Raw genomic sequence first — 58,065 nt, 5'->3', positions numbered from 1 at the left:
CTTCAGGTATTAAATGGTTTCTAATCATATTAAAATAACTTTGCTAAAAAAAAAAAAAAAAAGGAGAGAGAAAAGAAAAGAAATTTCTCATGGAAAAGCAATTAACATACATTTAAGGATATTATTTGCTATTCCTATCCTATTCCTTACATTCAGAGAAAATGGTCCAGAAAAATCTGGGAGAAAAATTGGAAGGGTTCTATTGTTAAAGAAAATTTATTGATGTACAGTAGTCAATGACATGAAGAGAATAAAATGGATGGAAGAAACTGATCTCACAAGAAATATTTCAATGGACCATTGCAGTCTCTCTCATTGGCATTTTCAGCCTATCTGTAACACTTCAAACATACCGAGTATTTTAAAACTAACATGCTCCAACTAAATTATATGCCATGTATGTAAAGACATGTAATAATGTCATTTTTAAACCCATTCTATTTTAGTTTAAATTTTATTAATTTGTTTGAATTACATAAAAATTTTACAAGTGCAACTAGAAATCCTAGTTTATACACACAACTAGAAATGTTTCAACCTACCTAACTTTATAAAGCTATTTTCAAATGAAACTAAGAAAAAGCAAGAAAACCTCATATGAGGTTAGTGATGTGGTTTGATTCCTACTGCCTCTAAATTACAGAAGTCCCGCAGAAGTATATTAACTCTTCTACTGTCCTTAGAGAATTTAAAAAAACCTGTTGAATTGACAAGTGTGTCTATAAAACATATATCACAGTTTCTAGTCTATCAGCTGTACAATTATCTATACTCAGTCTGGGTATAAACAAGTGTTCTGACTTGAAAAGCACTTATCTTTACAACTCAAGAATCCCCAAGGAAGTTTAATCTAGCAGATTAAAAGCTTTGGTTCTTAGAATCAGTTTAGTAGTTGGTCAATTTTACTTCTTATTTGGAAAAATAGTCTTCTATGGACATGCTAAAAATTCTTAGTAACAGCTGCACCTACAAACTACTGACTTGCCCATAATTTGAACAGCCTAGTTGAAAACCCACCCACTATTTCAAAATAAAGGTAAGGAAAACAAACATATACGCAAAATCCCCAACTACAAGGCTCAACTTGAAAATCTACTTTATTTATACAAAAATAATCCAGTTAGTAGCATTAACAGGGGAAAACAAAATCTCTGCAGCCTAAGACAATCCAGTATGTAGCATTTAACTATAGTAGTACTAATAATATTGTATTTATTTTTACAATATATATAAAGTACTTTGAATCCATGTAATGTGTATATTTAACATATATTGGTTCATACTTAAATGTTTTTGTCATATATTAGACATAATATAGCATAGAAACTATAAAGGAAAAGAAACTAGCCTCAAAATATGAAAAGCTGTCTCAGGGAATGGGGAAACAGCTTCTTGTTCTCCACTCTTCAACATCTGCATCACATTCCAAAAGTTTGTGGTAGAGATAAAAGATGCTAAACACAGATCACTACACCTGCCTGATAACAATTCAGACAGGGTCATCCACTTCCTCTTACCACAGTTTATATTTATCATTCTGTTACTTAATCAGCTGTTTTTCTTCAAGCATTCCTTCTAACATGCAGGAAAAATTCCCACAGAGATAGTATCATCTTTCTTTTCCAATTTCTGCAAAGGGAACTGATTACTCACTACCTGGAATAGAGAATACCAGACAGCAGTCAATAAAGCATTATGTTCAATTCAATATTGCAGCTATTTGGCTACCTAAAGAACCCACTACAGAAAGACTTTCTGTAAAAAGAGCAGCTCCTAGAAAATAATCTTGAGGAGAAGAGTTTGTAGGGATTGAATGGCATAAGGGTTCCCTGGCAAAGAACTGTTCCTGTGTATGACGTACTGACACCATCTCAAGTTTCTTCTAGAAGTTATCCTGTCCTCTTGTTCTCCTCGCATCTCTGCTATTAATCAAGAAATGAGGTTGACACCAATCATGGACCAACAACTTCTGTTATACAGACATCAAAAGAGAAGTATGTAACCAAGGGGAAAAAGAGAGAAAACAAACCTGGAAGAAGTCCTGCTTTGCACTCTGGCCTGCCAGCAGTAGGCAGACATCAGGCATCTGACTTCTTCCTTAAACTACCAACATTACTGTATTTGATCTCGCTTTTCTCCTCTGATTCCCCCATCACGAGCCAGGAAAACTACTCCCCAGAAGCTAAGATACAGAAATAAACGGCAACTTGGTTTTTTTGGGGGAGGGGGAAAGAATCACAGGAAAACACCCTTATTTTTAGAGATTATAAACCATTTGAGGTAAAGATTGTCTCTGCTCTGGAGACTGATGATGTTACAACAGGAACAAGGTATTAAGGCATTCCTTAATTCATTAGCTGCCTGCCTTCTTCATAAAAGTCCCACAAAAAAAATTTTGTTTGTGAATTCACTGGACTTTTTGACATTATCACCACAAAAATTATATTAGAAAGTGGGATATACCATAGTACTTTTTCACTATCTTTTAGTATTTCAGTATGTGCCTGAAACATGTATTTAACAGAATATTAAATGATGTTGGGTTTTTTTTAATTCTAGAAGAAATGTGGAAAATGTATCAACTGAGAAATTTGCCTTTTGTCAAGATTTGCTGACAAACAATTAGGAATGGTACACTGCAAGGAATTCAAGGTTACTCTAGGCAACAGTCAAGCATAACTAAACCCAAGGTCTCTACTGAACCAAGAATACAGAACTCGGCAACCATATTTAAGTACTACAAAGAGTAACTCACACAAAGAACTAAAATAGTGTTGTTACAAAAACAGTTCATCCCATAGAGATCATTCAGCAGCTCTGTTCTTTGGATTAAGTCTTGATCATTGAGAGAACTTCGGATTCTGCTTCTCAGCCACGGACACCTGGCTGGCAGAGGGCACTGGGAGGAATGGGAGCCGCCCAGTGCCAGCAAAGACTCCCACTGCCTGAACATCAAACGACCTCTTGTGTCCACAGTGCAGAACTGCAAGACTACTTTCCTTCAGAAAGATCAACCCCACTACGTGCACAGAAGGAATGACAATCGCTTGGTTCAATTTCTACACCCAATTCCTGTGCATTGTCATACAAACATTACTGGAAAACCACCTACTCATTAAGACTTGGAGGATCACCTATGGAGTATTGTTTAATTGCATTTCATGAGAGAAAAATAAGGGTGTTTATTAATTTATTCAAAAGGTTTTAAAAAGCTGTCTGAGCGATCTTCTGCTCTTTCTTTGATCTCCTCCCCATACACCCAGGTTGGATATCACGAAGGGAGCTTCCACCGCTCCTCAAGCCTGGAAAAGGGAAAGCAAGGCTTTTCTGAGGCACCACTGAGTTGTACCTGCTGGGCTGAATCAGCTCATCAGACTTCAAGAATATTCCAACTACACTAAAACTGTAATTTTCAGTTTATACTCCTAAATAAGAAGTTCACTTTTCCAAAGCAGAGGTGGTCCTAGTACTTTTTCTACTGTACACATGGAAGTCTCCAAGTCTCTGGAAAATTCAGACCAACCACCTTCTCTTTCTCATTCCATTTTGAATCTTACTGACTATGGAATGTACAGTAGAAGTCATTAAGCTACATTTCACAGTTTACGGTTTTAATGGCTTTGCAACATTAGACACACAATGCATTTTCAAGCACCAAAAACTAGGCTTTGCTATCTAACATTTCATAAAGATAATAAAAGTTAATGAGCGCTCATGATCTATGATCTGACAAGACATCTGTTCCGTTCTTTCAGAGATAAAACACTCACCCTGCCTTGCTCTGGCACAGTGGGAGAGAACAAATATAAGCCTATTAATCATTCTAAACTATAAACTATATTAAGTTATAGTTCCTCAACAGGCTTTTCATACCCCCCTGCTAATAGTGCACAGGTGTCCTCAAAACAGTCTTCTAATGCAGTAATTAAATCCTACTAACTTCACATGGTCAGCTGCAGCAGACTGTACTGTTTTGTGTTTCAGCAGGGAAAAAACCCCAACTGTTCACAACAAGCAATAACGAAGTGGCTGTTACACCAAGAGTGCAGTGTCAAGAGCTCTATTTCCATTTTCTACATATTTTCATCATGTTTTTTTATTACGGGAGTATTCTAAAACAGTTTCATTCTGACCTGTGTGTGTATTTAGTACAAATGTTACAGGAAATACTACAACATACTTTCATATGGGACATGAGTAACATCAGCACAGGGGAGGAATGAGTAACCTGCCTCATCATTTCTGAGGCTGTAACAGGGTGTCATGGTTCACAGCCAGTCGGTAACTCAGCACCATGCAGCTGTTTGCTCACCCCCACTCTGGGTGGGATGGGGAGGAGACTCGAAAGAATGTAAACCCCACAGATTGAGATAAGAGCAGTCCAGTAACTAAGGTATAATACAAAACCACTACTGCTACCACCAGTAATAATAATGATAACAGAAATAACAAGCAAAGAAAATAAAAAACTAGAAGGGTAAAAGGAAAACAATAAACACAAGCGATGCACAATACAATTGCTCACCACCCATCGACCGATACTCAGCCCGACCTGAGCAGCGATCTGGATCGTCCAGGTGACTCCCCCCGGTTTATGTACTGTGCATGAAGTGCTGTGGTATGGAATACCTCTTTGGCCAGTTTGGGTCAGGTGTCCTGTCTCTGCTTCCTCCCAGCTTCCCATGCCCCTCCTCACTGCGAAACCATGAGAGACATAAAACTCCTTGGTCAGACTAAACATTACTTAGCAACAACTAAAACATGAGTGTGTTATCAGCACTGTTCTCCATCTAAAGTTTAAATACAGCACTGCACCAGCTACTAGAAAGGAGAAAAAAAATTACTGTTATAGCTGAAACCAGGACACAGGATGATCCGTCATAGGAAACTGTTGACAACAGGACAACTCTTGTTTTGTTACATTTGAAAACCCACTGATCAGCATTTTAGGAACACTGTTTGAGACCAGATTCAGCTTGTCGATACTTAAGTCACCTACAGTGTAATACAGAAATGCAAAATATAAAAATCTGATTTTTTTTCCCCTTCAATTCAGCCTTACAGTCTGACAAATTTTGGATGCAAGGCAGTATGCAAGGTTTTAGCTTCCTCCAAACTGCTCTGTATTACCATGAAACAGAACGTATGAAATGAAAAAAGAAATGAAAAAGATCACAAATTGCATAAAATTTAATGAACAACAGTATTTACAGTAAAACCCTGGGATAAAGAAAAAAAACCCCAGTTTACATAAAGAAAAATATGCAATTCCCAACAAATACCCTGTATTGACCAAAACACTGCCTTGCTATCAATCTACCTTACCGAGGCACATAAAGAAATATGCTACATAGCCAGGGAACCAAGCGCTGCCCAACTGTGCAGAAAAGCAAAGTACTTTTGCTAACTGAAGGAACCAAGATAACTGGGATTTAACATTAAAAGACCACAGACACTCAAACGTCTAACCTATCTAAATAATCTTAAGCTTCCTAGGGCACGCCAGAGAGGAACGGCTTCTCTCCACTGACTGAAGCAACAGTCTAACCAGCTTTCACTGGATTACCCAGCTGGAAGAGTCTGCTCTTTCCCCTAAACCCAGTATTCTCCTTAAACTGCAGTCACAGACACCACATGAGAATTTAAACCAGCATTTATGCATACATGTGCACAAACAGAACCAGAAAGGAAATACAGCTAAAAAGTCTATGTCTAAAGCTTAGCCCAAAGGGAAATTACTGTGGTAGCACTGAATCAGATGGTCCACAGATTTCTCTCACACTCACAGAGAGGTTACGTATGCTTTAGATTAACATCAGTAAAATCTGAAAAAACAGCACCAAGTAAGCAGCAGATCAGATGGTGAAACTCAGGCTACACATGCATTAGCACTTAGTGTAGGAAAACATGAATGGATTGTAGCAAACAGTTTCTGCTGAGGACCTGAACCTTAAAACCTACATGTTTGGAGGGTTTCCTATTCCTGAGCTCATTTACTAACTCGTCAGATCACATAGGTCTTGCAGACGTAATTAATGTTCACCCATTAGGATTTGGTACATTTTTGGATCATGGTTTTCTGTTTAGTTTCATCTGGAAAGAATCCAGTTTGCATTCTCTGAAGAAAAAAAGCATGAAAAGCAGGATGACCAAATTAGAAAATATACATCATGAAATAATAAACAAGAGTCCAAGAAAAAACCACCCAAAACCAAAAAACTACTTGTAGCCTGAACCAAAACAATAATGTAGACCTACCCTAGGGTCCCTAAAAAAGCAGTTATGCAAATGCACCATCTCCCCCAACAAGTGCAGCTACTTATCAAAAACAAACAATGAGCCATTGCTGTATATTTTTACATAGAGTAATATATTCTAATTTTATATACATTCTGACATGAGATTCTAATGATTATTGTCTTGTCAATTAACCTCAATATGCTCAAGTTCCTTATTTGCTTATGCCCACCCATACACTTTGACAATACCTTCTAATATGGTGCTTCCATGGCAATTTAAATTATAGTAAGAAAAATAAAATCCATGGTAAAAAAGAACAAACCATCCACGGTAAAAAAGAACAAACCATCCACAAAGACACACAAATCTGTCACATTCAGACTTAGGTTAAAATATTAAAATTTAATAATACCTTTTAAACATACAATTATTTAACGGAAAGAGTAAAGGCATTCAAACAATCAATATAGATCTTGAATAATATTTACAAATTCTAAACTGCAAGTTGACTATAAAGTCACAAATACTTTAAAGATTTAGTAGAATATAGTGTAAACTCTAATATAAATTAGATATTAACTTCATCTGTTATTTTTTCCAGTGATAAGTCTAGTCTTTACATACTATATACATTAAAATACTAAAAAGTTATAAAATCTTGTTACTATGCAAAGAAATGGAAAATACATCAGCTCTGTCTTACTGTACAATATCCCAACTGAACTTTCTATAGTGTTCTCTGAAAAAATAAATGGCACTTTGACATGCAACAAGGCATAAAGTACAAGTCTGTCCATTAGCAGTGCCATATGCCATCTGAGTGCAAAGGACTGAAACGCAAATGTCATTCAACCATACAGGTGAAAATCGAAAGCAAACTGTGGAAAAAGATTCTGACAAACTTTCTGATTCAGACTGAAGTCATAATGAAAAGTATGTAAACCAACTCCATACAAATCTAATTTTTAAAATGAAAGTACAGCATACTGAGCAGTTTGTTGTGAAGGTATCAAAGTTACTTTTGACAACGCATAGTGGACAAAAAGCTGATGATCCTGTAGGAATTCTGAAGCCCAGCCCTGCCAATGCGCTGCAGCATCTAAGCTGCTTTACTATTGACAGTTTCAAAAATCACTTCTGCCACCTGAAACTGCACATCAGTAGCCAAATGAGTTTTCTAGACTTCATTATGCCATTGTGTAACCATAGCTTCCACAGTGCAATGCCACAAGAAGCCTGTCCTTAAGGATTTCTTTACTTGGGTATTCAGGTAACTTGAGCATGTTGATACTGGGGGAAGAAAAAAAAAAAAAAAAAAATGAAGTCGCATCACAGTTCAGCAAGAAACCCAACAGTAAAAGTTTCTGCCTGAAAATCCTGAAGATGTCACATTTAAGGAAAGAAACAAAGCTGTGCTGCATTCCAGTACCACTGAGGATTCCAATATACTGCAGGAAGTAATTTTTTTTTTACTTGTGTAAACTTTAATACAATGATTTAACTTAAATATTCCCTTATTGATCCCACTGCCATTAGTTAAGCAAAACGAAGTAGCAAACAATGAGCAAACATAACATAACATCCACTATCTGGGTTAAAACCCACCACTTTAACATTGGATAAGTGAATACTGCACAAACCACCTAAATTTGTGGAGGGAGTTCGAAAGAATGGCATTTTGACTGTCACTGGCATGAAAAAGGCCCATTTCTAAGATATTTCAATGTGACTAATTAACATACCACGTGCTTGATGTTGGTAAAAGATTTGCAGTATACGGCACAGCAGCAATTGTAAAATTTTGCAAACCGCTGCCACCCATTATATGGGCAAAGCCACCATGAGGCACCCTGGAACTGAGAAAATTCACAGAAATTAGATTATTACAAGAATTTTATAAGCCAAAAAACCTGTAGTCTTTACACTGCAAATATCTCTTCCTGCTAGTAATTAAACTGTTACTAATACTTTTATCAAGGTTGACCCTTTCTTACCCACATTAAAATTCTCATAGTCTAAATGCTTTTAATTACAATACTAAATAATGCATTTGTCTGTTTACATTAGGCATCAAATTGTTTGAATGATATTTAAGAGAATTCTGTTTGTAAAAGCACTCATCTCTATGACCTGTTTTTATAATAGAACATTATCTCAGTTTAGACCAACATCTATGATTATTTATATTTACAGTTTAAGAAACATTACATCATAAACAAGTTTATTCTCCAATTGCTATCCATGGGACAACTTAACGAAGTATCCACAACATGTCTTTTCATTTACTACTCAGACTAATTATATCAAGTAACTAATAAAACCATTACATCAATCACACTATCCCACAGTGACAATCTACAGCAAAACCAGAGTACACTAAAAAAAACAAAACCAAAAACAACAACAAAAAAAATCCATAGCATTTTCATGAATGAATTCTCAGTTAATCATATTACTCATAATTCTTTTCCTTTAACCAGTATATTATTCAAAGATTATTCAAGGTGTAAGTACACAGTAGCCTTGGAGTCTTCAGAGTACCTCCCTATAATTTCAAACTTAAGAGACAAATATGACAAAATTAAGATATTTTTATATCAACTTAAGCTGGTATGCATTACATGGTAACACATTGTTAGCACAGCCCTCACACACACAAAAAAAAAAACCCAAATAATAATAAACCCAAAATAAAAACATAATGAAAAGATAAGGGCATAAGGACTAAAGAAGTTGCATGTGAGCCAGCAATATATCCTTGCATCAAAGGCCAGCAGGCTCTTGGGCTGCATAAGAAAGAATGACACCAGCAGGTAGAGGGAGGTGATCCTTTTCCTGTCCTCTCACTGTGCTCCGTGAGAAACATCTGGAATCCAGCAACAAGCTCCCCACACTACACGAGGGACAGGGACATATTACAGCAAGTTGAGCAAATGGCCACAAAGATGGTAAAGGATTGGAGCACCCAACACAAGAGGAGAGCAAGCTAGGACTGTTCAGTCTGGAGAAGAGAAAGCTCAGGGGAATCTGATGAATGTATATAAATACCTGAAGGAAGGAATAAGTAAGTTGGAGCACAAGTCTAAAGATGGAGCACCCAGTGGTACCCAGTGACAGAAGGCAACAGGCACAAGTTGAAATCCAGGAAATTTCCATTTAAACATGAGAAAAAACATTTTCAGTGTGAGGTGGTCAGTCAAACACTGGAACAAGTTGCCCAGAGCAGCTGAGGAGTCAGTCAAAACCTGTCCGGACAAGACCTTGGGCATCTGGCTCTAGCTAACCCTGCTCTAAACATGGGGTTGGACTAGTCAATGTCCAGAGGTCCCTTCTAACCTCAGCTACTCTGCTATTTCGTAGCTAGCAAAAAAAGAATGTAATAAAACAAAATAAAGCTTACATAAAATAAAGTACAGCTGTAGGATTTTGCATTACAAGTACTTACACTAAAAACAATGCTCCCATATTCACAGAATCAAAGTGACTGTAGAAACCAGGAGCAAGAATGGAAAAGAAGAATGAAGTAATGTTTCCACTCACAGTAAAACTACTTAGCAGAAATGCAAAAGAGTAAGTGTTGCTACTGCTAAACGTTAAGGAGCTAGGACAGAGCTCACAGTAATCCTTTTTAAACATACCTTTAAGAGCAAGCCAGAGCATAGTGCAATAGTTAACACGTAAGTCTGGATCACCTAGCTTAATGGCAGCAATGTCGGGCATATAGTTCTAGCACTGGTATATAAGGCAACCTCTATGGAGGAAAGTACTGATTATTTGCAGCCTACTATTTCTGACATACAAATGGAATTGTGCTCCAGTCACAGTTCAGAGCAGTTGTAAAGGTTTTACATCAGTACTCTTTCACACCATGGTTTTGGTTCGCATTTCTAATACAGTGCTGCCTCCCCTGCAGTGATGGTTTTTTTTTTCCCCCCTCCAATGAACCAAGAGAAATTAACATTCAAATCAGCAATAAAACACAGACCTAACTTGAAAATTTCATACGGCAGGTCAAAATCATACAGTACGATCAGGGCTTTGAACATTTGGTAACAGCTGGTTACCAATTTATGGCTTCAGAATGACTTTTCTTTCCAAGCAAAAACTGCTGATACAGTAAAGACAGACTTCCAAATATGTGCAAATAAGATCACGATATCTTACCTCTCCTACTGTGTGTGCCAATAGCCTTCAGCAAGACCAATAATACAATTTCATAACTTTGGAAACTTCAACACTTAAGATGTTTAAGTTTATATATGAATCCTACCTTTTCTACCTATTTTTCCACTTAGAGATTTCACATAAATTAGAACAGTGTAGAAGAGATACTTTAAGCTAGCTTCCTTATGTTTTGTTTTACTTTTAAAAGCAGCCATATATATCACATTTATCAAATATATTGAATTTCCCTTAAAAGAGCATAGAGCTTATTACTTAACATAAACCACAGTCCCTTAAGAAGTTGAACAGCAATCCTGATACCTACAGAATACAAATAAAGTAGAATTTATCACAATAAGCTGTCAACACTTCCCTGCAACTATTAACTAAAACCCTGATTAAAAGTGGCCAATTAATAATAAAAAGTAATTTAACCAAATGCTATTAAAAATACCAAACAGAACAAGAGGGGAAAAAATATAAAAGGATGCGAAATTGGAAATACCATCTCAAGAGCTGCCAGCAAAGAAAAAGTAGGTAGTGCATAAGTAAACATTCAGATCCCCGGCACAAGAATATTTAGGCTTTTTCTTGAGTGTGCCAAGACCTCCTAAGACACAGAATTTGATATTAAAACATTGCTCATGGCAATTACTTTACTGTTAAAAGATGTTTCAAAATTGGTGTTAATGATGAATGCAATAGTATCTCCTCTGAAACTATCAAAGCAAAACTTCATTGCATTGAAGAGAAAAAAAGGTGTATGAATGGGAGAAGAAGATGAAGTTTAAGAAACAGATGTCAGAGAAACACTGAAGACAATCACAAATGGAACTGTTTTATTTAATTCATTAAATAAATGTCATAGGCGTTGATTGGAAAGAAAGACTAATACCACTCCAAATACACACAAAATAAAAACCCAAACAAATCAATATGCAGAAGAGATTAAAAGGAAATGGAAAAAACAATGAAAATTTTGAATGCAGCCTGCCAACCAGTATACAGAAACCAATTCTTCACTAAGGAAATGTGACATCAGAAAAAGATCGTATTTTGGAATCGAGTATGATTTTAGTGTAAATTTTTACTGAAGATACTGGCCTGTATAGTGTCCTGGTTTCATCTGGGAGGTGGGAGTGAGCAGCTGCATGGTACTTAGTTGCCGGCTGGGCTTAAACCATGTTGACTAGACTAACTGGTATTTTAGTTCACAGACAACTCAGCACCTAAATGCACAGAAATTAGGACTGTTTGGGGATTTACGTGAAAAAATGCCAGCCACATACAACTCCTAGTGGTAACTTTCAAAAGTTAATTTTTTTTATGGAAAAACATGCCTATTACATTTCAATCACTGAAGAAAAAACACACAGGGTTCCTAGCTGATTAAAAAAAAAAAAAAAAAAAAAAAAAAAGGAAGAAAGAAGAGAAGCAATTTGTTTTTAAATTGCAGACCACAGTTCTAACAAGACATACCAAAAATTTCTTTCCTACTAACAAGAAATGGGTAACAACAAGTCAGTATGTAATTTGTAACCAAAATGAATGGTGCACATGCACATATTAATCAGACAACATAATTGACAGAAAGTGCCCCTTAGAAACAGTAGATTATCCCAAATGCCATAAAAATAGCAAATGCCACTTCAGTATCATTTGGAATGTTTTAAGAAGCATTTGAAACATGACCTTACATCTTAAAAATCCTTATTTGCCATCTGGATTTAGAAATGGACTAGTCCACTAAAAATGAAAGACCAGCCACTGGCACACAACAGATGCGCAGTTAGAACTGCAGGAATCATTTCTGCAGATGACAAAAAGAAAAGATCAATGTGCACAGAGCTAGTTTCTTAAATTGTCTGTGATCCCTACAACCAATGAAATTCATAATAAATCAAGTGAAAATAATAGAATTTGAAGACCATGCCATTTGATGATACATCCATGACTGTGAAATTCCTTGGTATAAAACATAGGGTTTGATGATCTTAATTTGTATTTTACCATTGCTTAACCACAAAACGTACAAACTAAAGGTCAACTACCCTACGAATATGAATAGAAGGGTATATAAAATTAAGATGATTGTGCAATCTCTAACTGCCACTAGAACAAGATTCCAGTAGACTCTACAGCTCAGGTGCCACATGTATCAATGGATCCACTTTGCAACATGTCTGTACACACAAACTCAGCAACTCACCCAGCCCAGACGGGCATTTATTGCTCAAGACCTTCCCCTACTGCCCTCAAACCAAAAAGAAGTAAAAGTGGCTTTCCCTGAAAAACAACTAGAGTTTAGGACAGAAATCTTTTGTAAAGCAAACAGAATCTAGGATAAATTACATCTTCACTTGATCTTGACACACTGCACTAATGCTGAATTCAACTCAGCTCTGTTCTGTTTACATTGACTGAAGTGATCCCTGGTAATCTCGTACACTAAAGCCTATACTTACTGATTACTGGAGGAGCCAAGAGCCACATGAATATGCAACAGGAAGAAGAATATAAAGTGCAGTTAAATTCACTACTGCCTTCTTAAAAATTGCCTGGGACAGCAACAAAGGCCTCTTGCAAATTAGTCAGGTATAGTAAATATATTATCAATCATTTTGCTGGCAGTACAGGAAGCTAAAGGATTAACACACACTTTGTTTACTTTGGTCAACATATAGAACATGAAGTATGCAAAACAGTTTCTAGTTAAGTGCTCTAGTACAGTAAGCTGAACTCTCTTATTTCTGCATATCCAGACAATATATTTGTTACGAGTTTCTCACCTGCCAGTAACGAACTGTAACAGCAATACTCTCTCTTCCTGAGTTAGTTCTTCCACAACATCCCAGAACCACTAAATAAAAATTAAGTTAGTTTTTATTTTCCATTCAATATTTGTAGTACTTGAAAAGATAATGGTAAAGCAATAAATGGAATATCTATGCATTTGTTACTTAAATGATGGAAACTTTCATATGAAAGTTACGTAATGTAGGAATATAGTTTAAAAAAACCCACAAATTTCAGCCATAATAAGCTTCCATGAAGATATACAAAAAATGACAATAGCAGCAGCACCTTTTTTTGGGTTAAAATGCAATAGTCTACACTATTCAAGAAAATAATTTTACCTGAATAACTTGGTCTCCTCTTTCATAGCCACTGGTGTATTCTGTATTTTTTAACCAATCATTCACGTCAATTTCTGGCATACCAGACAGCAAAAGCTCCTTCAGAAGAAGCACACAGATTGCCATTAGTCCTCCTGACTAACCATTAATTTCAAGTGTTTATGCTATTTTAAGAAGTAATGCTTTAAGTACTATAAAAGTTACAGTTCTTTCTCTGTTCAGTTACAACCTTACGGAACCTACAACTGTATATTAATACAGGAAGATCCTTCAATTAAGGCAACTTCACACAATCTGTTTCACTTAAGTACACAGTACCGAGAGTGAAAAATTATTGCCGAAGAACCTAAAAGATAAAAGCACTGAGTTTTGGAATGACTTGAGAAAAAACTTGAGATGTGTTGGTTACAGATCAAACCACCACAAAAAGTTCCTGGAATGTGATTCTGTGACTCAGAAAAAGTAAAGACAATAGACACATCTCCTTACTTTTACAGGACTTCTGTCCCCCCCAAAGAAAATACGAAAAGGCTTAAAGGCCACAACATCCTGATTCCATCATGAAATTATAATTTAAGGCATTTATCACTGGCACATGAAGTTATCACATTCCAAGAAGATGGTCATTCTAAGTAATTAGGATAAGCAAGAATACACATATTGAGATCTTCACTGATAAGATGTCCAGGAAGCAAAATGGAAGTGAAAGAAAATGTTTGTTTTCTGGGTACTGAGCTCTATTTCTACATCACTACATTACTGATTAAGTATGCTGGACAAAGTACTTTTTAAAAGTATAGGCATTTCTGCTTACCAGTTCATATTCATCAAAAAGCTGGATCAAAGATGGTGGAATGAACATATGGAAGCCTTGTAAAAAGGCATTTATCTGAGGCTGAATGGCTCTTGTCATTCTAAGCTCTGTGACAAGCTGGACATACTCAGCCTGCAGTGTAGAAAAAGCCATTAAGATATACAACAGCAAGAACAGATAGTGCTCATGCAAACTCACACACACAAATGCAGCCCTCAATACATATAAATCTCATCTACTGTAAGATGTTAAGCGTCCCTATGCACTTTTCACACACAGAAGCAACCCAAAATAATCCAGAAGACTCCTAAGACTTCAGAGCCCTCCTGCTCTTCCCCTTTCTTTCCTTCCCAAACAGAAGTGTTTAAATCTTACAACAAACCAGTAACAAACATTTTTTAAAAAAAAAAAAAAAAAAAAAGACACACACACAAAAAAAAACACAAAAAACCACCCACACAACAGGGAATTGGACTAAGGGAATTGGAGTAAAATAAAAGAACTGAATAACACTTAGTTTGTCATGCCTGCATTTAATACAACCAGCACTGTGATCACCTAAAGACATAAACAAGGCCATATTTGTAAATAAAAATATTCTAATATTCTATTAAGCAAGCTGGAATAACTCAGGAAAAAGGGTAAATTATTGCAGGAGTACTTGTGAGCAAAAAAGCTTTCCTGCTTTCCCCCTATCCCTCAAACTCTAACAGAATATCTGACTTATCCCTGAAGCTTTGTTGTCTTAATTTCAATGCTTTCAAGAAAGTCTTGAAAAATCTCTCCAGTTTTTGAAAAGGCAAAAAGCCAGAAATGCATTTACGCATGTGAAATTACAGTATCATAGTCCGCATGCTTTAGAAATATGGGAGCTCCATCCCCTTTAGAAGATTCCAGTTAGAAAAGGAATCCACCAGAACTTTGGTTTTGTTGAAAACTCAAGCCTAGGAGGTGGCGAATGGAGGAAGGTTTTTAGAATGAGACAGACAAAAGTGCCAACAATAAAGCTGTATAAACATGTCTCATCTACCCTGACAAAACTACGTAAGTCTTATAAAGACTCTTTACTCAAAAAAAGCGATTTTGACTTGAGAACAAAATTTATTCCCGAATAAGGTACTCAGTTTCAAAGTAATGAATCATGATTTTTAATAATGAAATCATGAAATATATCTCCAATTAAACAGTCTCAACTATCTCCTTCCTTCAAGACAACAATCTTACAAAAATACCATGATTTTTAATTTTAAAAACCATTAAACTAAGCTAAACCTGCACAAAAACAACCAAGCATTCTTTCTTTCCTCCCTTCAGAATAACAGAATGAAGCATGAAACATTTCAAAAGAGAAGAATATTTTTCAAAGGCAGATCCTTACATTCACAGTATAGAGGGGTTTTCATTTGCTTTGCAGTTGGAAGGTATTTTTAAATGCATTACCACCATTTTATTAGAGTGAGAAAATCTGTGAAATGCTCTGAAGAAAAGGAACATTACCTAATCGTATCTTCAACTGCAGAACTGTTCCCAAAAATATAGTTTCAATCCAGTCAGCTCCCTAGGTTGCTTCTACTGCCAGTGAAACTGAAGGCACTCCCCCTTCTCTGAAGAATTAGAGGGGTAGCCAAAGGAGATTAACTGCACTACACAAAAATTGGCTTCTGTGAACACATCTTAAGAGCTCCAGGAAGAAATCAGAAGCTTTTAGCATTATGAGGACTGGAACATGGTCTTAACACTGGTCTTCAATATTCTGAAATACTTGTTTTACATCTCTGAAATTGCTGTTACATAAATTACACCATTCAGAAAACAGGGTTGTAGAAAGAAAAATTCACAATCTTATTTCTAAAAAAATCTATTAGAAAAAATGACACTTATTTTCTGCATTACAAAAATATTTACTTTGAACTCTTTCATTATGAGAGAAAACAGTTGCTGTGCTTTAGGTGTAAGAAGAAATGTTTTAAGCAGCCTGGTACAGCCAAGCATCCTGACTATCAGCACTGGTGCATGCTTGCAGCCCACAGCTGCCATACCATAGAATTTGCATAATATTTGCCACTTCAAAAAAAAAAAAAAAAAAAAATTGTTTTTCTCTGTTCACTTCACTTAGATTTTATTCCCTCTCAGAAGCCTTAGGAGCACATTACAGAACAAATACCTACATAATTTCAGATCTACATATGCATTCCTAGATAGTGCATAAAAGGTACAATCCAGCCCTTCTTTTAAGAGGGGAGATTTGACTGAGCACATACTAGATGGGCATCACAAACATGATGACAAAGTCTAATTTCAGTGAGGAGTTGTTCTGTATTTCCCTTTGAGGTAGATCAAGGAAAGATTATGCTTCCCTGATTTCACAACTGTGAGACAAGGATCAATGTTCATTACTATGTTCAGATTCAGAAAGCAGCTCCATTCCAAAGCTGTTTTGGAAGAAAAAAAAAAAAAAAAAAGTAATTTTTTACTGCCAAACAGCACAGGCAGCTCAGACAGACAAGTCCTGGGAGGCTAGAGAAAGCCACAGCATTGTGGAGATATGCACCATTTTTTGAAATAGCATATGGACAAACTTGCCTAGCTCTAATTTTACTTTTTTTCTAAAACGTTAGTAGAAAGCTGCAAAAATATGTACAGCAAAGAACAAAGAGAAATGCCTACCTAGCATGGATACTGGACAACACCTGACTTTTCCCTTTGAAGTCTCTCCATTACCATGACAAAAGGCAGTTAAGCCACTACGATAACTGATACTTCACTACATGGATGCTCCAATTGCAAGACTGGAACACATGTGTTGTATAGTTGCACAACCACTCACCTATTACACAGCTGATACAAAAAAAAAAATTCCTTCATTCAAAGGAAACAACATTTTACAAACAGCTATTACTACTGCTCCTCAATGGCACATTTATTCTCTTTTATTTTGGTTTTCAGTAAGAGGGAGACGGATTGTTTGCAGTTCTGTGAGGTTTTGGTATGGGGTTTTTTTGTGGGTTTGTTAGTTTGCCTATTTTATTTTTTTTTTTTTAAAGGAATAAAGATTCACTTGAAAATTCATTTTTAAAAGTGCCTTCCTCTAAACCGGTAATCTGCAAGTATGCATACACAGCAAATTCCTTTAGAAGCTGAATTTTGTTCTCCCAGAGGTACAGCAAATACAATGAGTTTTAAACATCAATCTTTTATTCCTGAAGTAAAGGCAGGAAAAAAAAGAAAGATATCTCGTGCAGGGACAAAAGAAAGATGTTTTATAAAGTAAAGCAGACACTCTCCTGCTTAACCTGTTAGAACTGTTAAGCTCAAACATACTGCAAAACCATTTTGCATTAAAGAAATAGGGAAAAATCCTCAAACCACTAAAACACAGATCTACAATTTTCAACAACTTGGTCCACCACTGCCAAAAATCAGTGAACAAGAAAGAGACAGTGCCATCTTACACATTTGTTGACTTCACATCTTGCAGCTTCAAATTAAAAGATCAATTAATACTAAGTTTCAAAGCTACCACAACATTCATCTGTTTCTTATCACCTTTCAAATAAAAGCTACACGAAGTCTCATCCTTCCTCACAGTTGAGAAAGGCTGATGGGCTAGATCGATGCACCAGATTCAACCATCCTTTTCAGCCTGTGCCCCTAAGTCAGATGTTAACAGAGCAATTTAAGCTACTAATGAGTAGCATCCTTATGTGGGCAAACTTCTAATTTCATGCTAACTCATAGTAGCTTTTAAGTAGTTGTTATGAAACCACAGTTTTTGTCAAGTACATCTATTTTATGTACTGAGAAGCTGAGACTGCCCAGAAACAAGAATAAACATCCTTGCTTTCTCTGATAGGTAATAAAGAAGTTAATAACCCACTGCCTTCACAATTAAACTTATTTTACCATCTGTATTCTTTCATGAACGAATATATTGCGGGAAACAGTGCAAAATCAGGCTAACAATATATATTTCTGGGTTTGGAATGACACTCTGCCTTAATGAGAATAAGGATTACGCATAAAGGAACACAGTGCCAATTGCTCAAACACAAATCAAAATTTTGTTAGGACATATGCTGACACCAAGTGGCTATTTACCAATACAGCAGCTATCTTCATGACGAGTAAAACTGAATGAATTCTGTGTACATAAAACGAGTTAGGCTAGCTCAACACAAATGAAAAGCAGACATAAGGATCAAAAGAGTAAATGATAAAAAAATTGCAGATCAAGCAATGAAACTCCCGCAGTTATTCAAAACTATCTCATGGGTAACTTCAGAATTCAACTAGACTGATATCTATCCTAATTTCTACATGATTTCCGACATCTGTCTGTGTTTTACCAGATTTGTTTTTTAAATAATGCTACAGAGAATTCAGGGGCTTTCCAAGCTGTTACTATTACAGTAAATTAAAAAGGTAGATTATTTCCATACACACCAGTGACTTGCAAATGGCTGAAAAAGCTTCCTGCAGCCTTTTATTCTGTTAACTAGCTCTGTGTTACCGCAGAGCAATCCAGTGCCACAGACTGCCCTAGCAGGCAGCACACTTTACAACATTACCTACAGTTTTAATTTCAACAGTTCCTCCTGTTTTACCTTCCTGGTATACATATCCATGACTTAAATTTAGGAATATTTGTAACCTTTAAGATGAACTCTTCATTTAAAGCTGGTCCTACTTCCTTCCAAAAATTCTGTGAGAAAGAAGAACCTCAAACCTGATCACTTCTAAGAATTTTAACTAGCACTATTGGTATAACATGCTAAGCTTGGAAAAGAGGGAGAGTGTTGGCACTCTTGTGTATTTCCTTCAGAAGAGGTATACCATTTATGCTTTCAGTTATTCAGAAACTCAGTCCAGTTCCTTTTCTTATACTATCAACTTCTGAAGAGACCTGTATACTCACCTTATTTTCCTGTGTAACAAGTATACTTGCACCCCCTGGCTTCAATGGCACTTCTTCCATTGCTCCAAACACATCAGTCTCAACAGAGAAGGTCAGCTCTAAACCCAGATCACTGATATCATTATCTAAAATCCACTGCAAGTTCTTTGCATATTCTGGATCAATAGATGCTACATCCTGATAATTTACAGGTATACCTAGGAAAAAACAAAGAAAACCCCTCAAATAAGCAGGATAAAGCAAAAAGGGTTCTAACAATATGTGGTAGAAGACTGCCCTCTAGAGAGTAACCAGAATAATGCAGTAATAGGAAAAAGATTCACCATTACTAACTACAGCAGAGCTGTACTTACTACATTCTAGAAGTATTAAAGAATCAAATTTCCTCTGTATGTTTTTCTTTCCAGTGAAGCAAATGGCATACCACTTGAGCAACAATTTGCACAATTTTAGCTCACTAATGGATTGCAATAAAAGCATCTAACCATATTTAACCAATGTTAAATGAGTTTCCTAAAAAAAATCTTAAGCGTTTCCACGTACCGTATTTCTCTATAGAATAACACCTTTTCCCCCAGAAAAATATCTGGGGGAACAAGAGGGATCAGGAAACAATCTTTCTGTACTTAGAAAACCCTTTTCAGTTTTCTTTCTTTCAATCATATTTTCTACAAGACCTACTATACAGATGAAAAAAAAATATAGGAATTTTACATTTTCAAACTGAACTTTCAAGTCATTTAGAAGCATTAAGAGAAGAGTTGCTAGAAGTTTGACTTCTAGCCAAGTACAAAAACTGTCCATTTACAGCCCCTTTACAGACATGGCACCCAAATTTGAGCAAATGTGTCCAGAATAAGGTGACCCCGAGTTTGGGCACAAAAGCAAACCTCAATTACTTTAACTTTCATGACAGATACTTTAATTCTACCAAGACAGACAAATACCTGAGAAAAGAGGCAGGGGGTGAGCATGGTAGTAGGTTTAGAAAAAAGCTAGTTGCTGGGAAGTACTCTGCTTCACCATCTTATGTGCATTGTGAAGTGTCACAGGGTGCCCATTAGAAGTCTTAGCATGCTACAGACTACAGAAGCAGTACCCCAGAGAGTAATACAAAATTGAGAAGTTAGCAGCCAATGGAAACATCCGAGTGCAAAAAGTGTTACAGTATTTCCCTGGAAGAGCTGACTAGTGCTGAAATGCTGCGCACACAAGCTACAAGACATTCAAGACATTCTTTTTCTAATAAAATCAAGCAATGCTCCACTTTGAGAGGGACAGATAATTTACTAACAAATTTTCATTGTCAATTCTCAAAAATAAAAAAATCTAACAGCTGTCTAGTAGTTTCTAGAGGACTGTAAGTTTTGCCAACTAGTAAGCATATGTGCATTTGGCATACATGCATTTCAAACACGAAATGTGGAAATAATGATGTCTCTGAGGGATATAAGCAAAACATGTGGGAAAAGGAGACTGAAAAGCAGGAACTGGAGACTCCTTTAGAGAAAAAACTGAACTGGAGCATTACTACACTCGTAAACATGTTGTGAGACCAAAGTACTAAGCTCACACATTTGCTTGACAGAAATTGTCACCAATCAATAGACTCAAGCCAGGCAGTTATAAAGAAACTGTCAGATTTATTAGGACAGAATTTGAATCCCTTCAAATAATATGCAACTTTCTGTTGCTGTACCCTTAAGGCACCTGTAGTTTGAAAAGGAAGAGAAATCTATCTTAGCAGAATTGTGATAAATAGGTATTTCTATGCAACACAACTTCAAAAAGATACAGGTAAGCTCTGAGACAAGTTAAGTAAGTATTCAATGATTTAAGGCCTCCAGCTCAAAATACACTGACCCAGAAATTAATCTTCATTTTTTTCTATGCCATGCCAAGAAGTATTTTCTATTATACTGTGAAAGATGGGGCTTTAATCCAACACCAGATAGTACAGTTATGAATGTATCTGCTATGTGTCTTTGTGGGTTGGAGGTGGAAGTTTCCTTTTCCAAACAGAAAAGTAATTGGCTCCTTAAAATAATACAAAATACCCAGACAACAGCACTAGTGGAACTATCTTCTCCTTCCCTGTTTAAGCAGAAGGCAGAAAAATAGGAAGTTTGATAAAAACAAACCTAGGAAGCCTTATTAATTTCTGGCTGCATTTCTGCCTCAATTCTACATCTGTAATAGAGTGCGGCCCTAATAACCATGAAGGCCTATGGAATAATGTTTGATTATGACACGCACACACAAAATAACGCAAACCACATATCTAGCGTCTTATAAAGCACATTAGTTGTCCATTAGTTGGGTCATCACTTAGACTGGTGATCTGTCCTTACCCCTTGCCTACCAGATACTGCTGCAGAAAGATCTCAGTCCATGACAGTGAAAAAAGGTGATGCACCCACCTGAGTCTCAAGAAAGTAGTCACATTTGTTCATACACATTTTGGCTCCTAATTAAGGCACTTCCACGTCATGTCTGTTGACTAAAGAGAAGATTTCCTTTGAACGAGTTTCACACTGTTCCTCAGATACAGGGGGTCTTACCATACAACTGGTGGATTCAATGCCAGCAACAGGAAAGGCTACAGAAAACAAGGATCTCAGTGCAAGGTGAGAAACCAAACGGAATGGAAACAGTCTCAGACTTTGAAAGATTCCATATTCCATTACTTAAGGCCTGAGAAGTAGCTGAAGGGAATCTCTGTGTCTGCAACCTGGTAACTTGTATTTGGCATGAACAACAGCTACCATAACCCACAGCTGAACCCGAAACAAAAATAAAACAAAAACTCTTTAGAAGCATCTGCTGCTGTGCAACTCAGGTTCCTTAAACAAGAACAGAAGAGATGCACAAAGCTGAGAGAAAAGGCTTTAAATAAGGTTTAAATAAATAATGTTTAAATAAACCACTGTGCCTGAGGCAGGAAAAGCAACTACTCTGGGAAGCGGAGGTATAATTTTTACAGTCCTGTGTCTGATCAATAACAAGAAGCGATAAAAGCCAGTGAACCTTTTGACCTGAAAGAAGTTGAATGTGCACAAACCTCTAGAGTTCCAGGATGCCTGCTCAACAGAATGACAAGACCTTATTAAGAGGGAGTGGTGAGATCTCATTAAGAGACCACTGACTCGCTGCTGTTTAGTTTGCAGTAGTTACTCTGGGGGAGAGTGGGAAATATATGAAAAATTAAACAATAGGTTGTCAGTTCAGAAACCAACAAATCCAGTATCTAATCAGGAGTCAAATTAGAAAAGAACCCAAATTCATTAGTAGTCATTTCCAACAGAGGTGACAAGAGCAACACTTGATTATTCTCAAGGTGTCACTGAACAACAGAAAAATACATTCTTCTCATTTGTGAATACATCACATTAAGACTAGCCTGTGAGTGTCATTCTTCTGCTCGCACAGAGGCATCTCTTGATGTCAGAGGCCAACCCTTAAGTCTGTGCCAAATTGTGCCATACAAAGATATGTCTGCTTTGGAACTGCTTCCATATGTGGAGATCAATCAATAGGGAAGCCTGATGAGGCACTGCCAACATGGTACTGCTTCAGATTGGCTGCCCTCCATTGCCTCTTACCCAGTACACAGTCACTCTCCTGCAGCAGAAAGAGCTACTGAAGGAGAGAAGTAAAACACCCTTTGTCAAGAGGATCTTGACAAAGATGACTGAGCCTGCACCATCAACAACTGCAGCAGTGTTCCCTGCACACCTATAGGGAACAGAAACAGCAAATCTGAAGTTAGAAGTTGATCTGTCCTGGTCTCAGCAAACATCACCAGAAGACCATAGGTAAAGAGAATCAGTACAGAAAAATAGATTGAGAGGCAAACAATTCCTTGAAAACCTTGACAGGTCTTAAAATAAGGAGTGATTCTTGAGGAAAAGTAAAACTTCTGACATCAAGCTAAAGAAGATTAAAAGAATAGTGCTTAAACACAGGAAATTCTGCATGTAGTGGCAAAGGAATTTATGTACTTAGAGGAGTAATCGGAACGCAAAGGGAATTTATCCTTCCATCACACCTTCATTAAAGAGGAAAACTTTTTCATGAGAATGCAGAACAGGGGCACCATGTTCAACAATCAAGAAACACAAAGGTTCTCAAAGAAGAGCAGAGAAGAGCCCTATACCACAGATACTACCAGCTAATGGCAGTACTTCTCTATTAAAAAGAAAAGTTTATATTTTTATAAAGACTTCTGAATAATCCTTCTGAATGCTACAGTAAGTGTATGGATTCATCTTATCAAAGCATTACATGACTGAAGAACTGCAGACACAACAAAGATGCTTGACAGATTTTTTTGCCAGAGTTCATAAACATTATCAACTTTGTAGAGTCTGTCCTAAGTTAGCTAGGGAATGATTAAGTTTCCTTTCTCAAGAATGAAGTTACATGGCAGGACAGATTAATTCCACAACTGTGATGCAAAGAATTGCACACACCACAAAAACAATTGACTACACTAGTCTGCCTTTCAGGCATTCCTAGTCAGCAACATTAAAGACAACTAAATTATATCATTATGCTCTAGACAGATTAATGATGCCTTCCTTGGTTTTAATTTAAGATTCATATTTAAATATAAACTGTAAGATTAGCTATTTTATTAAAAGTTGCTAACTGTATAGAATTTCCTACATAGCTTTGCTAATGTATTTCTGTATTTTGCAACTGTAACAGTTGCTAACAGAGCCTCAGACTGGAATAGCAATTACTGCCATACTATGTCGTGAGTCATGTATGTAAAAGTTTAGCAAAACATTTATTTCCAAAGACTTTTTCACTTTTAAAATACACACAAAAAAGTAAAAAAGGAAAAGATTTACTGCTTAGAGGACTAATAAACAGGATTTTAATAAAACCATACCAAGAATATGCTTGTAGAATGATCTCGTGAAGTAGATGTTCACCAACTGCCTGTGATTCAGAGCTAGCCCCAGGATCTGTCCTGCAAAACGGAAGTAGTTCAAATGGTCTGGATTTACAGAAGAGTTGCTGTTGGGCTGGAAAGTTGTTCCTATAAAATAAAAATATTATCATGTTTCATCACTTTTTAAGTGAAGATCATATTTAACAAATACACTAAGCATCTGAAACCACTGAAAGTGTTTTATTTGGAGGTTTCAGAAGATTATCTGAGGTTTTTTGCTTATGCCAAAAAGATGTCAGAAAGAAATGTATCAGAATGTAATGGTATCCTATTATCACAATGATACTGCTTAGCCACTTTCCAAGGCACCACTTTGAAATAATTAACATATGGCTAATCATGATCTGCTATATTTAGTCCTCCATCTTACTATATTGCTATATGCATTTCTTGCTTACTCTAATGGGCCACAATTCATGGTTATCAACTTGTGAACATGCCCAAAGGAAGGACCAGAATGCATGTACTTCCTTTCATCTGGCTCCAGACAGATGCAGACAAGAAACAGTCCAGTCCTGGTGTCCTTATAAAAGACCACTTCAGACATCCCTAACCTTTTCCTTTTAACTTTCAGATCTATGCCTGTTCTGTTGACTGAGTTCCTTGCCACTTTCCAAGACTTTGTAAGGTAGAATGCAAAACATTTATCACTGATGATGATGTGAAATTTTTTATTGATAAAGATTAGCTTTATATGAAGCACCCATAAGACAAAAAGTCAAATACAAGGTAGACCTTTGAGATCAACATCTAGTTTTACCACAAAAACTAACCGACTGAATTCATGGATTTCTAAAAGAAAATAAAGGAATACCTCCACAGTTCCCTGTGGAAAACACTTTCTATACTGCCCTCAAAGTGTTATGTCCTTCTACTTCCAGGCAGAAATATGATGGACTCATTAAAACCAACAATTTGTTCTCCTCTTACAAGAGAGAACAAAATCAAGGAAACTTCGCATTAGGAAGAATATTTCATTTGTAGTTATAAAAACGTACAATGAATAGATCACTTCTCTGTATATATGAGAACAATTCTGACAGTGTCGCTTATAAAAAGTAACAATCCCATATTCTGAAAGAAATTAAGTGTCTTTTCTCTTGTATTATAAAAGAAAACACCATAAAATTAGGAAAAAATAAAAAGGCAAAGACATACCATCAGCTGACTGGGTAAATAAGGCATAATCTGGGTTAACTATTTCACTGGATAAGATATCAAACCACTCACGCACAACACCTTGTCCCTGCATGTCAAAAGAATAAAACATATTAGTACATAGAACTTTCACTGCACAAACAGTTACACTGGGCAACCACATATTTCTTAATAAAGTATTAAATTTATTTTAAATTAGGATTTTTCACAATACTTGTGAAACAGAAAATTTCCATATATAAATACCATAAAGTAAAATTTTACCCACCATGCCTTCTTCTCCATGAAATCTCACAGCAATCCCCTGCTTTAGTTTTGCACAATTTGCTTTAGAAACAACTTCACAGCTACTCCTAAAAATAGAATCTAAATAAAAAGCACCAATTATTTTTCTTAATTTATTATATTTCAGTGTATTTCAAAGCTATCCTAATTCCATTTGTAATACAATACCTCTGTGAACCAAAAGGATGTCATTTTCATTGACAGGCCTGTGCACCATGTCTGAATCTGGCTGCCCAGCATGCAGATGTTCATAGAACCATTCACAGCGATCTTTAAATGGCTACAAAACATGGGGTATACCACATTAGATAGATGCATTAAACCAAATAATTCCCCCTCTCATATTCTCAACTCATTTTTGAGATGTGCAGAGTCACTTGGTGCTACCTCAATATGCTATACAGTATTTTGGGAAGAGGAAAGGACTAAACATACCCTTGTGTGCTTGCTGAAGGCTAATATGCAGATAACTGGACCATCAGTTATCACTACATAGAAAAATAGCACAAAATTTCTTCCAGGGCAGGGGGAAAGGAGTCTAGATAAGAAGTCAGTCACTGGCTTCTGTAACACTACTTATTATCAATCACAGCTGAGCTCATTAGCACAAATGATATAAACAAGGGGTATTTGCAGTAAAGTTCACTGGCAATAAAAAACAGCCCAGAGACCAGAAAGATTCCAAAGCAATTCCTAGGTGAGAAGGCCTTAGCTTGTTTTCAGTATTTAGATAGACATTTTGCAGTTCTGCCAAGACAGATATGACAAAAGTATGGCCTCTCTCATTTATAACAATTCACGGTATGTATTTTTAACTGATATAACAGGGCATCAGTTCTCAGGGTCTCTTCATTATGCATAGATAATGCATTTCAAAAACATATATTTCAACCAAAAGTAAACAACACACCTAGATCATGTTCTAGAAATAAAATAGAATTACCAAAAAAAAAAAAATCAATGAACATCTAAAAATAAAGGCACAACTAAAGAAATAAATCTTTTGGAACAGACCCTCCACAGTTATCGTGGGGTGGGTGGAGAGTGTCTGGTCACAGAAATTTTACCTTTTTTTTAAGCAAATTCTCTCTTTGACCAAAAGAGTTTAATGTAAGGAACCTTTCTAATAGCGAACAAAGCAAAATTAAACCAGTGTGTGCTAAATGAAGGAGTTTCAAATAGCTCATTATTGGCTAAAGACCATCTTCATTAGTAATAGAAAAAAAAACGCAGCCCTGTCCCTAAGCTACAAATAGACAATCATACTCTTAAACGTAAGTGATGAAAACATGGCAGATGCTTAACACTAAAGTGTTATGTAAAGCAGCAGACTCCAATATGGGCAGGTGGGGGTGTGGTGTTCACTCGCTAATTTTTCTACTTAACTACACTAGTCTTAGTCCTAAAGTAATGCTTTAGTCTTGAATTCATGCCCCACGTTAAACTGAGAAGCAAGTTTAGGTTATGCATGACATTAGGATTTTACAAAATAAAAAAAAATTGGGGAAAAAAAAAATCAAAACCAAACCGAAACGAAATGGTAGGAAACAGAGCAAAGAGTAACAAGACAACATGATGTCTCACTGAAGGAGCTATCACTAATTAACTGTGGCCAAATCAACTAACAGTGGTGTATTTATCCTCTGGTTTATCTCAAGATCAAGTCAATTAAAGAAAAATCACAGCATTTTAACGCTGAATCTATTAGATGTGCATGAATAAATTTAATAATAGAAACAGTTGGACTTGTAAGACTTATTTAACATTGGTCATCTCAAATGGACTTAAACATGTACTTCAAAGAATTAGAAGTACAGAAATTTGGCTGCCATGTCTGTTTAATCTCATGTTTCAATATCCCAGATTCAGAAGCACTGGAGTGGACATTTAGTTCTTCCATCCTCCACAAATGGATTTAATTGTTATCATTATTATTAAACAAACTCTTTATATTCATAGACATTGTAACCAAGCATCTCCTGACATTTACCTGAGCTTTTATGATGTGCATAAATCTGGACATTAATTCAGGACACTCAAGAAGAAAATGGAAGTGATCAAAAATTATTTTGGGGTTTCTGAAAGAAAAAAAGGTTATAAGCCTGTTAATCAGAGATCTAATAATAATGCCTCATGATACATGAAGTCTACATAAACAGACAATGCAATTAGTCACATAGAAAAGTTCCAACAAACTCTTCTATTTCATAATGTTTTCCCAATTCAGGTTTGCAAATTACTTATACTACCTCATCCTTTGAGCATGGAGGATTACAAACAGCTCTCCAGACAGAAGCAATATTATAAACTGGCCAGTCCCAGAGAAACTCTGGAAATAGCCAAGTATGCAAAGATAGTTTAGACTCCTTTAATAAGTTAGTAAGTGTAACACATTTGAGGAATAATGGAAGTTTTCATCTGCCTCAATATGGAAGGCTTTTTTGGAAGAAAGATGAGGAAAGAATCCATTAAAGAAATTATTCTGTTGCTCTGTGAAAAAAAATTTGTTCACTCAATCTCACAATAAAATGCAGAGCAGTTTATTTAACTGAGCTCTCTGAATCACTAGTATGCACTCCCTTGAATGTGGCAGGACCACTGAAGTTCATGTGGTTCACATGTATTTTTAGGTTATTGTTGTGACAACTCATTAAGAAAAATATGAGTTTGAATTATTTTGGGAGAAAAAAGGGAAGAAATTAGGAACTCATATTTCTCGAAGCTTACCGGTTAACAAAACACTTAAGGACATCATCATGTTTACAGACAAACTCTATAAAACGAGGCGACGTCATCCTGTGCAAAAAATGCTTTAGTTAATGATACTGAAAATAATTTGAATTACATAAATTGTTGCATTCCTTTAATAAAATATTAAACATCCATTTCTATTTACACAACTAGTCAATCATAAAACTACTCAGCAGCATTAAAATTTCATAATAAGCTTATATAAAAGACAAAAATAACAATTATCAAGCAGGTCAGGCAACCTCACCACTGACTCTTGTTACCTACATGAAGAAGAAAAGCCCGAACTAATGGAGATACAATTAAACCCTTCCAGCTTTCAGCACAACAATGGAAATATATATATGGGGAGAATGATGTTATATGCACAATATACATGAAAGGCATTGTTCTGTATTCTTGTTCATTGTATGTAACTCACACCACACACCACGTAGATTGTGATAAGTGAGGCAACAGCCAGGAAGAAATAACCTTATAAACTCAAACTTAATAATGGGGGGCAAGGTGGTATTTAATGGCTTCATGAAACAACAAAATTACTTGCCAGGCAAGCATCTCATACACTAATATGCAATTCTATTTTTTCCTCCTATTTATATCTGGAGAACAACGTAAGGATTACCACAGGTGCAAATTTTACTCCTTTTATTTACAACTCTCTCCTGTATTTTTTGAAACAGAAAAATTCTTAAGTGGATCCTTTAGCTTCAGCAAGAGCTAATGAATACTTGCAAACAAGAATAAACCCCTCTCATCAAGTGCCTTGAAAGGTTGTGAAAAATAGCACTTTGAAAAGTCCAGGATAACAACAACAACAACAAAAAAATATCAACTCAGCATAAACTTATCAGTTTTGATGCTGAAAACTTGGAACACTGTACTTCAGTACATTAACAAAAGAATGCCTAGATTCAGTACTAGCATTTGCAGAAGAAAAGCAATCATGTCAAGTAAAAGAAAATAACCTCAATATTTCAAATGTTAACCAGCATGAAATGCCGTCTTTATTGTATGAATATTAGGAACAATGGAAAATGGTGCACTGTTTACTCTCCTCCATTAAACAAAGACACACAAATCTAAAATTAAAGCCATTTTAAATTATTTTCCCTGAAAGTGTCATTTGTTATAATTTCAAATATTATTTGAAGATGGCAGCAGTACTGAATTACACCACTGTGCCATTTACTTCTATTAATATGAAAGCGTCAGTAAAACAGAGTCTCAGATCTTTGTTCTTCTGTACACAGTTCTGAAAAGTCCTAAACCAATACAGAATTCAAGTGTGTTCTGCCTTACTTTCCCGTATCCAAGGGAGTTCTCCCTGTTGTCGCTGAAACAGTTCTTACTCTCCTGGCTCCCAATTCTTAAGTTAAACTTATACAGTATCCAGAGGAGTTCTCCCTAACTTGAAGCACAAACAATGCACAGGGGCATACCCATTTGGCAGGACACATCAGCAAGTCACCTGGACACAGGGAGACAGTTACCTCCTCAACTGAATTTTGCGATAAAGAAATAAATTGGGGGAAAATGTACTTAATCACTATTATAAACATTCCTACTTTTGATTTGGCTGCTATAAGTAATATTATACTGACATTTTATCTTAGTAAAGTTGGATGGGAGATTTCAAGGGAAATTACTAAACAGCAGTTCTGTTTCAAGCTGGAAAAAACCTAAAGGTGAAAATACTGAGGTACTTGTGGAACATGCTGATCCCCAGATTGTCTTCCACAGTGTCCACAGAGGAGTGTGCCCCACACAGTGCTGGCTGACTTAAAAGCTTTTATTCCACTCAGTTTGGCAGAGAAAGAAAAACCCTTACGGAGGCTGGCAATAAACAGGAGTTGTCATGTAGTGGGAAGCTTGCTTCTAGATTCCTCAGGGAGCTTGTAAAATCACCATACATGCCTAACCTTCCACTCAGGAGGGTCAAAGGATCCTTTCCTTGCAAGTTCATAAATACAATCCATAACAATCTCAAAGACCTCAGTTATAGTGGACACACTTTCTTCCTTTTTAAACCAGGCACTTAGAGCATCAAATTTACCTAAGTTGTAGTGCCTGTTCCACATGAAACTGTTTGCCAAGTGAGCATTTCTTTAAGATTGTACTCTCCTTATTATAAGCTTCCGCAATATAGCCAAACAACTTTTGCCCCAGCTGTCATTTTCATACACAAAGATAACTCATATTTTAATCTGAGCTTATAGTTATTCTTGTTGGATAGTCACATGAAATTCAGGGATAATTTTGCATTAAGAACCAAAAGCAACAACAGCTAAATTTCAAGACATCAAAACTACCTTACTTGCAAGCATCCCACATGATTACAAAGAGCCATTAGACATTCAATACAAAATCTGCCCCAGTGCAGCTACGTTCAGAGGCAGCAGTACTACAGAAATTCTGCTGTGCTGTTTGGTACCATTAAAGACAGAGAGAAGAAAACAAAAAAAATAAATAAATAAAATGAAGAAAGCATTCAATAGTGATTATCCCTGAGTGCCACTAGTATTATCTGGTCAGCACCGAAATTCTTCCAAGAAAGCACATAACAGTTGCAGTAACTAACAGGATCCTCTCCTTACCCCTGAGGCATCTGACAAGAGCAGCACATATAAAAGGCTTGAATGACAGCACTTAGCCTGTTTGCTGTCATAGAGATAACATCCTGGCAATCAGCACAAGCTTCCTGCTTCCCAGCAACATCATATGTTTTCAACTCGCCAGCATCAGTGGATAGCTCTTTTGTGCCCTCAGTTTCTGCAGCGGCAAAGGAAGGCGTAGGAGTAGCATCCTGGTGATCTGGTCCTTTTTGCTTCAGTAAAATAGAAGTAATGTTGGCAGAGTCTCTTTTGTTTTTCATCAGCTCTGTGGCTATAAGAACAAGCCATTCATCTAGAGAATGCCAGAGCAGTTCCAGCGGCTGCAATAAACATGCAAAAACAGACAAAAAAGGAACATGTTGACATTAGATAACACTAATGATGTGATAATCCTCTTAAGACACATAAATATCACACACATTTAAAAGCTTTAAATGATCCTTTAAAAGTCATGCTAGAGATAGATAAAAAAAAAAAAATCCATACTTGTAGCCATAGAGCACAGAGAACAAATGTCATATACAAGGAAAATAATCAAGCAGCAGATAGGATAAAGATAAAATAATTTAGAAAGAGTGAAACACTGAACTATTTCAGAGTTTGGCCTCTTGGTGGTTACACAGCACACCACTGCCAGACTGCTGCAGTCAAGAGAAAAACAGTAACACAAACTGAGTTTCTTTGTAAGGCCCCGGCCAACCAACCTCCCTCTACCAGGTAGATGAAGCAAACCCCAGACAATACCACTGAGATTCAGACTCATGCACACCTGTGCTTTATACATAGTGTGAGCTCATACAGCCCATTTTGGTATTACCCCAGACATCTCAGAGTAAGGGTCACTAATACCTAGTTTTACAAAACAGAAACAAGTATCAGCAGAATTACATATCAATTTTTAAAGCCATATATTTTATCTTAAAGTAATTCACTACCACCAACTTAAAACTGATACAATTGAAATCTAGTGCAATTCCATCATTACGCATTACGTTTGCTCTGAGGTGCAGGCCTACCACAGAGGAGAGAAAGGGCTGAGAACTGCAGCACACTCATCAGCATTTTAAGAAAAATACAAGGGCTGACTGTGCTGTCCCTTAATGGTGTTAAGGCTTGTTTCACAAGCATAGCATAGTGAGCACAGAGATATGTATCCTACAGGGAAGCAATTCTGACTCAAGTCTTTCACAGCATTCCAGAAGTAAAAGTAAACTTCTAAATGCACTCCTTTTTCTATGTATTACTGTGGCATCAATATTTTTCACCAATTAAAACATTCAAAGACTTAGTAGATACTGAAAAGTATCTTGTCATATTCTAAAGTTACCTTTAAAAGTTAAGATTTACAGCACAATGTACCAGAAGCCTACATTATCTGGAGCACTCTCAGTACACCTCTTACTGACACACTCAATACACAGTAAAATACTTCTCATGAAAGGTGTGTATTGAAATTATCTGTTCAAATTTACCATTTAAAAAAAATTACCACTCTGCTTCCATTTTTTTCCCCAACAGGAACTTTGAGGAAAGCCAGCCTGATCTCTAAGACTGGTAGGCTTTGCTCAAGATGCTGTATGACACTCACTTAATCCCTGTACTCCTAGTGACCATGCATTTCTTTAGATGGTGACCTGAATACCTCGAGTGTAGGCATCATAATGTAGAAAAATTTTCTAATGGAAAATAGGATTCATCGAATATATGAGAAAAAAATGCAGCTGTGTTCTTAACACATGAGCAACTAGGTAGTTACCTACTAGAACACTAAAATCTAGTTTACTTCTCCCAGACTTTTCAATGCTTAGCCTGCTGGACACAATTTTTCTGCTCATATCTTGTGTCTTATTTTTATTTCCCACAGACTTGGAACACCTTCCAGAACTCCTGCAGCTGCCTTGTTTTTCCAAAGCTAGTTTTTTCACAGATTCTGATCACAAATTCATTCAAAGGTATAGTCAAGCACAGTGACTTCAACTTGTTACTTTTTTTTTCCTAGTCTAACCTCAGGATATAAAGCACACCTGTAAATATTGCCCACCACCTCCATATCCATGACTGTCAACATTTTTTGTTAGCATGCATAATCAGACCTTTTCAAACATAATGTGGACATTGTCAATCAAACCATTAGCAACATGGTTTTAATACTACAAGTCAGCATTCTTCAGCCACTTCCTACCATGAACCACATAATAATCATAAACCTCCACTCAACCTTCAGTTTTCATATCTCACATTTCAGAAAAGTTTTTTTGTAATTACACACCTGAGTCTGGGTACCAAGCTTTTACAACAGCACACCTAATCTCCCAAATGCAAGGATTTAGTTATGCAACACCTTCCTCTTTACCCACCTAGAAAGCAAGACACTAGAAATCAAACCCATATTCAAACTATGACACTGGAGCAAAACCTTTTGCCAGGTGACACAGTTTGTCTTTTAAGACACAGGGAGCAGGAGATCACCAATCCTTGAGGTGAGTGTGTCACAGCAGAGAATTCAATTCTATTTTAGAAAAAAACAGTATCTGAAACGAGGGAAATATATTAGAGGCTTCCCAACTTTGTTCAATTAGACAGGTAGATCTTGCAACAAGTTTCTCTAATACGTGATCATACCGCACAGCAACTGGAAGAGCAACACATGAAAAAGTAATGAACATAAAGTTGGTCAAAATTACTATTCATGAACTTGCTCACTAGTAAGATCTTGTCCAAGTTAGCAGTGGCTTGTTTGAAGATTGAGTGTTCAAATTCAATGACGATTTTGCTTCTTGCAAGATCAGTACAAAAGTGTGTCTTAGTGTTTCCACATTAAAACATTTGGATAGACGTGAACTGACCAGGCCTGTAATGAATTACATACAGGGAACTACAATAAAACAAAGATGGCTCCGTGATTATTTTGTCCTTGTCAAGCACTAACATTTCTCAGTAGCCTCAGATCAAGATATACTCACATTTCTAACCCCTTTCAAGCTAGATTACAGTGACAACTCTTCAAAATATATTATATCAGTATAATACAGAAAGCCTTAACACAGCATTAGGAAAAAAGTCAGAAGAAAGTTTTTCTTCAGTTCTTACACTGGATAAAATATGTTTTTGTATCAGCATTTTAAAAAGAGTTATGAAGTACATCTTAAAGGTTACTAGGTACAGATCTATTTGGACCTAACAGGAGTGGAATCAGAACGAAAGGAAACAATCCCTTAAACTGTGCAATAAGGCCTGATAATGTCTGTCCACATATTCCACAAGGCTACCTATCACAAGACATAACTCCTGCCACTGCTGCCCTCAATCCTCCCCAGATAGAAGTTTCTAAGTCCATTCTTGAAAGAAGACAGTATTGACAATGGATTAGCTTCCCATATAGTAAAGAAAAAAATATATCTAGAGGTCTTCACTTGCTCAAATAAACAGCATTTAGAGAAGTGGGTGGTGACCTGTGTCGCTTTCTTGTGCTCTACAAAATACTCAAATCCTTACACGGGACATGACCCAGCAGACTAAGAGACTTTTTCTCCATAAAACCTGTATCAAAATTCAAATTATCTACAATATTTATCCTCACAACTGAATTTTAAGATCAGCAGCGAATTCCAATTTAAAGCTAATTTTCTCTAGAATTTTTAATTTGGATCTCAAATGTAAAATCTTGAAGTTCCACATTGATTTTTTTAATACAGATTTAATTCCTATTTTGCAGCAGCAACCTTCGTGGTTTCCTTAATAGACTGTACCAAACAGTTACACAGCCTATATTCAAGAAAATTCAAATAAAACAACAGAAAAGGAGTTCTTTATCTCTGACCTGCATGTCCCACATGCAAGTACTGGTACAAATAAAGACACAACTGGCAGGTCTTCAAGGAGCCTCCATACCATTGTAATCATCTAGAGATATAGTGGGCTATTTTCCCTCCTCCCAAAAGGGATCATCATAACCATGTTTTCAAGGAAAGGATTAAAAAAAAAAAAAAAAAAGTAAAGGGAAGGTAGGAATAAGAGAACAGAAAGTCAGCCAATTGATTCAGCACTATGTCTAATCTCTCACTACCTAGTTAATATAAAGTCAGGGAAGAACAGGCTAATTCATCTACAACTGAACATCAATTTAGTGCTGCTAGACCTGTGCACCCTATTGCCAAAAAAGAGTAAGTTCTCGTAAGCAGTGTTGTATTTTTGAGTTTGAAATTTACGTCAACCTTAAAATACCACGGAGACAACAGTGGCCCTAATGAAGGGCTACCTCAGTTTTAATACCTTTTAAATAAATAAACATAATAGCAATAATAATTTTAATATCATCCTGAAATTTTGGTTTGCTACCTAATGCAAGAGTAGCACATATTTTGCTCATTTATTAAAAAAAATGTAAGTGTTGGGTTTACATAATTATGATATTTTCTGGGACAAGTGTGCCAGTTGTGTAATATAAGCCTACTGCACAAGACTTAACTCTATATACTAAATTACTTTCAGCATACAAAGAGTCTGGGCACACAGATAAGTGATCCTGCTGAAATACAATTTCCTTTGCAAATTGCAGCTGAATGTTTTTGTTTGTTTATTGTGAGTTCTGAAATTATCTGGAGTTGAAAAGCATGTTTAGTTTATTTGTTTGCTCGTTTTGGAGATGAGGTCAGTTACTCCTAAAACCTTGAAGAAAAAAAGGTAACACTATCTCACTGCAGATAGTTCCTGTATTAAACACATTTAACACCTGCTTCTTGTTATATTTAAATGAATTTTCATTAAAACTGTTAGAAATTGCTGTATTTCATACAATTAGTCTTGTGATTTAGGTAAGGCTTTGTTTTTTGAAAACAGAAATCTGGTTAAACTTGCAATGTGCCAGTCTAGCTCCATGTATTTTAGTGAACAACTGTAAAGAACAATTATTACATTGCACACTGTACAGTGCATTACATTTTGCACACAGTATTTTTCATACTTGAACAGTAGTTTTATATTCATTATCTAAATCAATTCATTATTAAAATTATTTTGCTATCAGAAAAACAGTTATGCTTGGTTTTTTAAAATAGACTAATGCTTTCCCTCTTTCCAACAGAAGAAATTTAAACAAAAACTGAGCTTCTTAACTAAATACGGCTGGAATTAAGAGTACCATTTTTCATAACCTTATTGATATACCTCTGTCTTAAAAGTATTTAGAGTTAACCTGATCAACACGTATCATCAAATAAATGCAGTAATGTCAAAACATATTTTCATGACACTCTGGAAGAAATGTGAAGTTAAGGAAAATTCCTGCATAATCATTGGTGTCTAAATTTAGCAATATGAACTGTGCCACGTAAGAGTTAGGAGGAAGATAGGAGAAAATAAGAGACTATCCTTCAGTTATTATTATTTAGGTGCTCTGAACTGTACATCAGTTGTATACCCAAAGTATGTTGAGTGGCATAAAGGAAACCAGGACTTCTTTACAGAAAAGGTAAGCTGCAATTTTATACAGAGGGATTCCTCAACAAGTATTAAAAAACCTCAAAAAAAAAAAAAAAATACAAAAATCAGAAATTAAAGTTCTAAGTGTCAAGCACCTAAAGCAGGTGTTTGAAAACAGCCAGAAATCAATAACCTCATGAGAGTAGTAGTAAGCTGGTATGTTTTAAAGGATGTAATAATACGATTCAAGAAAAACTCGGGAAAAAAAAACTTCATGGTTACAGAGAAAACAATGAACAGATTAAGAATTCAATTATTTCCATTTATCTTGTGAAGCTGGATAAAACTGAGTGTTCAGAATTCCCAGTGAATCTCCAAATAGCACTTTGAAATTACATTAATACAACCTATTAAATTAATATTACTACATTTAGAGATTACTACACTCTTAAACAAAATAACAGAAATAAAACCAAAGTTTACCAAAATCAGTTGAGTAACTAAGCCTTCAACATCTGCTAAACAATATATTAAATAAGAATAAAAAGAAGTCATGAGATGTGTATCAGTGGTTAAATGAATCCAGAGGGGATAAAAAAAATGAGAAGGAAAGAGGTAGGCTTAACTTAAGAAGGGATAGGGACATCAACCAAACTTACTTCCTGTTCATGAGATGTCTGATTAATGAATGCATGCTTTGTGAAATTCATCTCTTTAACGTCTATCTTCCTAACAACATCATATACTTTTCTGACCTTGAACACCTGACTTCTTGGAGTTTTATTTCCATTGTAGCCCATGTCATTTCCATTACTGGGAGAGGATGGGCCAATGCGAAAGACATGGCAAAATATCCTCACGATCCTTAAGAGACTCTTCATTTGAGCTTCATAATTACTTGACAAGCTGGGGGAAAAAATGGAATATTTAAGGTTTTTTTCCTTGATGAAACAGTTTAATATATTAAGGAGTAAGTAATCTAATGGTAGGGTCTGACATATATGCTGAAAAAAAAAACCCTAAGCTCTAAACCCTAGTGAATTTTAATTTCCTGCACCAGCCCCAAAAGTCAAATATAAGCACTATAGTTTTACTAACATATACTCAAAATTTCAACTAGAAGTGAAATTAGAACAGCAAATTCCAGATCTTGCAAAACAGTTATTTCAGTTTCATGTACATGTACACTCCTTATGAACTGTTGGTAAGAAATTCAACTTAGTGCAGTAAGGATTTCAACATGTGAAACAAATTGGGATATCCAGATGAAAATGTTTCTCAATCCAGAAAAGACAGCACCCAGTAGCATACTGACTATCAGATAAGCTGCCACAGCCCATCCTCACCATTCTTCTAAATGCTCATTAAATACCTCAGTCAGACAAGGAATCAGGATGGTAATGATGCCGCTATTTCTACTTAGGAGAAACATCATCTAAAAAATACTACACAACAGTACCACTATGTTATTTATTTATCCAATAAATATAGTAAAAGTTTTATGTCAACTGAACTGGCCAACACTGAACTGTGTACCAATACAGTGTACAATACGAGATACTCATGACTTTATGCACAAGCAGAACATTCTCCACCAAATACAACTTTGTTTTCTTTCCTGAAACCCCAAGTAGTAAGAATTATTTTTCCACTGAACTCTACTCACTTACAAATTTTACATAATAGAGTACATATTCAATTCTGTCCTTATAGTACTTGCAACTCAAATGCACATTTTCTAACTGTAAGATCAGTACAGACCAGAAAACTGACATCTTACAGCATGCTGTAAACCTCTGATGCAAATAAAGATGTTAATTCACGAATCTGAAACAGCTAGTTGTAACAGTACCTTTATCATGATGTCACTCTCCCTATGGCATGGATGAAAGCAAACGACCTATTCATTTTCAGCACTACATTTGAATGACTGCCTGAGATGTATTAATTTCAAAAATCCACATACTAAGAATTTTACCAAACTGATATACAAAGTACAACTTTCTTGTCACAATCTAGACTTTAACCAGAGAACTTTTCAGTAAATAGAGATAAGAAAGGAACACAAAGATATACTGTTGTTTTTAACCAGGTAAAGAAAATCCTCTGACTAGCAGGGTGTAATTACGTTACCAGAAGCTCTAATCCACAGCCACAAATTAGCACTGGTATATTATCAAAGATTTGGGGGGGGGGGGAAGGAAAAAAAAAAATCTATGAATACAAGAAGCTCACTTAAGTATTTAAAAAACAAACAAACAAACAAACAAACAAAAAACATTGACTGAAGTTTATCATCCCTCAACAGCAGTGTTTTCCTGGTAAAGTTTCAGGTTTAAATCTGCAGGAAGAGGACCCAATTATGTAAAAATACCTTAAAGCACTTTTAATAGTTTACTGAAGTTTTTACTAGCATGTTTGTAAACATTCAGCTAGGCCCAGTCTGCACCAGCAAGAACAAATCATGTGACACTATGATTATCCCCTGAAAAGAGGAAATAAGCAATGGAGGTAATGCCAACTGAACAGGCTCCTTGCTGGTACTCAAAGCAGAAGTCCTCAGGCAGAAGCTCTGTGGCACTCTTGGCTACCTGATAGAGGTGTTACAAAAAACAACTTTAGACACTTCCGAACTAAACAAACAAACCCAGCAACAATGGGCTGTGGTTGGGTTAGTACCCAGGAAAATAACAATGATGATACCAAGTTCAGCCATGCAAGAGTACCATTATTGGAGATTTTCCCATACAGAGTGCATTTTACATACTACCTGTTGGAAGGAGGAAAGAGGCCCAAGCTTAGAGGGTCTATATTCACCAACTACTAGCTTCATCCTCATTATGTTAATAACAAAGCAACTGAGAATGCCTAGTTGAAGTAGAGACTGAAGATTCTGACAGGGGACAGCACTCGAGAGAACAGTTTTTGTGAAACTGTGTTTTGTAATAGAAAAAGAAAACAATTCCATTTCCCTTATGACATATTATAAAGTACCCAAGAGAACTGGGGCAATAAGAATCCACAGGACACCCTAAGTACAGGCATCTGGAAATGCATGCTCATCAATGCAAGGCAAAGCTTCCAACTTGCCCTTAGTCTCCACTACAACCCATATGCCACAGTACAGAGGTACATACTGGCCCAAATTCAGAGACAGTACAGGCACATAGATACTATTTCTACAGCCATACTGAGGGAGCATTGTTCAGTGCAGAGGAGTAATAACAGTAATGAATCAAACTTAAACACAAAGTCAGTCTATCACTGAAGATAATGAAACTGAAACTAATATTGCCTCATATGATCTAATCCAGCTACCCTGATTTCTGATAATGTCACCATACAAAGCAAGTTCCAAACCCTTTCCTGTAGAATGGTTTTACACTTTATCACAGCTTATTTGTGAGAGATCTACTGCCTCTAATGAAGTCTGGAGACAAAAGGAGTGTGTTACAAGTTAGGCTGATTACACATTAAAGCCCAACAACAGCTAAAGTTCTTCAAAAAGTTACCTATGCAGTAATAGACTTGTCATTAATATGTCTATGCATTAAATACCAGTCGTTTGAGGGGTTTAAGTTTCTCATGCTCATTCACTGAGGCAAACACTCATCAGAACAAGACTGTGATTAATGGTGTCATGAATTTCCTAGCATTGCCTAGGAGTTCTGACCTGTTACCTACAAGTTCCATCCAAATTTAACATGACTGATGGCAAAGTAAAAAAAGGCACCTATAACTAAGAATATATTATTTAGTCTCCATCTAACTGATGGGCTCCTCACACCTCAGCCCCAGTTGAAAAGAAGCATTCAAAGTCTTACTGTTCTACAACCTATGCTGACAGACCTCTCTGGTTACAGAACACTCTCAAACCTCTCTTTTCCAAAAAGCCATCTAGAACATGTTAGTAAGGAACTTCCACTCATGCTTTCAGGCTCTTTACCTCTTTCAGCAAAGATTTTCTTGGCTTTTAGTAAAGCATAGAGGTTACAGCAGATTCAGCTAGCTTTAGAAAACAGTAAAATCTTACTGGTGTTCCAACAGATTACATAAGTCCCTCAAACAGATGCCATAAAAATGAGGAAAGCATATTAGGAAAATATGCTTGCTTGTTTTATGTGTTTCCGCAGGTAACTGCTGCTTGCGTTGCTGAGACAGCACAGTAGTACATAAATTTTTGTCTCATATATATTAGTAGTCATGGAAGGCAATCAGAACCAGCAAGACTCTCCTCAAACATAGTAAGAAAGCATGCAGAAAAGTAAAGATATGGAAGAGAAGAAAAAAGGAGGGGGGGAAATGATTGGTAGTTGGCTAAAAAGCTTCCCTTCCCAGAGCTGATACAGCCAAACTAAACAAAAAAATGCACTTCTCTGCAACTCAAGCTTCTTGGCCAGCAGTCATTCAAGGGCACCAACCTTCTCTCCTCAAGACAATGATCTGAACCGACACTGTCATGAAGAATCAGATTTGAGTTCCACCTCCTCCAACATGTGCCAGGTATGAGATAGTTTAGATTATTAAAACTACAAAGTGGCACTAACAACCAGGTAGCTTATCAATTTACTTATGATCCTCTCACACTTACCTAAGCAGTTTGTGACCATTAGTTGTAGCAACTTCAGCAAGACTTGTTAGGATTTTAAGATACTGGCTTTCACTTTGCTGAGACAAGTGTTCCAGAACTTGCCGCAACTGATACATTAGAACAAAAGAAAATGTATGTTGTCATGGAGCATCAGATCAACATTTAATTTAGAACATTATCACCCAAGCATTAAGAGTTAGCAATATTATTGTACATCTGTATTGTCCAACATCTAATCTAACCTCAGTTAACATTTCATTATAATTTACAAAGATTACTGAAGAAGTCTACCTTCTAGTATGAAGGTATCGTACTATAGGATATACAGGACTATAACTGAATGCTTAACCACATATTATTAAGAACAACTTATTTTCATCTGAAAAATTAGTGGGCTACACTTTCAACTTCTTAAAGCCAAGAGCATATATTTTAGGTTTATAATTCATCATTTACCTGTCTCCCCAGTTCTCTCCTCGGTTAGTTTACAACAATGTAAATGAACCTTGGATCCTACAGTCTGCTCTCACTACCTTCATTGTTGCTCAAGATACTGAATGTCCTTCCTTACATAAGAAATCTTACCCTGATAATCAATAATTGTTATGATGACTCTCTTCTCAAAATCATCCCTTTTCTTGCTAATACCATCACTTGGCTCACAAAGACTAGATGTTGGAATTGCCCAGACATTACCCTGTCTTCAACTCCCCTTTGTTCTACACTTATCTCCAGCCTAGACTTTCTCTGCAGGTAAACCAACCCTTCAGCAGCACCAGTCTTCATGCATTCCTATTGTATCCTCATTTACTTCCTTCTCACTCGCTTTCAGAAAGTTCAGTAATCCTTCTCAACTTCTCCTGTAGTAAGGTGGAATGAAAAAGCATCTCATAAAGGTCATTTATGCCAACGCTCTGCCTCAAGGCAGAAGCACTTGTAGCTGCAATCCAAACTGGTCTGCTCAATCTGCCTGCCTGGTTTTCAGATGTCTTCTACTCTGGAATCTCTGCAGCTTCACTAACTGATTTTTTCCAATACTTCACTTCCTTAACTGTGTGAGAGTTTTCCCCCAAGGTTCAGGTGAATCTCCAGTTATAAATGGCTGAGGCAGTATCTTTCTCCCTGCAGTTTGTCAGTAATTTTTCTAGTTTGTCAAGAACATTTAAGTTCATGTGAGTCCTGACTTCTAACATGCAACCAGTCTCTTCATGTCATCGCTTTCAGAGAATATAAACTAGTCATTACCCAAGACTTTGGGCAGAACAGCTCAGACTTGGCCATAGAAAACCATACTTAAAATATGTTTCCATTTTGGCAATGAAGCATAACTATGCCACGTATTATCTAATATAGTATGCATAACCTCTCATTCATCTTTTTGCACACGCCTCCTCCATTACTCAGACAGGCATTAATTTTTCTCATCTACTGTCTTCACTTACACAATATACAATAATATGCTTTGCCATTTCCCTTCCTGTAGAAAGTCTTTTTTGTTCCATAGTTTTAGTTAACTTTATTTGAAATCACCTACACCATTTCCCGTGCTTCTAACATACACTTTGAGAATTCTCACCTCTCTGACATTTTACTTTGTAAAACTCAGACCTGTCTCAGAAATTTCAAAACTGTTTCTATATAGACTTATAAATGCTCAGTTTTGCAGTGGAAGTAATGGGATTACAGAAAACAATAAAAACTTCAAAAATCTAGCAAACGAAGTTCACTGAAGTGGCAGCCAGTACCTTACTAAATTTTCTTTTCTTTCTTTTTTAATTTACAGTCTGTGAAATTGTTTCCAGTTATTTTCAAGCAAACAACGTACTAAAAACCCACACCTATCTAGATTTGGAAGGGGAAAAAAAAAGCATCCCATGCTTCCTTCCTCCTATGCGAATCAAGAAACAAAAAAAAAATCTTTTCTTTGCTTTTCCTTTGCTTTAGATTGCACTACCATGCAATAATAAAAGAAACAAGGTATAGAAGCACCACATTAAAAGGAACAGGATAGTTTCGTCTACAGCGATAATAACCAAATGAAATTGCGGCTGCAATTTTTCACACTGTAATTGCACAAAGCAACTTCATACAGATGAGTGCTCGTACTCCAAATGTTCCTGCTCATTCTACATGATTTAAGCCTTGAGACATATCCTAGAATGGATGTCTCCAGATAACCACTAAATGAAGGAAAATAGGCCCTATTACACAAAGTAATTGTATATACAGAATTGTCTACCAGCACCTTCATACAAACAAGACATAGGGCGCTTGCAGCAAATCTGCTTTTTCATTTCTTACACTGTCTACATTACTTCGCCAAAATACAAAGTTAGAACACCAAATTAAAATAGATTCTACATTTAACCCCAAATTCTTGTGTTTAAAACTATGTGAAGACTGTGTATTTTCCATGGGAGGAAAGAAAACCACATTGTGATCAACTACTGTGGCACTGACTGGTCAACTTCTGGTAGTGTATTCTAATCAGGACACTCATATTAAATCATCAGATCTCCACCACACAGATTGGTAACTGTGAAACACATAATACTGTATTACCATGTTTTCCCGTAGATCTTCATTCTGTGTCATTTGAATTATTGTCTGGAAAAGTCGAGGATGGTATTGTATTAAGACTTCACAAGTCTCTCCATAACCACCCTAAAACGCAACAAAAATGCATTTTAATTAAAAGAAACATTAGACTTGAGGCTTATACTATTATAGGCATTAAAACTTACTGAGAATTACCTTCTTTTTTTTCCTTAATACTGAATGGAGTAATCCAATCCTAACATAAATAAACTGAAATTCAGTAATGTCTCAAAATGAGATATAACAAAACTTTTGAGAGAATGCAGGATCGATTTTTTTCAGTATATCAGCTCATATATATCTGCTCCCTTTCCTCTGTTTGTTTTAGGCTGGGGTTTTGGGGTTTTTTTTAAACACTTTCCCACTCAGAAAGCCAAAGTTACATTTGAAAAACGCTTCACCTACCAATTTACCAGTGCTTAAAAACAGTGCAGTATTTAGCTTCTCTTCCCACTGCTGATGGATGACACACGTCTACCTAATTACACAGAATGTAATCCTTCAGAACAAATATTTTCTAAAGGTCTGTAAGGCACAAATCTGACTTGGTAAAGGAAGAAATAGGATAAATTCATGAAAGGATTATTTAACTTTAAAATCAATATATGAGTATGATTCCACTTGCGCCTCAGATCAACAGCTCAGATTTAACTTCATAAGCTTTTGAGAAAAATTACTTTTAGAAATAACAGGACTTGAATTTGTGTTTTATTCGTATTAACTTTTATTTAACACACCTGCAATTTTAAGCAGGCACCTACCACCTGAAAACACAACAAATTCTACACTGAAAAGATGACCTTGTAATGGATTAAATGCAGCAAATCCAGAGGTTCCTTCTTTTTGCATGACAGTTTATAGCTCACTACAGTGGTAACAGATTCATTAAATAAATTCATTTAATTGTTCCTGGTACCAAAAAATTAGGTATTAAAACTGAAATCACTCAAAAGCCACAAGAATTAACAAAAGTCAGTTTTTCAAAATCAAAGTAATACCAAAGTAAATGCCATGTTAGCAAGAAGTATATGAGCCTATAATTTCAGTCTTCTAGAAAGATGTATCTACACCAAAAAGCAAACTGGTAAGCAAAGGAGGCGGGGGGGAATAAAGAAGAGGTAAAAGGAAAGAAAATATTTTGCTTGCTCACACAGGATGATCATCATTATAAAACAGCAAACACCAGGTGTCACTACTCACACCTAAAAATGTTGACAGAATTTTGATGCATAAAGCCATGCCCTAGGGACTGTAAAACTGCAGATTGAAGCAGACATTTCGAAACATTAATCATAAAAAACAAGGATTCCCAAACTTTCTAGTCAACTGGAGTTCTGCAAACTCTTAATTTCTCACAAGCTCCTTCCTATCTTGCAAAGTCTTTAAAGACGTTAAAAACTTTTGCAAAGGGTACAAATTGGGAACCTGCCTGTAGGAACTCTTTAATTGCAAAAAGTTATTTTTTCATTTCTCTTTCACCAATGGACTACCATATTTCATAGGCCTTAAAAATAAAAAAAGATAACTCTGATTGAGTAACACTGTAGTAAGTGACAGAAGTTCACAGAAAGAGTGCTGCTAACTTAATACCTGTACACAGAGATCCAGTGGAGTAACACCATTTTTGTCTGGTAAATATTTGGCTCCTCTCATTAAAAGAATTTGTGCAGTGTCTCTCTGACCATGGCTGTTCAAAAGAAGAGAAGAAAGAGTTAACACAGCACTTATGCTCTACTATAAGTGATAATCAGAGTACTGCATCTCAAACAAAGCCATGTAAGCCAGGAGAAAACGCACTTACGGTATGAAACTAAGCAGAAACACAGGATGGAAGATAACACCACTTACATTTTTCTACCACTTTTCAAGGCCACTGCAGAAGCACAGTGCAAAATTAGGGGTTTCAGAGTCAGACTTTGAGCCTCAATATCCTTTCTCCAGCCATCATCATCCACTGCTACCACATCCTGCTCTCCCTGTCATCAGGGACCTATAACCTTTCTTCCAAGGTGGCAGCACCACCAGTTGGCACCTCTGACTAGGGAGACACTGACCTCTGCTATGCATCCTGTTCATTCTACCCTGCCAACTGCTCTAACTGTTGATTTGTAAAAGAACATCACTACTGTACTTGCAACACATTCTCTTCTCATGAAAAACCTCCAACCCAAGGCAAGTTGCTTAATTCTTTTAAAATAGATTCCACTGCCTGACCCTAAATCAAGCACCCAGGCATTCAATTAGCTAGCAGCTATTTATTTGTCACTTCTTCTCAACTGCCAAAAGTCAGAATAGACTAGCTCCAGAGACCAAGGCTCCCACAACGTAACTCTTGGCAGGCCACCAGGTCAGTCCATTTCTCCTTTTGTTTATAGTAACATTTAATCATAGGTGAACTATTTAAACTGTAACCAAAGCACAGGGATTATAAAATTGTAAATGTTCTACCAAATAGCAGAAATGCTCCAATTAAAACAAAAGATCATTTATCACGTGATTAGTTTTGACATAAAATTAAATTGTGAAGAAAACAGAACTGATAAACTTAACTATATAATTCAATACTGTAACTTTCAATCATATATGCACATTTCACATACACTGTAATACCATACTATACACTAAAGAACAGTGAAACTTGCCTTACAAAAGGTTGCCTTTTCAGTGTACTCAGTATAATCTAAGTTGGTATATCTCTTTTTTCCCAAAAAAAGTTCAGCAGTTATTAATTTACGACTCATGTTAGAACACACACATCTGCATTTAACATGTCTGTTAGAAAAAGGTACATAAGGCTGCAGTACAAAGTATTTAGATGAGACACCAAACTACATTCAAACATGAGGCAAGATTAAGTAACAGTCAGCTTTTATGTCTCCTAAATGTGCTTTCTAAACATTCTTATTGCAGACAGGCATGTGTGGGAGAGGGGATCAATTTCACTTTTAGCACAGTATGCAAAAGTAAGGAATATATAACCTGCAAGCAAAATAGAGCGGAGTTGCCCCTGACACATTCGGCCTGTTTATATCAGCACCGCTGTCGAGCAAGCACTGCACCGTCTAGAACAGAAAAAAATACCGGTATTAGAAAAAAGCAACAGAAAAGTCTATTGGTTTGCTACTATTTAGTGTCATGCATGTCTAATTACACTGAAGGATTTAATTTTCCATAATGAATCTCAAAACCAAAATTCCTAATCACTATATGGAAAATCATGGCTGTCAGAGCTCATAAAGCTTTCTTTGAACTTCCCATTTTTTATAACAATGCCTTTTACTGATCTTCAGCTAATCCCAAAGACCCTTGGAACTACAAGCCATTTAAAAAGAAAACTGACATTTTTTAGAGAAGTAAAGCTCACATTAGTGACAGCTATAAACAGCCTTATCACAAGCTGAAGATTTAAACGCTTGATGAAATAGGATAAAATAAGTAAGCAAATGATGAAATAAGCAAGCAAATCCCAAAAACTGAGCAGACTCTCAAACAAACTTTGCTATATTCCAGTCACGCAAAGTGGAAAAGTCTGTAGTTAACAGTTTCTCAGAATTTGGTCTTCCAAAGTTGAGCTTTGACAATGATAACAGAAAGGAATTGGGTAGAAAGATTTAATTTTTATTTTAAATTTTTATTTAACTGTAAATAGTCCTGGAGACAATCTGTGTAACTCTACATACTGTAATGCAGTTCCATTAAAGCATCCAGACCTGTACTCTGAGAGTAGTTGTGAGCCCTAATGCAAGGGCAGGCCTAAAAATTATTCATGCAGATCAATAAAAGAGGAGTCCATGTGAACTTGTTTACTTCTAATATTAGATATTTAACTGACCCAACTCTGTAGTGATTTTTTATTCACAGTAAATTAGGATCATTTCAGATTTCAAAAGCACATGATTGCTGGTATAATTATAAATTAAATACATTCTAAAAAGTAAGGAAGAATATTTTTAAATGTTTAGCATTACATCAAAACCTGCTACCAACAAAGCAATAACAGTACTACAGAATGGCCGAATAGTATACAGTAAGTCCCTTAAGCTCCCATAAACACTGAGGTCAACCATCTCCACAAGAATAGAGTTGTTCCCATTCAAGTGTATGCAGTCAATACCAAGACAAACAATAGAGTTCTTCACACTTCCAACCATTATAAAGTGCATGACTAGCCTGAAGTTTATAAAGAAAATAGACACAGCAATATCAAGGCATTACCCAATTCTTCACAAAGCCATTGTGTTAATAAAATTTAAAAACTTACTGTCTTATGTCCATTTTGACAAGCTACATGAAGAGCTGTCTGTCCCATTGCATCTTCAACATCTACATTACTGACATGCTGAACAAGATCATGAAGCAATTCTGTTCGTCCATTGACAGCCAACCAATGAATCTAAGTAAAAATGATTATGTTTTCTTTAGCAATGATAGAAATAGTTCACAAATATTATTTTAAACCTGACTGTGCTACTGTTGATGTTTTAAAAGAGAAGTTTTGAACAATAGAACAATACTATCATATGCTGAGGTACTTAGATCACAGCTTTTGATTCTTAAGGGCACTGGACACACAGCAGTTGTAAGAAGGCATGTAAGAAGGCAGAAGCTTAAGAAATGAGAACCTTTAAATTCTTCATTAAGATCGCCATTATAATGAGTAGCACTTACTGCAGTCAGGCCTTCATTATTACAAATGTTGACATCTGCACTGTATTCCAGCAGCTTGCTCATACATTTCTTCTGGCTACAAACAAAACAATACATTAAAACCCAAGCAGGAAAAATCATTTATGAAGACCAAGTATCTTAGAACTCCACTCACTCTAATTCATCATTGTACAAACTACAGCAGGCAGTTCTACTTTATAAGGAGTATGGTGCTGACCATGTGAAAAAGTGATCATCAGTAGCACCAGAGACTCATGCAGTGCAAGTGTAGTATATGACAGCACAGGGTTAAAAAACATAGCTGAAAGTTTTTTGTGGAAACCACAGAAGTACTTCACCACTACTCTAACAGCTTCAGCTCAGCATGAACACTCTCAGTGCAAGAAGCTAGAGCTCAGCTAATAGAAATCCATGAAGCTCATCATCATCTGTACACTTTAGTGAACACATTTACAGTACACCACTAAATCACTAAATAACAAGACGCTCACTGTAATCTATATAAATCTCTGGCAAGAACAATAGCTGCCTTAGTGAAAGTAGGGGTGTTTTTCCTACTTCTTGTTTTATTTGGTCTTTTAATGCTCTCCGGTGCTCCAAGTCCTTTACCCTTAAGAGTTTATTCTTACTTTTCCTTTTTATTTGGTACTTCTTACGATTTCTCATGCCTTCTGCCCACCTGTCTCTTGTGCATATTTCTGCATTTCATCACGTACCACTTGGCTGCTTCCGTCTCCTTTCTCCCACATACCTTAAAGTCACTAAACACTACCTCCTCATTTGAAGTATGAGCCATGATAGAATTCAGTTACTGTAACACATACCTGCTCTAAAACCAAAAAACCAAAATTACTATTAGCAGGTGTATGTTTCCACATATTGCAATTCAAGAAATAAGACCTTAAAAGATCTTAAAAAGGTGCTTGCTCATCATTTTCAGGTGGGTTTTTTTTCCTCTCTCCTAATATTATGCAGGCAAACTTAGTATTCCTTTGCTTGTAGTAAAAATTTCCTTAGAGACACTACCTGAGAAAACTCTGAAATACCTGCATCTTCAAAATCCTCCAGTGTCCTCTTTGAAATCTTTTCTTACTTAGCTAACTGGAAAGTGAATGTACCCCTTGTTCAATCACTGTTGTAATAAACATTAACCTCCTACTTAACAGAAAACACTAAAATAACTGGCACTGAAATTGGCATTTCAGACATAACTTCCTACTCATTAAAAAAAAATATTTTCTGAATATTCAAAGTAACTTTAATGAACCCTATAAGTGTGCCATCCTATTATCAAAAGTGAAAACCAAAGTATTTTGTTTCAAGTATGCAAAAATATGGCAGAACATGTCAGCTCAAGTCCACTATGCACAAAACCTTTTTAAGAGTTTTAAAAACTTTCTTACCCGTTCCTTGCTGCTAAATGGAGAGGTGTGCATCCTGAAATGTCCTGATAGTTTGGATTTGCTCCTTTTTTTAATAACAGAACAAGGCATTCGACTGATCCACAGCTAAGAACAAAATAAGGAAGGGAGAAACTGTAACAAGGATATTTACAAACCAAATCTATATTGAAGACAACAGCTATACTACATACAGATTACATTCAGCAGAAAAATCTTTACACAAAACCATTTTTACACCCTCATCATTCAAGTTACACAAAGCTAAAGACACTTAAATGCAGTGAGAACTGAGTGATCTTAACTTGCACTACTGAACAGATGCTAGCCTTTCATGTGATTTTAGTGATTTTAAAACTCAACAATGAATCTTTAAGACTGCCAGTTGTTTAAAATATAAGCTGTTTAAAATGTTTTGCTTACAATTTCCTCTCACCTCCCTGACTTTAACCTAGTCACAGGACTGAATTTTCCATTAAATAACAATTCCAATATAATTCTTTTTGTTACACTTAAGTGTCCAGAAGTTATATTTAAAACTTGAAGAATCAGAAAAACTCATGCAAGTATTCTTTGCTATTTGTTTTGAACCTGTAACTCCATTTTTCTTTTCATCATAAAGAATAATCAATGTCACCAAGGACACAGAAACTTTGCATTGTATCTTTATCTTGCTCCTGAACTCTTCAAGAGGAAGAGCTGATTGGGAGGATAAACATACAGTATTTTCATATCTATCATGACCATCTTACCCATTGTTACTAATGTCCTCAATGACAAAACTGCTATCCAACAACCCAAAGAAACCGAAGACTGGCTGCACAGTAAGTTGCAAAACCAGCATCTCTGTGACCTCTTAATGACCCAACAACTAGCCAAGATAAAAAAGAATCCAGGAACTAGGTGTAACACAATTTCTTGGGGTTTATGATCAATGAAAACAGCTTTTCAAAGAAGCTTCTAAGATGTATGCTAAAATTTGCTTGCATTTCTTTTCGAGTACCTTCTCAAGTAAATTTTACATAAGTAGCATGCAATTCTGAGATAGAGTACCTGGGAAACATTTCTACAACAGTCTCCCTAGAAAGCTGGAATTTCTACCTACATTATGCCCAAGTACCTGCTATTTATATACAATGCCACTATTATTTATTTTTACTATTTTTCCAGTTTAAATGTAAGAGCTTTCTAGATATTCAAAATGGGACCCAGATATAAAACATTCACTCACTAGTTTAAAGCTTAGTTTCCTGAAAGGCCATTTCAAAAACTATATGGTTCATTTCTATTAAGGTAATGTTAATCTGGCTGTTTCTTGGCAATAAAGATTTATCCCCAGTGAAGAGCTACATAAATAATAAATAATCTAGGTCATGGAGTTGAAATTTGCACTTAAGCCTTTTATCTAGGATATAAAAAAATATTAGAAATGAGTAGCTAAGTTATATTCCCTTCAGGCTTGGTCATATGAAGTAGTTTCGCACAGCTGCTTCCCAACAAACATCGAAGTACTTCTCAGGGGTTTAGAATACTTCAAAGACAAGCATCACGTGCAGACAAGATTTCTCTAAATCCACAAAATCAAGAGTAATACAGCTATACAGGATATACATAACAGCTACATTTCTTCACAGACTGAGATCTCACAGAAAGGAAAAAAGTATCCACTTAGACTTCCTTCACCAGAATTTAGAAAGCCATTTGATACTGTGTGTAAAAATTACCCCCCTCAGTGAGGCAGGCACAGCGCTAAAAGAACAAACAGAATACAAAAAGGAAGTGTAAAAACAAAATGTTAACTGGTACTACAGAGTTTCCCAGCTTACATTGGTGCCTTAGATTTGTGGTAATACTTTCATTGTTAACTTCTGGACTGGACTGTCCTGGGTTCAGCTACAGCAGTCATTTTTCTACTTAGTAGCTGGCGCAGTGCTGTGGTTTTGACTTTCAGCCTGGGAACAACGCTGATAACACCGATGTTTTTAGTTGTTGCTCAGTAATGTTTACTCTGACCAAGGACTTTCTCAGTCTCATGCTCTGCCAGGGAGGAGGGGAAGCTGGGAGGAAGCAGAGGCAGGACACCTGACCCAAACTGGCCAAAGGGGTATTCCATACCACAGCACATCATGCCCAGTATATAAACTGGGGGGAGTTACCCAGAAGTCCCAGATCGCTGCTCGGGTCGGGCTGGGTATCGATCAGCAGGTGGTGAGCGGTTGAGTCCTCTCCCCTTCTTATTCCACTTATCATTATTATTATTGGTGGTAGCAGTAGTGGTTTGTATTATACCTCAGTTACTGGACTGCTCTTATCTCAACCCATGGGAGTTATATTCTTCCAATTCTCCTCCCCATCCCTCTGGGAGTGGGGAAAGGAAAAAGCAGGGGGAGTGAACAAGCAGCTGCGTGGTTCTGAGTTACCAGCTGGGCTTAAACCACAACAGGACTCAAGATAAGTCTTACTTTGCTGCAATATGAAGCAAACTTCTCTTCACACGTCCAAATGCATAATTCACATCAAATTTTGAATTTGACAGCAGCTCTGAGACAGACCTTCAAACAAAAATATAATTTTAATTAAAAGTATCTCACAATATCCAAGCAAAGTATATACTGTTCACAAGTACCCTATTTCTTACTCGATCACTATTTCTTTTAACTCCAACTAACAACATTCAACTTCTTTCAACTGTTTGCGTATTAACAGTACTTTTACTCCTTCACTTCTCACTTGTACATAAAACATGAACTGTAACACTGGGCAACTGTTTCAAACGTAAACTAGTAAGAATTATACCAGATGGTCAAATCACTTCATTACAAGCATGGAAAACAAGCATATTAATAGCTTTGGTTTGAAAAATAAATAAATTCCCATTTGCCTCCTTATCTCTACACATATACCCTAACCAGATACCCAGCAGCTTTCCCAAACACAGGCAAAGTTCAGATGGAAGACTGGTATGTGAAATCATCATAATGAAGTAGAACGACACATGATACGCCAACAGGATAATAAATTTAACTAGGACCCTTCAAGTCTTAATGAAGTAATAAAGATAAAATATTAGCTAAGAAAATATTCCAAAACAAGCAAAATTGAAAGTGAACTTGTGATTTCAACCTCTAATAACGAGCTGATCACATAACTTAAAACCCTTGCACGCAATCTCAACAAGGTATTATGTAGCAGAACAAATGTCTATCCTGATTAGATAAACAGTTTACAGTTTCAGTAAGATCTGCTTGCCTACAAAACTCACCAGAAGGTATCATCACTTAGCTGGCACTATACATCCCCCAGGTCCCAATCACTCTGAGGATCGCTGGGTAAAAGAAACAGCTGGTCACCTTTGCCAGAAGAACTTAATCTCACTGTACAATTCTTATTCCATGTCTTTCCAAGATGCCTAATGAGACTAAAAGTTGCTATGTCATTGGTAAATGCACACTCAGAGCTACACCCCAGATACAAAAAAAAAAAAAGAAAAAGCATTTCTTCTCATCCTAGGACAAATTTTTCTACGTGTATCAGCAGAACAAGTCTATGGCATAAACCAAAACAGGTTTCTCATGCTGGAATGCACACAGTCAGTGACTAACTTCAGCTCAGAAGATCTCAGCAGAATTGTTCAGCAGCAGGACTTGTGAGAGTGCTCCAGCAGCTACAACTCTTGCAAACATGCTGGTTTTTCAGACCTTAAGAACAAATAAAAAAAAAAAAAAAAAAAAAAAATAAGAAGAAAAAAAAGAAATGTAAAGCAGCTCTCACCTGTGCTGGTCAGCCATAACCATCGGCATTAGTGTATAGACAGCAGTTTCATTGTCTGTGAAAAAATCAAATTATTCCATTATAATAAATAAATCTTTTCTGTGAAATAAATTAATCTAGCAGCACTTCGTTACCTTTTAAACTGTCCATTACTCAATAGATTATTATTTTTGCACAGGTTATACGTAACTAAAGTTTCATTATAGAGAAAAAGCCACCATACTTAGAAGAGGTAATTAACAGGACTAATACATGAAGTTTCAATGTGACAGTTTTTTCTTTTAGAAAGTAATAATTACAGAATTTTCATTGCAGCATCATTTCTCTAAACTGACAATTCTGTTAAGGCAAAGTACTTAAGAATCGTGCATTAATTAAAAAAAAGTAAATAGCTTATTTTAAGAAGGAAATTTCCTGTGTTCCAAGGTCACTTCTGTAGTCCTGATACCTACAAGTTTGTAAAAATGATTTCTTTAAACTAGCTTGTTCCACAACCATTCATTTTTGTCTATAACCATGAATACCCAAATGCAATAAATTTCAATTTAATTTCTGATCAGTTTCTTACTCCATGTTTAAAGGGAATATAAAAAAGGGCAGAACACCAAGATCCAAGTCAATGGCGGGAATAGACTGACATTGAGATATACAGTCCCTGCCAGGACTTCCACTGCACATACCAGCATACTGTATGGGTATGACATGCCGGTTTAGCCACTTAGAGAATTTCTGGAGTAAAACACTATTTTTAAAGGACAATTTAGAGCAGAGATTTAGATTATATATTAGGAAAAAATTCTTCCCTGTGAGGGTGGTGAGGCACTGGAACAGGTTGCCCAGAGAAGCTGTGGATGCTCCAATCCCTGGCAGTGTTCAAGGCCGAGTTGGATGGGACTTTGCGCAACCTGGTCTAATGGAAGGTGTCCATGCCTGTGGCAGAGGGTTGGAACTAGATCTTTAAAGTCCCTTCCAACCCAAACCACTCTAGGATTCTGTGAATTCGACAAACCTTTAAAATAGAGTAATTATTAATAATATTGAGGTACATTAATTATTATTGAGGTATAATGATTATAATTTCCAGCTTCAAGCACACCACCCATTGTTGGGAGCACAATCTCCACAGTCTTTTCATGTAGATGCCAGCTTATGACAGGAAGTACTATACTTTCTGAGAACACAGGTATATAGTTCCAGGATATGGAAATATAGGACTGTTCTTATAAAACTTTCACTTTGAACTTTTTTTCAATATCTTAATGGATCCAAATGTTCCAAATTATCCGAAAAGTTACAAAGCCATCAGAACAGGAAGAATTAAACCAGACCCAAACAAGTATAACTTCTCATCTTTTATGTACATGCTTTTACACATTCAGTACTTCCACTAGATAGGCAAACTGACATTTACCAAATGAATTCTTCAGCCTTATCAAGCGGAGTCAAAGAAATCCTTCTCATGCTGCAGCTATGCTATTTGTTATTATTCTTCAACAGTACTCCAAGATCAGTGCTGCTACCCACTATTTGAAGCAGTCTGTTGGTAGCTTACAAAAAGAAAAAGCAATTCTAATCTATTATTATCTTTGAATACTGAAAAGAGATGTCATATTCAAACTCAAATAATAATTCCATTATTTATTTAAAAAAAAAAAAAAAACAACTGATGTTGCTTACAGTAAACACATGGTGGAAGAGACACAAACCTCTCAAACCACCAAATAACATTTCTAAGCTGTAGAAAGTCACTCTAACCGCCCCCAAGTTCAAGAGTTTGCACTGTCTATAGATTGTTCTTTATGGCAGAGCAATGTGAGCATTAGATAACTCCAGCCCCAACACACACCACTAGAATTTTTGTTGAGGTCCGAGAAGCAGGGAGGCTGGGTGGGAGAGGATAGACACACAAACAAGGAGAGTCCTGTAATTAAATTAAACAGATGCTAAGTAAAGATATGTATTGTGGAAAAGACTGGATCACTTTTTAAAAATGTATTCGTGATTAGCTTCCAGTGTATCTAAATGAAAAAAAAAAATTCTTGCTTGGGCTCTGTTCCAGAGATCTCTTGACAGGAAAATAAAGCTGTCAACTGAAACAAAAACCAGAACGTGAGAACGCAAACGAAATCTTAGACATCCTTAGAATTTCCACAATTATGCCCTATTAAAGAAAAGAAGCAGGGAGGGGAATTAAAAAAAAAAAAAAAAATAAGCTTTAAATACACCAGCACACAACTGAAATGCTTCATACTAATCCTAGTTAAACTTAACTGTATTGCAAGTATAGCAATTTAGAAAAAGACAATAGTTAAATATAAGTTACAAAACTAAGTTTTTGCTGTTCTATTAACAGAATCCACACTGTGGAGCATGTGCTGATTTTCCCATAACTTTTCCACACAGAAATAAAAGGATATGGGACTAAGGACCTTTTGTGCCTATTTTGGCAAGTGTTATCCCTGTTCATAAATAAACACTTATTAACTTAAAGTACATGACATCAGGAAAAGAAAACGCATTATATGCCTCATGCACTTGAAGTTGTGAATGCTCTAACCCTGGAGGCGTTTAAGGCCAGGCTGGACAGAGCCTTGGGCGACATAGTTTAGTGTGTGGTGTCCCTGCTCATGGCAGGGGGGTTGGAACTAGATGATCTTAAGGTCCTTTCCAACCCTAACTATGCTATGCTTCTATGATTATCTAACTTGCTTGCACGTCAAGTTATGAATATCTAAAGACAAAAAAAAAAAAAGCACTCAAAATGCAGACTCAGAACCAAACAGCCTAAAATCTACTCCTTTAGGCTGCAAGACCTAGCTTTTCAGGCACTTAACAGTGCCTGAATCCAGAAACACTTACTTTATTTCATAAAAGATTTTGGCTTGGATTTGGCAGAGATCACAAGCTTAAAAAAGCAGCAGCACCATCCATATAATACCTTAATGGCCACAGCACATGAAAGGAAATTAAATACCTGAATTTAGTGCCTTCTTGAGCATAAGGAAGTTCAAAAATACATCTCCATTTCCTAAAAGAGTACTATGACTCTCAGTTAAGGATGGAGAGGTAAACTATGTATCTATCAAATTAAAGCTATTTATGTACCAGGGGAGAGCGGGTGGAAATCAAAACTTAAGAGGCCGGACACAGCACACAAGAAACCACCAAACCACATGCCATACTAGACTGGTGGTGGTATTTTCTAAGCTGATCCCGTCAGTACATGTTTGGAGCAAAACACTACAACCCAAACCTGCTTCTCAAGAAGACTCCGGGCAGGCCTGCATGAACCTAGAGAACACCAAGGTAAAGAAAGAAGACATGTAATGAGCTTTGATGGACCCAAAGTTAGATGGCCGTTAATAGGTTTTCCTGGAATGTAATTTGAGACTTCAGTGGCTGAAAGTCCTTTTATCTCCTTATTTCAGTTCAGCTGCAACTTGTTTCATGTAATTCTTAGAGAATACATAGGATTGATAGTTCTTCTGCACCACAGGAAAAGAGAAGTACTTGTTCGGAAGTCATGGAGCTTGCACTTGCACTAGCATAGACTTGATTACCTCTGAAATTTAAGATGCCCAAGATAGGAAGAAAACAGCTGAACTCAAATTCAGAATGAATTTGCCTATTCTAATACTGGAGTAAACTTAAAGCAGCTCCAACTGGCATAAGTTGCACTACGCATCATTCATACTACCATCAGCAATTAGATAAAGTGGTGCTACTACATTATTTCTCCAAGCCTGAGCTTACACTAACGGTATTACGTCAGTTTTCACCACTGTCATTCTAAGGCTTGCTTGCAAGCAGCAGCAAAATCCATTTGAAACTTGTCTGTCAATTTTGTGAAACTTATGAGAGATTGCACTGGCAGACACTGAAACTGCTGGCAGGTGACAATAAGGAAAGGGTGTAGCAGCTCAGCGCAGGGGGAAGTCCATATGCAGCAGACAGGAAGTCCAAATGGGGAAGACATAGAGAAAACAGAATGTTACTTGCTTTTTTCCACCACCAGAGACGAAAAGCTGGCAGGCAGACAGCCAAAGACTCGTCTGTAAAAATAAACCCTGAAGAAAGTACAGTAACAGCACATGACTCACGGGAACTGAAACTTTCGTGTATCCAAAAGCTTTTACAGAGGTAGTCCTCCCAAAAGCTGGACCTAGCTGGAACATTAAACTACTTGCCATGAGAGTCTGAAGCTGTATTTTCACATCTATTCCGATATCGGACGGCTAGCACCCCTGTGAAGTAGTTTAGAGGCAGAAAAATTAGCCTGAGACCAGTGACTTACACCATTTCATACAAAATTCGGTGCTATTAACAAAAACAAACTAACAAAACCACCAAAGATTTGTCATCAGTAGTGATGACACAGACGAAGCACCTAAGGAAGGATTCAAAGCTGGACAAAAAGAGGGTCCATCACCCCGGACCACTCTCTTGCCCGGGCCCAGGGGCAGCAGGGGCACGCCGCGCCCTGCGTGCCGGCCACCTCCGTCCTTCAGCGGCGAGACACCGGGGAACTAAAGAAGACAACGCGGAGGTCGCTGCTGTTGTTGTTATCACCGCTACAA

The 58,065-nt window shown here is 36.5% G+C and overlaps 1 protein-coding gene across 1 annotated transcript; it reads right to left on the bottom strand.

Moving 5' to 3' along the window:
* Positions 1 to 6,625: 6,625 nt before the first annotated feature.
* HACE1 (HECT domain and ankyrin repeat containing E3 ubiquitin protein ligase 1) lies at positions 6,626 to 53,537 on the bottom strand. The gene is made up of 23 exons (XM_010017596.1): positions 53,489 to 53,537; positions 52,180 to 52,269; positions 49,721 to 49,825; positions 48,318 to 48,393; positions 47,911 to 48,042; positions 46,629 to 46,711; positions 45,240 to 45,336; positions 43,614 to 43,715; positions 41,052 to 41,158; positions 37,120 to 37,366; positions 31,022 to 31,359; positions 28,401 to 28,469; positions 27,664 to 27,751; positions 25,842 to 25,953; positions 25,657 to 25,754; positions 25,389 to 25,476; positions 24,168 to 24,317; positions 19,271 to 19,467; positions 14,356 to 14,487; positions 13,542 to 13,640; positions 13,194 to 13,264; positions 7,983 to 8,096; positions 6,626 to 7,530 (listed from the first exon to the last, which is right to left on the bottom strand). Exons 1-23 carry the CDS (start codon positions 53,515 to 53,517, stop codon positions 7,428 to 7,430), a joined length of 2,727 nt encoding a protein of 908 aa, XP_010015898.1. The 5' UTR covers positions 53,518 to 53,537; the 3' UTR covers positions 6,626 to 7,427.
* Positions 53,538 to 58,065: the final 4,528 nt, after the last annotated feature.

The sequence above is a fragment of the Nestor notabilis genome, unplaced genomic scaffold (assembly GCF_000696875.1).
Source record: "Nestor notabilis isolate BGI_N333 unplaced genomic scaffold, ASM69687v1 scaffold4407, whole genome shotgun sequence".
Lineage (NCBI taxonomy): Eukaryota > Metazoa > Chordata > Aves > Psittaciformes > Psittacidae > Nestor > Nestor notabilis.
Note: the sequence above shows the minus strand (reverse complement) of the source record. Positions and strands in the feature narration are given on the sequence as shown.

Bases quoted from the DNA above. Each gene is read 5' to 3' on its own strand.
- HACE1 (XM_010017596.1), bottom strand. From the start codon at position 53,517: ATGCCGATGGTTATGGCTGACCAGCACAG. The intron at 48,394-49,720 runs GTAAGAAAGTTT...TTTTGTTTGTAG, and splicing joins CATTTAGCAGCAAGGAACGG to CCAGAAGAAATGTATGAGCA. The intron at 19,468-24,167 runs GTATGGTTTTAT...GTTTTTTCCTAG, and splicing joins ATTCTACAAGCATATTCTTG to GTATACCTGTAAATTATCAG.